Source organism: Miscanthus floridulus, chromosome 1 (genome assembly GCF_019320115.1).
Source record: "Miscanthus floridulus cultivar M001 chromosome 1, ASM1932011v1, whole genome shotgun sequence".
NCBI classification, from domain to species: domain Eukaryota; kingdom Viridiplantae; phylum Streptophyta; class Magnoliopsida; order Poales; family Poaceae; genus Miscanthus; species Miscanthus floridulus.
The window spans coordinates 155,504,194-155,575,153 of record NC_089580.1 but is presented as its reverse complement, the minus strand read 5'-3'; the positions used below and the strand labels follow the sequence as shown (position 1 = coordinate 155,575,153).

Genomic DNA, 70,960 nt, shown 5'->3' with positions numbered 1-70,960 from the left:
CCCTAGACAGAAAAGATGGAGGTCACTGTAAGTGGCCGGACACTGGTCTCGGTTGGACCAGCGCGTCCGATCAGTGGCAGCAGAGGACATGTAGTGTCGGTCTCTGATCGGACGCTGGGTCACTTAGTGACCGGACGCTAACAGGGTGTGTCTGGTCCTGCTGACGTGGCAGCGCATAGGGGAGTCATTGTGTGACCGAACGCTAGGTGTGTCTGATCAAGCATGACCGGACATGTCCGGTCGTGAAAAGCCGTCTCTGGATGCTTACTAGAAATGATCGGATGTTGGGGTTCAGCGTCCGATCACTTTGTGCTGCTGTGTCCGGTCATCACTTGACCGTTGAGATCGAGCGATCAATATTTGAAGAGAGGGGACACGTGGCGTGCATCGCATGACCGGACGCTAAGGTCTAGCGTCTGGTCAATATGACCGGAGCATCCAGTCACCCCATGTTGTGCCTAGTGAAGGAGTACAATGACTCTATTTCATGGGGGCTTCTATTTAAGCCCCATAGCCGGCTCAAGCTCACTCTCTTGGCCATTTGCATTGACATAGCAACCTTGTGAGCTTAGCCAAAGCCCTCCCACTCATCTCCATTATTGATTCATCATCTTTGTGAGATTGGGAGAGAATCCAAGTGCATTGCTTAAGTGTTTGTATCTAGAGGCACTTGGTGTTCGTGTTTCGCTGCGGGATTCACTTGTTACTCTTGGTGGTTGCCGCCACCTAGATGGCTTGGAGAAGCGAGGATCGTTGAACGGAGATTGGTGATTGTCTCCGGCTCCAATCGTGGTGATTGTGAGGGGTTCTTGACCTTTCCCCAGTGGAGAGCCAAAAGGTACTCTAGTGGATTGCTCGTGGTTTGTGTGATCCTTATCTTGTGTTGGTTGTGCGGCACCCTATTGAGGGTTTGGCGTGTGATGCTAATTAGCACGTGAACCTCCAAGTGAGTGAATCGCCACAACGAGGAGTAGCTTGCCGGTAAGCAAGTGAACCTCGGTAAAAAAACATTGTGTTCATCCTTTGATTCCGAGGTGATTGGTCTTCATTGATATTGATTATTGTGATTGATTGGTTCACTTCTCGACATGGCGGTATAACTATCTTGCTCACTCTCTTTACATTACCACAAACTAGTTGTTAAGCTCTTTAGTGTAGCTAGTTGTGAGAGCTTGTTGGTTTGGTTAGTGTGGCTCTTTAGTTAGCCTTTGAGAGCACACTAACTTAGTGTAGTATTATAGCTATTGTGTGGATAGAAACTATATAAACTAGAATTATGGTAGGTGGCTTGCATTTTTAGTAGGCTAGCGCAATACTTGCTTCGCCTCATAATTGTCTAATGGGTTTGTTAAATGTTGTTGTAGAAATTTTTATTAGGCTATTCACCCCCCATCTAGCCATTAGGACCTTTCACCTGAGCAAATCCAAACTCAATAATGGATCAGAAGTTGCTACAATGCTTTCACTCCTTAAAAGTACATAGGCGTTCAATAAAAAAATCTCCTCTGAATTAGAATAAACTGATCTGACTTTTAAACTTACCCATATTACTCTCAACCATGGGCTTCTTAGCCTTCACTTGGGTCTTGAGTAATTGAAAGACAGAATAATCAAGTCAAGCACTATGTCTCAAGTTCTTTGTTCCACCATTGTTCTAGAGTTTTTATAAGTTTTCAAAATAAAACTCAGAGATTCCATTGTATGATACTTCAAGTCTCTCAATATATGTGGTATTTGTGGATCATCACTAAGACATAAAATGATGTTGTTCCTTATCTCTTCCTACCACTAAAGCTTATGTGCAATTCATAGGTAGGGAGAAAGCTAGAGCATACTTACAATGTATATATTGTAAAGTCAAACAACGGATCCAAAGAGAGTTGAGTCATACAATCAAATCAAGATATGCATGTATATGAATGTATGGTGGATATATATATGGTGGCTAACATAATTCTACTTTGCTCCTTGAAAACATATCACTCTTTTGAAACTTGAAAACAATTGCTAGAGAACAGGGGCTATCTTATTCATCTCTCTTTCTCTCTCTCTTTTTCAGGCGGGCATCTAAGTACCCATTGTTTTCAATATCTCGGACACTTTTGTGTCCATTTTTTCTTAACTCTTTTTTTTTCTTTTCTCTCTTTTTTTATGAATAACTTTTACATAGCCCCATGCCTTTTTCTGCAATAAAACTTTGAGAGAGATATCTACAAGAACTTTAGAGCATTTATTTGATGGATGAAAAACCTAACAAGCATATTTCTGTGTTCACCCCTAGTGTAGAAGTAGAATATTTTTTTTATGGATCTAGATGGAAAGCATGTTTTTGTGCCTACCCTCAGTGTAGGACTAGTGCATATTTAGATGTTGTATACGTGATCTTGATTTTAAGAGCATGACAAACCTCTCATAAGGGTCAACAAAGCTTGACAAAACTCAATACGATTACAAGCAGCATATAAGTGGAAGTTTTCCTAGCCTAAATAACATGTATGGCTCTGATGAGAATTCAAGATTTGTCATACATAAACTCATCATATAATATTTTTGTGTTTTTTAAAAAGTAAATCTCTAGAACTTTAGTGTCACTTGAAACAAGATAAACAACAGCTCAGACCTTCTCATATCATATATGTCAATTACCTGGACTTAGATCAAGCATATGCTACCCACGAATTTCAAGTTCAGAGTAAATCCTTATATCAAAACAATCTTATCCAAAACTCAAAAGAATTTAAGGTTGAAAACTAGGTACTTGAAAGGAACCACAACAGAGCAACTATTTATCATTTCCATTTAAGAGATTATTCTGAGTCATCTTTATTTTATTCAGCTCTTAAAAATAAATTAAAGCAAACTAGACACACTTTTTATTTTCTTTTTAATTTTATTAGATCACACATTATTACTATAAATGCAAAGATATTTTTTTATTTTGTTTTTCATTCACCATTTTTTAACTATTTAAAAGAAAACTAAAACTAAAACAAAAACAAAAAGAGGAAAGAATATTTACCTAGATACATGGGAGTGTTTCTCCCCCAAGCTAGCTCTTCATGGGGATGTATCTCCCCCAAGCTGGCTTGTGTCTTATTTTGTTTTATAAGTTTTATGATTTATTTTATTTTATTTTATTGCCACCACAATGAACATTCATATGGGTTGTTACACGTCACAAGGCTGCTCATATGGGGTTTTAAGATTTTCTTAATGCAAAACTTAGAGTGATACTAAGTTAAAATTACTATGCAGAGTTACAACTTTTTATTTTCTTTTTATATATGCCATGCATACAAGTTTTTTTTAAATGTATTGCAGAATTTAAGCATGCTAAAGTTTAGAAGTTATGTATCCAATTTATATGATTATGCAAGAATTATTTTTATCGTTTTTAGATGTAAGACATGAATACTAAATGCAATAACACATGGATAACTACCGAGTTACCTTTCAGCGAGGGTTTGGTGTTTTAAGTCCTTTGAACAGGACTCCTCCTTGCGAAGTTCATTGATTGAGTACCTCGGTTCGCTCTTGAGGGTGAGGATTCTTGTGGTGGTGCCTCCAATAGTGGCGCTTCCAATGGTGGTGCCACCTTCTGCCAAACCCGTCTTGGTTTTGAATTTGATTTTGGTTTGACAGGTCCATCCTTCTTGACTTGTTCATCCTCTTTGGTCAGTGTTTCAAAATCAATCATCAGTAGTAGAAACTAGTGACATCTTATGTGCACCATTATTGCTAGTTCAAAACTTTCACTTGTAGAATTTGGGGGCTCGACTCCCCCACACTTTGCTCAAAGTGTGTTCTACTCATAAAGACAAGGTAGAGATCAAGTGCATGGGCTCTGTTGGTGGGAAAACACCAACAGAACCAACACTTTATTTATTCTTCTCTAACCTTAGGCATACTGAATTATGATAAGGTTGATGTTATGTGCATTGTTCATTCTTACAACATGGGTGATAAGATTAAAAAGATGAGTATGAATGACATTTTGAATATATTTGTCAAAAAGAGTTGAATTGCTTAACCTATAGAAGAACTGTCCATCTTTACATAATGAAACAAACTTTACATGACTATGACTATCTTCCAAGGATAAGATATGCAGCATTTTAGCTCATTTGGTTAAGATTGAGACCAAGAAAGTGGTGCACAAACTTAAAGAAGAAGACATGTTGACTTAATCAGGTTGGATCAAGCAAAGTTGTAACTCAAACATGTTTCTTTCTTTATTTGTGTAAATAACAAGATCAAAGGAAAGCTTTTTAAATAATGACCACTTTACCTTAAGATGTTACCTTCATCATTAGAGTGTGATGGCACCATGTGATGGAGGGTAGATGACTTGTAGTGGTCTTTTCTTCCTACTTGAAGCTTTCCTTGCTTGAGCTATTTATGAGCATCCTGTCTCCTATATTGTACTCCTTTCTCATCATTTTATTATACCATCCTTTTGTCCTTTCCTTTTGTGAATCTCAGCACTCTATTTGGACCTTCTACTCCTCTTATTGTTGTATTCCACAAGGAAGCTTATCTGATTTACCTATCAGTAATGGCTTGTAGTATGTTGAGTAGGATCTTTCCTTTTCTTTGTACCATTCAGACTGTTGCTTGTTTAGCTCTCGTCAACCCTTATTGATTTTCATTGATTCTTGGTTGACAAGCTGGGGTTCATTGGAGATGCAAACTTAAGTTTTTCCCTGATTGTCTTTGTCTTCTAACGGTGTGGCAGAGAGTTGTCCTTCTTTATTTGCTAGTGATACGCCAGCTATCTTGATGGTCAAGGAAGGAACCACATTGGTACTCGCATAGAAGCTTCATCTTCAATGACTTAGGGATGTCTTCTTATGCCCATGGTTGTTCATGATTCCACGAGACACCATCGGTAGACCACCCTTGATTACTGACGTCTGTTGATATGATGATGCATGTCATGAGGTAGTGGCATTCGTCATAGTCCTCACTATCGATGTGCAAATTGGTGTCTTTGAAGACGATGGAAGCAGGCATATTTTGGCTAATAAAAGGTGAGTTGCATCCTTGCTTCTCATCAGCATCCTAGTCTAAGTCTTAGGAAGGCTCAAAGCTAAGTTGTCTTCGATGTTACTCATAGCCCATCGATTTTTCTGGACCACTTCATATGCGTGAGTGTTTTTTATGGCACTCGTCTTCTTTCTTTTTGTTCCATTACTAAAGTGGCAGTTTCGTTTGGGTTTGCAGGTTCATACCAAACCATGTGAAGAGGACTGTGACGCCTAAGAGGGGGGGGTGAATTAGTCAACTTAAAATTCTAACTCTAAACTATGGCCTCTTCTTCTAACCTTAGCAAAACATATGCAAAAGATAAACTATCTAAATGTGCAACTACGATTTTGCTAGTGTGTTGCTATCTCTACCACAAAAGGAGTAATACAATCAATGTAAATGCGGAAGCTAAAGAGCAAGGTAGAGATATGCAAACTCCTATCGACGACTCTGATATTTTTACCAAGGTATCGAGAAGCACACAAGCTTCCCCCTAGTCCTCGTTAGAGCCCCTCGTAAGGGCCAAGCTCCCAGTCGAGTAACTCTATAGATAGCCTCAGGCCTTCCCTATGCGTAAGTGGGTCTCTGACGTGCCTTCTAACAAGCCTCTCCCGGATGCTCCCCGCCGTCTTCACTATCAAGCTTTCGGCCGAAACGTCACGGGCCTTGTTCCCTCCGGTACACGGTGGTGGCCACACCACAAACGCGGTTGGTGTGATCTCGCAAGACTACAAGCCCTCTGATATACAACAATGTTGCTCGCAAGTACCGAGTGGTAAGAGGTATGTAAACCTCACTAAACACTAGGCCTAAACCTAGGGCAAGCGCATAAGCAGTGGTCTAATCAACCTAAGCACTTCGCAAAGCACCTACGCTAATCACCTAATAAAACATTAAGAACTATGCAAGTGGAGATCACTAAAATGGTGTATCAACATCCTAGATATGTTTCCTCAACTCCACTATACTCAAATGGCCGGTTGGGGGGGGTCTATTTATAAGCCCTACTGAGAAAGTAGCCATTGGGGACGAAATCCTGCTTTTCTGCTACTGACCAGATGCTGAACTCGTCCTGACCGGACGTGTCCGGTCGTCCCGACCATTGGAGCCACGAATCACTGATCGGACGCTGCTAGCGTCCAGTCGACTGCCTCCGGACGCGTCCGGTCATAGTTTCACCGCTCTGGAACATCTCTGTACTCGATCGGACGCTGCTGCTCTGCGTCCAGTCGGTTGCTGCTAGCGTCCGGTCCAGCATCCAATCACTTATCCAGCGTCTGGTCGCCTCTGCGAGCTCGTTTCTTCACGATCTTGCGTACGGCTTGGTTCCTATCTTCATGCTTGGACTTTGCTTGATATCTTGGGTCTTCTCTTGTGCTCCTAAGGTCTTGCTTATGCTGTTGATCATCGGATCATCACGTCGCCTCCGTTCAAGTCACGTCATGCACCCTATTGAACTATAAAACAATCACTTGCAAATTTATTAGTCTAGTTTGGTTGTGTTGCTCATCAAACACCAAAATCCAAAGTAAATGGGCCTAGGGTCCATTTTCCTTACAATCTCCCCCTTTTTGGTGATTGATGACAACACGACCAAAACAAGCAAATAATTTTTTTTTGAATTTAAAACTATCTACCTGCTAGGATGCAATGCAAGGGACAAGATTATATGATGCTAAAAGATACTCTATGTAAGATACTATATGCAAACTTATCTTGCCCTTGCAAGTGTCCCCATATGACATTATGGATTTAAGCCTAGTTTCCTATAAATTCTCCCCATTACTTAGACTAATCCATAATCCACTATCCTCACTTTCTCGGACCATTACCATTTGTAGACCAATAGGTCCTATAAATGATGCTTGCTTTTGGTCCTCTAAATTCCCCCCCTTTGGAATCAAACACCAAAAAGAAAGACATTAGTAGCACAAGGGAGGGTCAAACTTTATGATCCTTTGTATGTAGAGTGGAATAGGTCACAAAATTTAACTCTCACATTATATTAAGCTCCCCCTAAATATATGCATACATATGGTAGAAGGCAAAGCATATGCAAAATTGGAAATTTATTGCTCAAGGGAACTTAATCTATATAATGCATGGAGAAAGTATATAAATATCAAAATGAAATCAAATGATGATATTGATTTAGAAATTCCTCATGTGGAAATCAATTTGATTTCTACCACTTGCAATAGGTGGTGGATATTTGAAGTATGATGCTTAACTCCGGGGACTCCATTTTCCTTGCAATGAGACTACTACACACATGATAAGCTTGAAAAAGGTGTTAGTCTCAAAGCATTCAACTTATAGAGTAACCTCCCCCTAAATTTGTGCACACAAGTATGGAATACTTGTAGGAAACATGCACATTGATTTTAGAATCAATAATACCATTTGAAAGATGACATCACATAAATGTGAGAATCATTTTTGAAGATGATATTCGGGAGAGATTATCTACAATTTAGACTTTGGCATATATTAGATGAACAAATGTAATGCAAGCTATGTGTTGTGCTCCTAAACAATTTCAAACCATGTAGGTTTGCTCCAAGGGTTAAGAGTGAAACCAAGCAAACCTACCATAAGATATACCTAGTGTATGCATGACAAAAGATATAAGCATGCAAATGCAAACCTAGGCATTAAGAGTAACTAGATGCTTAAAGATACAAAAAAATACTAGAAGTAAGTACCAATTGAAAGCAATAACATCTAGTTACCTATCATGAGAAGAAGAATTTGGGTCTATAATATTCACTAACCCACTTGGCAATGATGTTGTCTATTATGATGCACCCCATGAAATGCTCCCATGTTTTGCCAAGTCTCCAAATTCCTCGAAGTCTATCGGACTTTTCACTTCCCTTTCGGGATCCAAACCTTCTTGGTGCTCTTCATGTTGGAAATAATTTCCTTTGGCACCCAAAAGCGTTTGACCCCAATGTTGGCTTACTTGTTCACCTTGATGGCCACTACCTTGTCATTTTTCTTCTTCTTCAAAAGATAAGGTGTGGAGGCCTTCTTATCCACCTTGTTGGTGTAGGTGTTGGAGAGCTTGCTTGTTTGCTTTTTCTCTTTCTTCTTTTCTCCTCCCCCATTTTTCACCTTACACTCATAGGACTTGTGTCCTTCCTTGTGGCACACATAGCAAACCACGGTTTGTCCTTCATCAATCTTTTTCACTCCCTTGATGGTGTTATCTTAATGAAGTTGGGCTTGCTTCGCCTTGCCTTTCACTTGAGTCAAGTCCTTGGTGAGGCGAGCTACTTCTTGCTTGAGTTGCTCATTCTCTTTTGCAACCTCTTGTGTGCATGTATCTACAACAACTTTCTCAATACAAACTTGGTTGCACAAAGATGAGTCTAAACATAAATCATTACAAGAAGTGGAGGCATCCTTTTTAGACATATCAAAGATAGAACTTTTCTTTTTAGATGCCTTGGTGGGAGTGTTACTAACGGCTTCAAGATTGGCAACTTTATTAGTTAGCTCATCACAATGTTTGCACATGGTTTTCATTTTAGCAAGGAAACTTTTATAAGCATCTTGTGAGCTAGCTAACTTTTCTTTTAATTTATCATTTTTCTTTACAAGTTGCTCATCTTTAATTGTGCATGCATTTTGTGTTACACTAGCCTCAAGTTGCTCAACTTTAGTAGATAGTTCAACATTTAGATTAGCAAAGTTTTTATATTGTTCAAGCAAAGTTTTATATGCTTCTTGTGAACTATCTAGCTTTTCTTTTAAACTTTTGAGCTTATTTTGTTGACTAGTGTAAACTTTAGCATATTTAAGATTTTATTGCACAATCTCATGATAAGAAGGCATATCATCATCACTATCACTCTCACTAGAGGATGAGCTTTCATTACCTCGTGCCATAAGGCACACATGAGAAGAGCGTGATGATGAGTGCTTGCGACCTCACCTCTTGTGATGGTGTTCTTCTTCACTTGAAGAATCATCCCATGATCTTATTGATGTGAGGGCTTGGTTCTTGCATGCATTCTTCTTTGTCTTGGGTGTGGGCTTGTTTGGACAAACTTCCACAAAGTGGCCCAACTCGTCGCATCTATAGCATCCTCTCTTTCTTTGCTCATTTCTTTGATTGGTGAAAATGAGATCTTGAATTTGGATAGGCACACCCTTGACATTGAGCCTTTGGATCATCTTCTCCACCTTGTTGATTAATTTGATTGATTCTTCATCAAGGTCGGAGGTGGAGGAGGAAGATTGATCATCACTTGAATCTTCATCATCATCATCATCATCATCATCATCGTCCTCATCTTCTTCTTCATCTTCACTTGAGGAGCTTGAGCTTGTATCAACTTGCTTGCCCTTCATCTTCTTTTTCTTGCTACATGCGAGAGCTTTGCCTTTGCTTGATGAAGAGGCTTCTTCTTGACCTATCTTACGTGACATTTCAAATGCCACTATCTTGCCGATGACTATGTCCGGGGTCATGGTGCTCAAGTCCTCCATATTGTGAAGGATGGTGATGATGCTTGCATATTTCTTTTGTGGTAGCACAGAGATGATCTTCCTCACGATGTCCGCATCATCTAGCTTTATTAATCCTATTGAATGGAGCTCATTGATAATTAGATTCAAACGAGAATACATATCATGAACAAGCTCATCATCATTTATTGTAAATGATTCATAATTTTGTTTAGCTAGACAATGTTTTTGCTCACGGATATTACTTGTGCCATCATGGAGCTCTTGGAGTTTTAATCAAATTTCATGTGCCGTATTTAAAGTGAACACTTGGTTAAACACATCCATGCTAAATGATTCAAACAAACAATTTTTAGCTCTAGCATTGAAATGTATTTCTTTTTCATCACTCTTTGTGGGTTTTTCGGGATTCTTGATGGGTTTCATCCCATCATGAGTGACTCTCCATACACCTAAATCAACCGCCTCAAGGTGGCAAGCCATTCTAGCCTTATAGTAAGGGAAGTTAGTGTCGTCAAAGTATGGAGGCCTAGAGGTATCTATCCCAACCACTCTAAATAGCGTCGGCTCAACGGCGGTTAAGCCAAAGGTCCAAATTGAGCCAACCGGCTTTGATACCAATTGAAGAGGACCATGACGCCTAAGAGGGGGGGGGGTGAATTAGGCAACTCAAAATTCTAACTCTAAACTATGGCCCCTTCTTCTAACCTTATCAAAACCTATGCAAAAGATAAACTATCTAAATATGCAACTACAGTTTTGCTAGTGTGTTGCTATCTCTACCACAAAAGGAGTAATACAATCAATGTAAATGCGGAAGCTAGAGAGCAAGGTAGAGATATGCAAACTTCCATCAATGACTCTGGTATTTTTACTGAGGTATCGAGAAGCACGTAAGCTTCCCCCTAGTCCTCGTTAGAGCCCCTCGCAAGGAATCCCTCGCAAGGGCCAAGCTCCCGGTCGGGTAACTCCGTGGATAGCCTCAAGCCTTTCCTACGCATAAGTGGGTCTCCGACGTGCCTTCTGGCAAACCTCTCCTGGATGCTCCCTGCCGTCTTCACTATCAAGCTTCTGGCCAAAACGTCGCGGGCCTTGTTCCCTCCGGTACACGGTGGCGGCCACACCACAAACACGGTTGGTGTGATCTCGTAAGACTACAAGCCCCTTTGATGTATAACAATGGTGCTCACAAGCACCGAGTGGTAAGAGGTATGCAAACCTCACTAAACACTAGGCCTAAACCTAGAGCAAGCGCATAAGCGGTGGTCTAATTAACCTAAGCACTTTACAAAGCACCTACGCTAATCACATAATAAAACACTAAGCACTATGCAAGTGGAGATCACTAAAATGGTGTATCAACACTCTAGATATGTTTTCTCAACTCCACTATACTCAAATGGCCGGTTGGGGGTCTATTTATAAGCCCCACTAAGAAAGTAGCCGTTGGGGACGGAATTCCGCTTTTCTGCTACTGACCGGACGTTGAACACGTCCTGACCGGACGCGTCCGGTCGTCCCGACCGTTGGAGCCACGAATCACTGATCGGACGCTACCAACGTCCGGTCGACTGCCACTGGACGCATCCGGTCGTAGTTTCGCCGTTCTAGAACCTCTCTGTACTCGATCAGACGCTGCTGCTCTGTGTCCAGTCAGTTGCCGCCAGCGTTCGGTCCAGTGTCCAGTCGCTTCTCTAGCGTCCGGTCCAGCGTCCGGTCACCTCTGCGAGCTCATTTCTTCGCGATCTTGCGTACGGCTTGGTTCCTATCTTTATGCTTGGACTTTGCTTGATATCTTGGGTCTTCTCTTGTGCTCCTAAGGTCTTGCTTATGCTGTTGATCATCGGATCATCACGTCGCCTTCGTCCAAGTCACGTCTTGCACCCTATTGAACTACAAAACAATCACTTGCAAATTCATTAGTCCAATTTGGTTGTGTTGTTCATCAAACACCAAAATCCAAAGTAAATGGGCTAGGGTCCATTTTCCTTACACCATGAATATGCATTGCTTCTATTGATTCCTCCTGCAAAATGTTATTGGACACATACCCGAGGGAATATAACAAATTTGAAACACGGGTTTTGTTGTCTATATTTTTCTCTATGCAAATGGAAGGATGGTTTTAAGATTGTTTAGCATAGATTTTGTTTATCATGTTTTATGTGTTTGCTACATTCAAGCATGGTTCAAGGTAAAGATAACTTGCAACAAAAGATAAGTGAATAAACCTTGATACTCACAGTTCTTCCTTCCATGAAGAATAAGCCGTGTCTTCTTTGTGCAAAGTTATTGGAGTTCATCACTTGCCTTAATTCATCTTCGATGTGAATTCATCTCTTGACTTACCCAGCTTGAATTTGAAAGTTTCCTACAGGGGTCAGTCCAACAAAATATCCAGTATCTACTAAAGCATACTATCGGCTCAAAAATCAACATAGACACCATGTATAATTTAATTTAGGAAGGCATTTTAACCTAAGCACCATGCTTAATTTAAAAAGCCTTTGGAAGTAAGATCAACATACCTCTTGGTTTAAAAATCAAACTAAACACCTCGTCTAATTTGATTTAAGAAAACAGTTTAAACTAAGCACCATGCCTAATTTAAAAGGTGTATGAGGATACTTCAAAACCTTAAGCATACTATAGCAAATAAAGATAGCATGAAAGCATTATAGAGATTTATTCGAATAGAGATAAAAGAGCATGATCATGGTGAGATATTTTTTACCAAGCATGAGCCTTCATGTGCTCATATATTTTTTTTATACTTGGACCTTCATGTATCCATATATTTTTTCTCTTTATTTAATAAAGATACAAGTGGGATGAATATATGAACGGAACTAAACATGTTGTGGATTTGATATGGGAAAATTTAAACTAATCAGAGTCGATGTATGGATTATTCAAAGTAAACATGCAATGGAACACAAAAAGTTTAAAAGATAACTACTCATTAAATTTTAAGTCCATGAGCAAGACTATCTCACCTTTCTTGATCATACTTACCATGACTCACATGATAGAATTTGTGAGTAGTGCAACATCTGTATTCGTCACTTGAGATGTGATTTGAATTCTTGTGACGACGACCTTTTTCTCCAATCTACACTTATGTCTATACAAACCTATGAGATGGCAGGGTTCCAGTGTTGATGGATCTTGAATGCTCATGCATCCTGGGGTTCTTCAATGTTTCTTCTTTTCTTGTGGAAGCTTACCGGAAGGTTGAAACGACGTCTGCTGTCCTGTCTTATTCCACAATTCAACAGAACATGGGTAATCCTACTAAAGGTGGTATGTTAATGATCTAAATCTTTACGCCAATTGTTTACCCGGTAACGGCGCAAAAAATGCTTGTTGGTATTTATTAATGCAAATAGAATATAAAGGATTCTGTAAGCGTACAGAGTACCATTGTATCATTTTACCAGGAGTATTCCAGGTATCGTTATTTATATTTTACCACAGAAAAATAATGGAGTAAAGATTTATTGGGTAACAAAGGAGTATCTGTTAATATACCAACATGGTTAGGGCAGGGGATAAATGTAAGGGGCTCTTGTGTTCTTGCCCCTACTTTGATGTGCAATTATGATTTTGCCCTCGTTTTTATAACTTTATGATTTTGCCCTTAACTGTTCACAAGTCAACGCGATTTTGCCCCTGGTCAACGGTAAAAACAGGGGCAAAATTGCGTTGACCAGGGATAAAATCGTGTTGACTTATGAACAATTAAGAGCAAAATCACAAAATTAGAAAAATAAGGACAAAATCATAATTGCACATCTGTGTAAGGGGCAAGAACACCATTTTCCCTAAATGTAATGATAGGAGTAATGCTTAATGACACTCAAGGGATAAATCTATAAGATAATGTAAACTAGTCAACTCGGAAAAACAACGGGTGAGGTAGATTTCTGTGACATTCTTATTACATGGTCAAATTATATATATATATATATATATATATATATATATATATATATATATATATATATATATATATATATATATATATATATATATATATATATATATATATATCCAACTATAGCTAAAACTAACTCTACTCTTTTGCACTTCGGGACGCTGCTTAGATGGTAGAGCATCCATAATAGATAACTCTACGGACACGACCACGGTCCTTCAATTTAAGAACCTGTTCAATTCGACGTGGACTACAAAGGATAGACGGGATTATCACCACCCGCTGCTACCACACAACCAGAGAACAGGGTGTACTCACAGGCAGAGCATCGTATAAGCACCATGCTTACATGAGTCTCGGCTACTTAGCCCAATCGATAAACTATAGCTGGCTAAGCGCTCTATAAAACCACACACAAAAGTAATGATAACCTCAACTAAGAAAGATATATATTCCAAGCAAGTATAGCCATGTAGATAAGAATATGATGAATTGATAGTAAGTCTTACAAGATGTAGAAGTGAAGATACAAGGCTTTGCCGAGCCTTCAAGACTAGATCCGGAACTTGAGCATGAGCCCAATTCGACCCTCACTTTCAAACTACTAATCTACTATATTAGAGAGCTCATAGACCTAATCCTCCTGGTGTGTGTTGATCTGAAGGAGAGATATGAATTAGGGTTTCAGGATGACTTCAGGGAGGGGGTACAGGGCTGTATATATAGGGGGTAGCGTCTTCTGGATCCTCGGATCAAACCGACTTGAATAAACGGCATAGATACGATCTTTAAGGCGGTGAAGAACCGTCATACGAAGAAGAGGCTAACCGGTGGACCTAGTAGGGCGGTCGGCCTACGGCCAGCCCCATCTGGAAGCCTCTCGCGGTCTTCTTCGGTGTGGTGTCCTCTAAAACCTTCTGGAGTTATTTACGCCGCGGTTAAGCGTGATTAATTCTGACGTATAGGTCCACCTTGACGGTTTTCTGAGTAAATCTCCCTGTAAACACATATTCACCAAAACTTGTGGAATTTATTAGTTTAAACCCCTAGATCTATGTTGGTGATCCTTTTTATGCATTTATATAAGTTATATTGATGGTTTACGATGAACGTTAACTACCGTCAACAAAGGTATACTCAGTTTTTTCTATAATGTGTAGGACAACCTAGCACAATCAACATTGCAGCCACGGGGTCTATTACCACAAGAAAATATGTTTGTAGCTGTGCAAAGGGATAACTTACCTCCACCAAGGGTTACTGCAACAATGAAAATAGGTAGAGGTCGAGCTACAGGTACAAGGTTAAGAAAAAAAGCAAAGACTACAACAGACAGGCTGCATGTTGCAGAATGCTGTGGTACAACTCGAGGAAGAGGAAGGGGAGGAGAGCCCTGGAAGAACAAGAGGAAGAGGAAGGGAAGGAAGAAGGGGGCATGGAAATTTTGAGGATGCAGAGGTGCCAGAGCAACCTCATGGAACTGCGAGAGGTTTTGAATTCTTGTTCTTTGGAAATAGAACGTAGTCTCATGTCGCACCCGAAGAATTGAATAACAGTCAATCTGCTCCAGACATGATAAGAGGTGTTAAATCCTGGAGATTTGCATCTTCACCTATGATACTCACTTGAGCAATCTATAATTTGCTTCAGTTAAATGTTTATTTTTGAATTTATTTATCATTGGGATAAGGAAACAATACCCTTGGATGTTAAACTTTGAACAAATTTATGTTATGTCATAATTTGAGACCATCTTTGAGTTACATGTCCCGAATCATGTATATATGCTTGATACGTTTGCTGAGAAATTATTAAATTTGCAAGGCACCATCGCATTCTTCATTCAGAAGTAGTATCTGAAACTAAAGTAGAGCTGCCGGCCTTGGGGAGCGTGCTGCCGAGGGGATCTCCATGGCTGGTGCCTTGTGCGGGGCATCGACGCCGCCCATGACGACGTCGTCCCATCAGGAGATAGGCAGCGGCAGTGAAAGGAAGGCCATGGCCAATGTGGAGGCGGTGCCCAATCCATCGGGGAAGGAATCGTTATGGGGCTTATTATGGCCATTCCGAAGAGAAACCTGACGGCTTGACCACATGACTTGATATGAGCCAAGCTGAATGGAAGCACGTGGCTCTGCACAGGCTGCAACATGAGCCAAGTTCTGTGTACGAGTGAGCCGATGCGGCAATAGCATACGCACGGGAGCTGGGTCTTTGGTAACTTGCTCGACCCTTGGCCCGCTGCCTGGACTCGTCTCCCCCGCGGGGATCTCCTCCATCCGCTCGCCGCGCCGCAACCCGGAGAGGAGACTGCGCTCGGTCGAGCACCACCTGGGGCCCAGCGTCCTCGCGACCATCTCCGGCACGGCGTCCGCCCTCTGCAGCCCCGGTGTCCCTGCGACCATCTCCGGCACGGCGTCCGCCCTCTGCAGCCCCAGTGTCCCAGCGACCGTCGCTGCTGTCCTACTTCGCCACTCGCCACTTTGGCCGGCGACGAGCACCACCAGGACACTAGGTATTCCCTCTCCTTGGTCCTCCCTTCCTGCTGTGCGAAGCCATGCGCCCAAACCTTAGGTAAAAATCGTGCGCCCAAACCCTAACATACTATTCGTAATCGGATCTGAATCTAATTACAGGTGTATATGCATGTATTATGCCTACTAACTTCGATTGCTTTGCAAAAATTATTGGGTGTACATGTGTATACCCATGTCCTTTACTGGCTCCGCCCCTGCACCTTGCAAAGAATCGGGTTATTTTTTTTTTCATCCGGTAGAGGTTTCTTGTCGTTTATTTTCGCAATTATAATCTTGAATCCTTGGATTTGTTCCCAGTACATCCAGTTCTTGAAGGAGAAACCTATATAGACCACAAAAAGAGGAAGGCAACTGTTCTGGAAAGGACGGTGTGGAGTTCTTGAATTTTTTTTTTCTATTCCCTCATGCATTCAAAGAAAAGATCCAGGGTGTCGGCGAGGATGACGAGCTGGTACGTGCAGTCTACGCCCGGGGGTGTGGGTCCACGTAGACGAGGTAGTTGGCGCCTTGGCGGCGTGCTCTGCCGCCTCCGCGGCGCCGGCCATGTCAGCGGCTGCGGCGGCAGACGCCGTTGCAACTGCGAGGAGGAGGAAGACGAGGGGTACGGTGGACGCCACCGAATGCTTCATGGCAGGATGCGCGCGCGGTAGCAGGTTTGTTCAGCGAGCTGGCCGGCCACCAGGACGATCGATGGATCTGGGCAATATGCAGCCGCTGCACCTCCTCCAAAAATAGGAACCCAACGAAGATAATGTGCCAAATTTTAAAGATATGAATGCAGAATATATAGCATACTTCTTCTACTTTGATGATTACATGCATGCTTGTAAATTCACATCTCTCATCTGTAGTAAGTATTACAAGGAGAAAAAGGAACGTATTTTACATGCACATGCCATGTTTGATTCAGAAGAACAGCAGATCCGATTCATGCCTATAACTGGTAAAAGGGCAGACCCAGTGCGGGAGTCTCCCACATGAGTGGGGTCTGGGGAAGGGAAAAACCATGCCTATAACTGAGCTTAAAAAAATTATATACACTGATGTACTACCTTTATGCGTTGCATTCCTATAATTTTCTGCCTGTAATCTTATTTACAGGTGGCTTCAATACTACACCACGAACATTCTCATTATCTGCTTATGATGTTGTTTATCTAGCCTACTACTAGTATGTAATAAATTATCTAATCCAGAACCTGCTGTTTTTTCTCTGGTTTTCTAGACAACAAATCTTGGTCAATCTTTTTTCTTCAAAGCACTTAATCGACTAGACAACCAGAGCAAGCGTTGAAGAAAAATTGCAAGGGTAATTGTGTGCAAATATTTCCTTCTATCATTTATGCAATGTTATAGATGATGGGTTGTTGTTACAATATGTTGATATGAGGTTACAACTTATTTTACTGATGATGGGCTTAAGTAGCTATGTCTTTTTTTTTCCACACCGGTAAAACCGAATTTCATTACCATGGCAACGAAATTACAGATAGTATCAGTTTAGTGACTGTAACACATAACCACCACTGCAAAACTTATCCATGCAAATGATCACACATAGGCATGGACACAAACTACCGCTACTACCAGTACCAGAAACTAGGCAACAAACTATCTGTCCAAAAGATACACTACGAGATTAACTGGGGTTCCAAACACGGGAGCTTCACCCACAGCAGCGCACAAGCTGCGATTGATACAACTCTAGCTTAACCGGCATAAGGGACCAGCTGCTTTTCATCTTGAGTACGCGACTGCATATCCTGCTTGTGGAAGAAGAGAGCCGCCATCTTCACTGCTTCAGCTCCCTGGACGACCTGCTGCTCCAAGTCACTCTTCAACAAACCTGCCCAATATATGAGAAAGGAGCAAATCATACACACAATCTCAGTAGGAGATTTTACACGTTTGTATAAGTAGCTATGTCTGTCTAATTACTTTCTCATCCTGCAGCGTTTATGTTTGAGATGCAAATGACTTGCATTGCGTACTGATGCAGTCGATCAGGAATTGTGTATAACTTTAGATCAATTAGTTTGAATTACACTATGATGGATTAGGGTCCAAATGAAATGAGAATTTTTTTTAGCATCATGTCATCACCTTCTGCAGGAATTATGAAGTTTATTATGAAAAAGCATCCTTTAATTTGTATTTTGGGAATAATGGGCATCATATATATATTGAGTGCTTGAGCCACATGGTTGTCCTAATTCCTAAATAGAAAAATGGAGATGGTTTGCAATAGCATCCACCTGTTCTAGATTTTTTGAGCTATTGATGAAAGGAAAGTGCTTATTGCTTCAGTGACCATAAATAGTATAGGATGTGTGAATTTTCATGGTTCAACAATATTCAAAGCCTTCCAAGCATGGATATCTTCCCCTTTTGATGTTTTAACTTATACATAGCCATGAAGATGTATAACAATAACAATTTCCAAAAATGTTTAGAAATGGTTGGCGATAATGTGAAACAAGCCAAACATTGACAATATAATACTTCAAAGATTTTATTGTACCAATCTTTATTCTATTTTTAGTTGCCTGGCAAAGACCCTAGCCATAAAGAAAAGGTATTTACTTGAGCAGATAAGCTGAGATAGTGAGATCAAAGCAGAAAAGTTCTTCCTTTAATGAACATGGGAGGACATTTTCTTCCTTCTTGTCCCCCCATGGGTGACATCACTGCAGCCAACCTCGGTGCTGTCATGGTTTCCAGTTTTCCACCACTCTAGGATGGGCTGTTGCAGCTCTGTGTGTCCTAGTGGTGTTGGAAGAAGTAACACCATACCTTTGTAGGTCTCTTGACAACTAATTGTTACTGTTATCATAACAATGGTGAAGTTAGAGGTTTATTTTCCATAATGCAATGAATGCTGAGTGTTAAGAGTATATTTGGTAGTTAGGGATATTGTAACCCCGTACTGCCATGTGTATCGGGGAGACGTCTTGACCAAGTCTTGTAGTCTATTTATATCACTATAGGGCTCAATGTGATACATCCAATGCATTATACACAGGTCCTTCCTGCTTTCACACTAAATCCTTGTGCTATTGGCTTGTAAACTATTTCTCAATGTTAAAAAAAAAATCTAAGATATTTGTACATGTAGGCACATACCATCCTACATTGCAATGATTAGAAGATGTGATGGTGGTTTAATTTTTGAGAATTTGTATCAATCTCGAGGCATACTTGATTATGGTGATTGTACATGTACGGGAATAGTCTTGTACTCAAATTATTCTATTGACTTTCTCCTTTTCTTTGTTACTGAAGAGCTCAGCAATAAAGTCCAGTGAATTGTGTTTTCAGGTAGTATTAGTGAATAGTGATTTTGAATGGCTTCAGCAAGAAAAGTAAGAAACACGAATAAGCGTTATGCCAAAATCAATGAAGATTGGCAGGATAAAGATGCAACAAGTGTACCTAAAAGTAAAGTGCGAGTAAGTACATGTGAAAATCAACATTTTTTCTTCTCACATGCATATTTTTTTTCATTTTTCTTATTCTGCAAAGAATGTAACTTATTTCTATGCGATTATATGACATGGTAGTATTCTGTGGACTATCAGTTAATAGTTTTTTTTTTCTAGATATCTTATGTTTTCAAGGAAAAATGTGGTTTCCAGCATGGTTTTGGGTGCTGCCAATGCCATTGATTTAAGTAGTTAGCAGTACCTTCGCTTTGTCATTGATCTCCGATAAAAGAAAAACTCATTTGCAGAAGAAAAAGTTATCAGACATGCTTGGGTCTCAGTGGAGCAAAGATGAGCTCGAGCGCTTCTATGGTGCCTACAGAAAATATGGAAAAGATTGGAGAAAGGTCTGTTTTTAATCTTTTATAGACAACTGATACAAGGGAAATGCATCAATATGAGTTGCACTTTCCCTACATTCAATATGTTAACCTGAGAAAGTTAATTTATGTACTCTGATACCTCAACAACAACAACAACATAGCCTTTCAGTCCCAAGCAAGTTGGGGTAGGCTAGAGTTGAAACCCACCAAGAGCCCCAAGTCACGGTTCAGGCACTTCAATAGCTGCTTTCCAAGTACTCCTATTCAAACATAGATCTCTAGGTATATCCCAAGCTTTCAAATATCTTTTTATTGCCTCCCCCCATGTCAATTTCGGTCTTCCTCTACCTCTCCTCATATTATTAGCTTGGCTTAGGACTCCACAATGCACTGGTGCCTCTAGAGGTCTCCTTTGGACACGGCCAAACCACCTCAACCGATGTTGGACAAGCTTTTCTTCAATTGGTGCTACCTCTAGGCGATCACGTATATCATCGTTCTGAACTCGGTCTATTCTTGTGTGACCGCAAATCCATGGCAACATACACATTTCTGCAACACTCAGTTGTGGAACATGTCGAATCTTTGTAGGCTAACATTCTGCTCCATACAACATAGCCGGTCTAATCGCCGTTCTATAGAACTTGCCTTTTAGCTTTTGTGGTACCCTGTTGTCACAGAGAATGCCAGAAGCTTGTCGCCACTTGATCCACCCTGCTTTGATTCTATGGCTAACGTCCGCATCAATATCTCCATCCCTCTGTAGCATCGATCCCAGATACCGAAAGGTTTCCCGTTTCCTTATTAGGCACTACTTGACCTTCCAAACTCACATCTCCCTCCTCCTGTACAACTCCGCCAAAGTCGCATCTCATGTATTCGGTTTTAGTTCTGCTCAATCTAAAACCTTTAGACTCAAGGGTCTGCCGCCATAACTCTAGTTTCCTATTTACTCCTGCCTGGCTTTCGTCCACTAACACTACATCATCAGCGAACAACATACACCAAGGGATATCCCCTTGTATGTTCCTGGTAACCTCATCCATTACCAAGGCAAAGAGATACGGGCTTAAGGCTGACCCTTGAGTCTAAAGGTTTAATGATTTCTATGTACTCTGATACCTATTTCAGTTTAATGATTTTTCATTTCACTTTTTAGGTTGCTGGTGCTATCCGCGATAGAACATCTGACATGGTGAAGGCTCTTTACAATATGAATAAGGTAAATATTGGGCTGGTCATGTTATACACCTGCTCCCATTCCATTTAATAACCTAAATTTCTATAGACCAGTTCAATGGATCAAGGTAGCAATGGTTCGTTTGCTTGGTCTCATATTTTTCTGCCAAATTCACAACTATATTCCTATTTACGCTTTATTGTGCCAAATTTATTATGTGGCATATCCAGGCATATTTATCTCTTCCGGAGGGAACAGCAACTGCTGCGGGATTAATTGCAATGATGACCGATCACTACAATATTCTGGTGAGACTTATTTAAGTGGTCAAACACTATAGGGGTTACTATTTCCATATATTCTTCAATTCTTTTCTGTAATATGTGAAAAATCGTGTGAATAGACATTTTTCTCCTTATCGGTGTGCATCTTTGTGACCATGGGATTAAGAGTAATAACGTTAGCACTGCCTTAAAAACAGTTTGTTTTGCTTCTTATTATATGCAAAATCAGTAATTAGTTCTGCTTCACACAAATGCAATCTATTTGTTGCACATGAGTAAATGAATCGAATTGCCTTGCTGGGATCAACTCCTTATGTGATGGGGTAAGTGATTTCAGCAGCCGTGAATTTCATTTCAGAATAATGCTATATGCATCAGTTACATTTATTGAAAATACTCACAAGGAAATCTGTAATGAGCTGTAGGATGGAAGTAACAGTGATCGAGAAAGCAATGATTCACCAAAAGTTTCTAGGAGGCTACAGAAGCATGGTCGTGCAAAACTTCAATCTGTGTCTAAGACATCTGATACGCATTATACTGATCTGTTGCAACCTCAGCATGCTTCATCGAGCTATGGATGCCTTTCTTTGTTGAAGAAAAAACGTTCTGGAGGTAATTTGACATATTCCTATGTACATATGCCTGGTCTTTGTAACAGGAGTGATGTTTTGTACAACTAGGAAAACATACAAAATCTTTGATATTATATTAGCTGGCTATGTGGGAATCTGAGATATACAGAATTGTATGGAACAATGGTTTGGTTCCACAAATGCAATATTATGGGAGCTAGTTCTAGCAGTAGCAGGCCAATGAAAATCAGTGTTTTTTCCCTCTTCTGTCACTCAACTCGTAGTCAACTTTGAAATGCTTTGGTTGCTATAACTTGGAGTACGCAATTTAGTTCGCTCAGAAGAATGTGGTCCTATTCAATACCAGAATGCAGATAAACAATTGTGGATTCTGTTTACTTTGTTAAGCTCTGCCTGTTAGTCATTTTGGCACTAGGCTTATAGGCAGCAAAGTATCAGTCAATTGACATCTTGACTGCACAAGCATCTATCTTGAGTTTGGATTTACAATAGTATGGAGTTAGTAGTACCCTAAATCTATGGCTATGCTTCCTATCCTGTTTTTGAAGCCAGCAATATGAATATCTTTTGATGATCATAAATCTGATATAAGACCCTTCAGATAACAATCTGGATGCTAGCTATGATTCTGCCAAGTATCAATCATGCAGATAGCATAATCTTCTATAGTCTTGCGAGATCTCTTTTAATTTGGTATTACTATTTACTAGGCATTCGAACTATGTCTAATTTTCTTGTTCTTGAACATATCATCTATTTTTTTAATACCGTGAAGTTATTGTCCTTAAATTAATTCTGCAACTTATTCTAGAGCACAAAAAACCATCTGATTCCTTAATCTGGCCAGTCTTGGTGTCAATATAGTCCCTCTGCACTTTCTTTTTGCAATAAGATTTGTGTCTCTTTCAGCAAAGTGAATTTTATCACAATTTCATTTTGTTTTCTTCTTAATCAAGGACACTTGTTTTGCCTCCCTTTTCGTGCCTGTAAAACCTTTTCATGTTTGCACCTGATTTATGTGGTTGCATTATCTTCCTTCAATATCAAGAACTTATAATTGCTTGTAAACATGAGCTTTTTACTTAACTGAAGTTAAGAAGGAAGTACTTGCTTTTCATCGAATGAATCACCTAGTGCTGCCTTAACATTTTTTTTAAAAAAAAAGAGATGATACAACTTTGCTTTCCTCAAATCTTGATAATGGGGCTAATGTCTTGAAATCTTTCTAGACCTATTTGTAGGGAACAAGCCACGTGCTGTTGGGAAAAGGACTCCAAGAGTACCTGTTGCAAGCATGTACCATCGAGATGACAGGGGTGCATCAAATAGACAAGCTAAACCTAATGCTAACAATGGTGATGATGAAGGAGCTCATGTAGCTGCGCTTGCTCTGGCGGAGGTATATCAAAGAGGAGGCTCACCTCAGGTTTCCCATACACCTCGGAGATCTGGTGATCATATGTTCCTGTCTCCTGCTAAAAGTAGTGACAAAAAAGTAAGAAACTAGAATTATATGCCTCCACCCATTTTTATCAGTCACTCATTTAGTAAAGTAATTGCATGATCAAGATACCTGTATGGCACTTGTAGAATGCTGATTCAGAGATGGGAAGCTCAAAGCAGCATGGATTTCAGTTGGATGCTGATTACCCTGAAGGTAGCTTGGGAAGTAGGGAAGCCGAGACTGGCGATTATACCAAAGGTGCATCCTATTTGATAGCTAACAAAGGATCTCCATCTAGCAAGCCTCAGAAGAAAGTCAAAAGGCCTCAAAAGAGGAGAAAAAAAGCTGTACGCAAAACAGGTGATCAGTTTGAGGATGATAGAGAGGCTTGTAGTGGTACTGAAGAAGGGCGTAGCATGAAAAAGGCAAAAGAGGAACCAGAGCTGGAGACATTGGGAAGCAAAACTGCATGGCCATCTAGCACATCAAATAAAAGAAGTCGCCAACTCTTTTTTGATGGTATGTTTTCTGTAAATCAGCACTGAAATATCAAAATGACAATACATGTCAGCATTCTCTTTCGTCATGTATGAATTGAAATTGAGCAATGAATTTGTTTAATTTCTTTTCATTGACTGTACTGCACAATATTTTCTCGATTTGTGGAATAGAAATACAAAGAACTAAAGCAAATGTGCCCTATATTATGGAATGAGAATTCCCATCTAGTGTGAAACGAAAGTTTCAGTGAACAAGCATTTAAAAAGTGTAGGGTACTTCCAATTTGTGGGATGGAGAAAAGAAACCTGTTTTGAGTCATCTTTGTCATGTTCCAAATTCTTTTTAGGATATTGTTTGTCTTATGTGTATTGCACTATCATATATAACCCAGGAAACATAAATAGAACTATATATTTTTGTCAGGTATCATACTGATTTTTTCCTGCCATAAATATGTCGTAAGTGTTCTTTTTAGTTTAGTCATTTGGTTTTGGTATACACTCATATGCTCTAATACTTTAGTGTGATGCTTATTTAGTTTTAGGATGATCTGTTGGTTCTTGCTTTCTTTACACATATACAGTACTAACCATCAAACCGCCCTTGTTTTGCAGATGAAAGATCAGCTCTAGATGCATTACATACTTTAGCTGATCTATCTGTGAATATCCTACAACCATCTCCAGTTGTTGAATCTGGTTAGTCTTATCTTATACTATATTCAGTTTGTGTTATATTTTAAATACTACGTTCTGATGCAACCCGTTTTGTTCCATTACCAAATCGCAAGATAGATCAATGCCTTGGTTGTATTGTAGCAGGTGCAGTGTTTCAGTTTGTGCGTTTAAAGTTTGGAATGTTTATGCTTTATGACTTGAACTATGCAGCCCCCCGCCCCCCCCCCCCCCCCCCCCCCCCCCCCCCCCCCCCCAAGAGTCCACACAGACACCCACAAAAAAAAAAAGGGAGGTAGGCCCTATTTGGATGGAACATTAACCAGCATTCCACATGGTTTGTTCGGACATATAGGTGGCCTGTATCCAGGGCAAATATGGATCAGAACCATCTGTCACACCCCCCTGCCCTTCAAATGTATGCAGTCTGATAATTTAATGGCCACATTTCTGGAATTTTGTACTGTCCCTCAACAAAAGTATCAACTCAATTGATGTCACAAAACATATTGAGCCTAATATACACCATGATGTTCCTTAACTCCATGCATAGTGATGAATATTTGTGTTGTAATAAGCATAAGCATTGCATGGAAAATCCCACAAAAAATACATAAAAAGTGTGTTGCAAAATTAGCAGCCATCAATATTTTTTAACGGTTTTGTTCACCTTTTTTAGTGGTGAAGGAGAATAGAATTGGTGGGATATTAGTTGATGTATTGCATTGGGCCTCATGGGCTGATTATATAGAGTACATAGGACTAACACCCCACGTGGGTAGACAATGCGGTACTATTCCTATTTACTCTAACAAGAGGTGGCTCATCTACTGCTTAGCAGGCACCACACTGCAGCTTGCCTTTCCCTTTTTATGACATTGCTTCTATTACTTATAGTGTTATTAATGGTGCCCCTAATGAATTTTCAGAATCATCAGCACAGATTAAGGATGAAAACAAAGACAATGATTCTGATGGAAAGCCTGGTATACCTGCAGCAGCTGTATCGGTGTATGAGCAGAAAGATAACTCCAAAAGTATATCAAAGAAACTCAAAAGGCAGTCAGAAATGGCAAGCACTGATATGGTTACTAGGAAAAAAAGCAAACTTGCTAAAGATAATAATCATGATGGGAGCACCACTTCTGAAGTAAAGCAGCAAGCTTGTACATGTGGTGTGAAAACAGAAAAAAAGAAGAAATCTTCCATGGGAAAGGTACTTCAACAATTATATATATTCAACATTTTCTGCAGTAGTGCTTGCGCGATAGTTGAAGGATATAAATTATGTAGTCAAGTTTATAAATTGCAGATAGTATTTTAGGGATTGGTTTCAGTGTAGTCTATATGCTGGTATTGATTGCTATATTCTCATATGGTAATTCTATTAGTATTTTAACCATTGCATCTTCGACAATGCCTTTCCATTGGTGAATATGGTGGTCAGGACGGTGATTGGAGAAGTATCCGTCTGGTGTGCTGCCAGGGCTAGGGATGTCAGAAACTTGGTCTTGGGATTAGTCTAGATTTTTTGCCTTCCCCAGTTTCCATAGTACTAGTGGTTGTCTCTCTCCTGTCCGTGGCATGATTGTTCTAATTAACTAGCGTGTTTGTGTTGTGTTTTAGGTGCTCTGTTACCTTTTTTTCTTGTGTTTTTGAAATGACATGCCCATGCCATTTGAGAGAAAAAAAAGAATTCTACAAGTACTCACAATTTATATTTGTGGTTGTGTACTATGTGATTTATGTCTTTCTTATATCAAACTAATGTATTTATATAAAATTTGCACACGCAGCTTGAAGTATTGGCAGGGCCACAATATCGGCTCTCACTGTGAAAGCACCACTACTGTGTAGTGGCTGCTATATTCCAAAATGCTATTTTTTATTTAATACGCAAGAGAACTGCATTTTGCATTAGAAAGAGAATGAAGTTTGTTACATCTGCTCTCGCAGTCGCAGTTTTAGGTTACATACACCCTTTTTTAATCATGAATGACCATAGCCTACTAGTTAGCCTCTACTGGCTCCTAATGCCACCAGACCGTTAGCACTGGCATATGTGTATCTCTATCATTCACTGCTCGTAGGAGTCACTGGGCAGATGGAGAGCCATTGTTTAAAACGATGTCATTACATTGCTTCCAGAGCATCCAGGCACCAAGGATGACTAGGGTGTTGAACCCCTTATGCAAGTCCCCCCACCTGTACTCCCCTCTGCTCTGTGCCACCATTGGGCAAAGACCATGTCCTCAGGACTCAGCGTGAGCTCCTGCAGGCGGAACCTGCTGAAGGGTGCCACAACTCTCTGGCGCGTCATCTTGGTCACACAAGGGGCAACAGGACGCGTGTGGTAGTCCATGTTTAGCCGGCCTGTCTGCCATCCAACACCTGTTCAAAATTACTAGCCATGCCCCACAGGAGGAAAAAAATTGTATGCGCTCGTGCCGCACAGGATCAGCCGTGCGTCACCGCCCGTGCGCACGACGCGTGTTCTCTTGCCGAATCGGAGAAGTATTTCCGGGAATACCGCGCTAGTAGGTTACGCGAGTCGCGGGCGGGCTGCCAAGAGCGTGAGAAAAAAAAACACAGCACGGAAGGATATGCATCGAGATTAGCACGAAGATTAACAAGTAGACTGGCGTATAGGCGGTGCTGTACAGGAGGCGGATTGCGGCACGAGCGCATAGAATTTTTTCCCCCACTGGAAGAATTTGTTGCACACCACCCACGACTTCTGCAGTCTCTTTGCTGGTTCGAAGCCATTGTAAAACACCAAAAATTCCCCCGGGCTGCAGTGGCGCCAGTGAAGCTTCACCACTTGCAGAAGGTCCCTGACGTCAAGGTATCTAGAGAGTGCTTCGGTATAGCGCAATCATGTTGGATGCCAGGTCCGACAGATGCTGACCGTACAGCCACAGGTCCTTACAAAACAACAAAATGCTATTTTAAACTGCTATATTGTATATATAGTGCCTTGAACCACTACTGCTGTTCCGTCTTCTACCACCGCTATTTAGTTTCTTGCTATAGTTCGTTTATGTGCATAACTTCTACTCTATGTGCAGATTTTGAAAGATGAAAAGAATATGCCAAAAGATGTCAAGAAGACTGAGGTAACTAATCCTTTCTATTGCTGTCTTCTCATTATTGCTCCTGATAAACTTTTCCATGGGGGTTCAGTTTCAACTTTCCAACTGATCTGATTCTTTCCTCTTTGCATTCAATTCTTATGCATTTATGCTTATTTGTTTCAAGAACCACCGCCCTATAATTAATTTGTGTATCATAGTTTCCTAATTTTTTTTGTGTATCATAGGACCACTCTGTAATTTTCATGGGACAGCCTCCCCCCTAGCCTTGTGCTTACTAGAGATGGGCTGGTGATATACTGATTTCGTCCATTTCTCAAACCCTCACAAACTTGTGGAATGCATTTCTCAACTAAATTTGGACAAGAGTTTATTTTTGCTTATAGTGGTTAGTGATGTAGTCAACCTTAACCTATTTAGTTTGATTGGATGACTATTAGTTTTAAAGACTTGGTTTGGCTATACCAAATCTGCTCTGAAGGTGTAAATATCATTTGTTGTTGCATATGCTGAATAAGTGTGTAGGCTAGATCACATATGTGTTTTGCTTTGTAGACAGCCTGCTAAGTATAAGCTTTTGAGAGTTCTGTCCATAGCTTCTTGCTATGCAGCTGTTTGTCATAATTGTTATATTCTTATAAAAAGTGTAATCCTTTCCTTTTTCTGTTGGATATATTGTTGTTTTGCTGTAAAGGCCTGATATCTTGAGAAACCATCCATATTTACTTGATTGATGTTGCAATTTCATATTGTTTACACTCAAACGATGTTTCTTTTCTCCAACACGCAGGAGAGCTGCATATCATTATATTAGAAAGAAAAAGGGGATGTTCTTTGGTTATATCAGAACATTTTAATGCATTACTTCATTATACACCATTGTATTGTACGGAGTACTAGTCTTCACTGAATAACTCTCTAGTTCTTTGGTTTTCTCAAATTGTCACCCGCCCATGCACGATCAAGTTTTACCCTCCTACATACCTTCTTATGCTTGCTGGGACGCAACATAATTTTTTCCTGTTATATCTGTATATTATAGGTTTCTCCTGAAGAAGAGAAGGCGTCTTCTAACAAAAGTAAGGATACTCATATTAGTCTAATTTTGAAACAAAACAAGTTCAGAGTACAGGGATGTTCTACAGCACATGCTAATTTTGTGAATGTAGCCATGGATATCGCAGAGACAACTACACAAGTTGCAACAACACCGCAAGCTGACTTGATGGCAAAGGGTAAAAGCCGCCGTAAATTAGGCATTCAGAAATCACTAACTCAAGAATGTAAACCTGCCGAGGGCGCTGGCGATTCTGGAAGTGATAAATTGTCTTACTCACTAAGTAATATTATTGATTTCAAGGTATTGCTTTCTATCTTGTTTAGTGTACTGGTTGTTGTGTTTCATTACTTGGCATGGGTGAAAAGTCATTTACTTTACTCTAACCTAATGCAGGACAAACTCTCTCATTGCTTATCATCACGTTTGCTCCGTAGATGGTGCATGTTTGAGTGGTTCTATAGTGCAATTGATTACCCGTGGTTTGCAAAGAGTGAATTTGTTGAGTATTTGAACCATGTCAAGCTAGGTCATGTTCCAAGACTGACTCGTGTCGAGTGGGGTGTCATCCGAAGGTTCGTGATCTTCAACTATTTTGTTAGGTTTAGTTGTACTTGTCCCCTAAGTGTAATGTTTTTGCAGTTCTCTTGGAAAGCCCCGTCGATTGTCGAAGCAGTTTTTGCACGAGGAGAGAGAGAAGCTTGCTCAGTATCGTGATTCAGTCAGACAGCATTATACTGAACTTCGATCTGGCGTTAGAGAAGGTCTACCAACGGATCTTGCACGACCTCTAGCAGTTGGGCAGCGTGTTATAGCCTGCCATCCTAGAACAAGGGAACTTCATGATGGGAATGTTCTGACTGTCGATCATAATCAGTGCCGGGTTCAGTTTGATCGACCTGAACTGGGTGTTGAACTTGTGAAGGTAATCAACTACTATCTCACTTATGTTTTGACCATTTTATTGGGAGTTTCATTTAATGTCTTTTGACTTAAATGCTTTCAGCTTATTTGTGATTACCTGTACTCATGACTTGTAATAACTCCACTGTCCTATCTGGACATGCTCCATTGCTTGCCTAGAGCCTATATAACACTGGGAATGAATAAAAGGGTTCCTAGTCTCATCTCTTTTGAAGGGCGGGCCTGGTGCAAGCGGTAGAGTCTTACCGCCTGTGACCGGAAGGTCCCGGGTTTGAGTCGCGGTCTCCTTGCATTGCACAGGCGAGGGTAAGGCTTGCCACTAACACCCTTCCCCAGACCCCGCACAGAGTGGGAGCTCTCTGCACTGGGTACGCCCTTTCTAGTCTCATCTCTTTTGGCCCTTTTTAGCCTTGGAGCCTCTTTAGCGTTTACATCGCCAGAGAAGAGCCTGCCCTTGGTCCTCTGACCTGTACCCACAAATGCACGTGAATGTCATGTTTCTGAACTTAGACTCTGAGAGAGTGATTTTCGTTCCTTGTGTTTCCCTTGTTATATCATATATACTTCAACCAAGTGTCCTTGGTTTTACTGTCTTCTTTGGTTGCTGTGCATATTGTGGAATCTAATTTATTGCATAGGATTTTTTCTACATCGGCAGTAATACATTGTGCATCCAAAATGATGGAAGAAAAGTGCACTGTAATATCCACCACAAATGCTAAACCATGACATTACTTTTTGGGTTGGGAATAATTTGCCTCAATGGGATCCATGCAGTCCATTATCCTCTAATCTATTGTTTGTGTTCCTTGTACAGTTGTACTCGTTTCCTTTATGCCTATGTCTTGCAACACAACTAGGGAAATGCTTGTGGAAGATTATTTACCTCTCTATGAATGATGTTTCAGCTTCACTCAAATATAAATACCAAATATTAATCCAATGATGAAACTCTTGAAAGAGTTGGCGTGTCAAATATGGTTTACTGAAATGAACTTGTTTTGCAGGATATTGACTGCATGCCCCTACATCCTCTGGAAAATTTTCCTGAATCTCTCAGACAGCAAAGCATCATCAATGGATATTACAGCCACTTATCAGAAGCAAAATATGAGGATCAGATGAAAGAATTGGCTAGCGGAGGTGCAGCAAGATCCACCTCGAATTTGAATGGTGCAGATGCAACCTTCCCTTCTGGTCATCCAATGAGTACCTTAATGAAGCAAGCCAAGGTAGCATGTTTGATGTGGAAGCTAACTGCATTCCTTTTGGGATTTGTGCAATAGGGTGACTCTAATTTATTCTATTGCACAGGCCAAAGCGACAGTTAATGAGGTTGCAGTTGCAACGCAACAGTCAATGTACAATCAACCATGCACACTTTCGCAGATACAGGAAAGAGAAGCTGATATAAGAGCTCTTGGTGAGCTATCACGTGCTCTTGATAAAAAGGCAAGTGCAACAAGGCTTGTGCCTTATTTTCATCCCTCTCTCTCCCTCCCTCCCTCCCTCCCTCCCTCTCTCACTCACTCACTCTCACTCTCACTCTCACTCATCCATTACAACAAGTTCCAGCTTCTGGTTGATATAAGCAAATACTAGCATGTTGGCAACCGGCCTCCCTGCACTGGTGAGCAACCAGCTCACCCTCACACACACACACACAACACTTGGCTAGTGGTAGAAGGAGTTGAGCACAGAACACAGCACACACAAGTGCAGCAACTCCCCTTTCTATTGCATCATATGGGGTATAGGAATTTACCTACTACACTAGGTATACTAGTACCTGGGCTGAGATCAGCCTCCAACTACTCTACATGGCTGAGGTAAGACTACGTGGCCTATTGCCATATCTACAGCAGTAAGGTGGGAGAGGGAAAGGATAGGAAGGAATTGACCCAATGCCAACTCCCTGCAGCAAAACAATCAAAGGATGCAGCAGATTATCTTACATAGCAAATAGCAAAACAACTCTTTTAGCACAAAGCACAAACTCATACCATGACTAGCACTTAATCTTGACTAGTTGTCATCTAGACGGTCTGATCGTGTGCCCAGTAAGGTGGGAGAGGGAAAGGATAGGAAGGAATTGACCCAGTACCAACTCCCTGCAGCAAAACAATCAAAGGATGCAGCAGATTATCTTACATAGCAAAAAGCAAAACAACTCTTTTAGCACAAAGCACAAACTCATACCATGACTAGCACTTAATCTTGACTAGTTGTCATCTAGACGGTCTGATCGGTTGCCCATGCTGTCTAGACGCTAGACTAGAGGGCCTTGACTAGTGTCAAGATGTAGTCTAGACATGAACAGTGTCAGTAGTTAGCCTAGTGTTCTTGTTTTTCATGTTACCTGCTATAGATATTTACTATTCACTGTAATGTGTTTCCTTGGCAACCAAGTTGATCATGGTGCCTTGGCAACCAAGTAGGAATCATAGCATCTGCTTTATGCAGTTAGAATATGCTAAGGAGTAGGTACACCACTTGCCTATATATGCAGTGGTTAGCATCTTTGTATCTCTAAGTCATTTTTGCAATACAATCCAAGCGGCCTGTTGGCCAAGCTGCCCTCTGGCAGCCAACAATTGGTATCTAGAGCCGGTTGAGAGATAGGGAATAGCATGGCCACCTCCGCAGAGAGAGCAGCAGCAGCAGCCGCCGCCGCCGAGCACCGGGCGCAGCGTCTGGCCGCGGCAGAGGCCGCAGCCGCGCAGGCGCAGCAGGCCGCGGAGGCCGCAGCAGCAGCAGCTCGGAACGCAGCCGCCACGGCCGCGGCTCTGCGTCGAGAGTTGGTGGAGGAGGATCCGCAGCGTGATCGCCGCCCGTTTCCGCGGAGGAGTCCGGAGCGCGAGCGCAGGCAGACGCGGTCGCCCGATCGGGATCAGGATCGCCGCCGCGGACGGGCCAGGGGCCGCTCGCCGGTGATCCAGACCGTGTACAAGGACTCTGGCGCAAGTTCCACCTGGCCGATGCTCAACAAGACAAATTACCATGAGTGGGCCTCGATCATGAAGCTGAAGCTCCAGGCGCGGCAACTCTGGGATGCGATCGAGTACCAGGACCTGCCATACCATGAGGACAGGCGCACGGTGGAGGCGATCATCGCCGCCGTGCCACAGGAGATGCAGATGCCGCTGTCCGAGAAGGGATCGGCCAAGGAGGCCTGGGACTCCATCGCCGCCGCGCGGATCGGAGTCGATCGAGTGCGCCGCGCCACGCTCCAGCGACTCCGCAGCAACTGGGAGAAGCTCGCCTTTCGTCCAGGAGAGCAGATCGAGGACTTCACCCTTCGCTTGATGGCCCTGAAGCAGCAGCTTCTTCTCCACGGCGACAACGACATCGATGAAGAGCGCGCGGTGGAGAGACTCCTGCGCGCCGTGCCGCCAAAGTACGCTCAGCTCCGGATCGCCATCGAGACGCTTCTGGACTTCCAGGACCTCACCATCGAGGAGGTGTCTGGACGCTTGAAGACGGTAGACGACATGGAGGCGTTGGACGCGGAACCGGCCGCCATCGGTGGACTGCTGCTGACAAGGGAGCAGTGGCGTGCCAAGGAGAAGGAGGAGGCTGCCGATTCCGCGTCGGGCAAGGAACCACGACGTCGTCCACGCGGCGGCAAGAAGCAGCGCGGGAAGGGAAATCGCGGTGGCGACGATCGCGGGGTAAACAACGACACCTGCCTCAACTGTGGTGATCGCGGCCACTAGGCGCGCGACTGCCGCCAGCCGCGCCGTGGTGGTGGTGACCGCGGTGGCGGCGGTGGCAACCAACGCGGAGGAGGCAACCGTGTTGGAGGTGATCGAGGTGGAAGGCGCGGTGGAGGGCGTGGCGGTGCTGCTCACGTCGCAGAAGCAGAGGACGATGATGGTGCTCTGTTTTTCGCCCACGGCTTCCTCAAGCTTGACGAGAAGGACGAAGCCGTCTGCTCCAAGGCCACGGTCTCCCTCGACATCAACGAGCCGCGCGCGCGTGTCTTCCTCAACACCAGCGCCAACGAGGAGGCGCTCGACGGATGGTACCTCGACAGCGGGGCCACGCATCACATGACCGGCCGCCGGGAGCTCTTCGCCGAGCTCGACACCACGGCGCGCGGCACGGTGCGTTTCGGCGACTCGTCTCGAGTGGAAATCAAGGGGACCGGCTCCATCGTCTTCCAGGCCAAAAACGGAGATCAGCGCGTCCTCCACGGCGTCTTCTACATCCCAGCGCTCCGGAACTCGATCATGAGTTTGGGGCAGCTCGACGAAGGAGGCTCCAGGGTGGAGATTGATCATGGAGTGCTCCGCATCTGGGACCGGCGTAGTCGTCTTCTCGCCAAGGTACATCGCGGGCCCAGTCGGCTGTACGTCCTGCACTTGGAGGCCGCGCGGCCGGTATGTCTTGCCGCTACGAAAGAGGACGAGTCATGGAGGTGGCATGAGCGCTACGGGCATCTCAGCTTCGAGGCGCTGCACCAGCTCGGCAAGAAGGAGATGGTGAGGGGGATGCCGGTGATCAAGCATGCGGAGCAAGTCTGCGACACCTGCGTCACTACCAAGCTCCGCCGCAAGCCATTTCCGCAGCAGGCGCAGTACCGCGCGCAGGCGCCCTTGGACCTCGTCCACGGCGACCTATGTGGGCCGGTGACGCCGGCGACGCCAGGAGGGCGCCGCTACTTCTTGCTGATGGTGGACGACGCCACCCGCTTCATGTGGGCGGTGCTTCTGCCGACCAAGGATGCTGCTGCGGATGCCGTGAAGCGGGTGAAGGCCGAAGCAGAGAAGGAGACCGGCCGTGAGCTCAAGGTACTGCGGACCGACAATGGAGGAGAGTTCACCGTCGGCGAGCTGGCGCAGTACTTCGCCGCCGAAGGAGTCAAGCGGCACTACTCTGCACCACACTCACCGCAGCAAAACGGTGTTGTGGAACGGCGCAATCAGACGGTCGTGGCGACCGCGCGCGCGCTTCTGAAGCAGAGGTCCATGCCGGCCAAATTCTGGGGGGAGGCGGTAATGACGGCGGTGCATCTGCTCAACCGCGCGCCGACAAGAAGCTTGCAAGGCAAGACCCCCCATGAAGCCTGGCACGGACGAGCACCGGCGGTGAGCTACCTGCGTACATTCGGCTGCGTCGCCTACACAAGGGAGCTCGGGCACCTGCGCAAGCTCGACGACTGCGGCAAGGCTGGGGTCTTCATCGGCTACGCCGAGGGCGCCAAGGCCTATCGGGTCCTCGATCCGGCGACGGGACGCGTGAAGGTGAGCCGCGACGTGGTGTTTGATGAAGGGCGCGGCTGGGATTGGTCCAATTCGGCCGCCGGGACGTCTGCTTCCGCCTCCAGTGACTTCGACATCGAGTTCTGGGGAGTCGACACAGACGGAGCTCCGCCGCACACGCCGTCACCAGCTCCAGGGGAGCATGATCCACAAGCTTCCTCTGCTTCACCGGCTTCCTCTGCTTCACCAGCAGCAGAAACCGAGCAGGCGGACCCAGTTGAGTTCGCGTCACCGCTCGAGGACGACGACGATCGCCTTGATGCCTCCTACGGTGGCGAGCAGCTGCGGTACCGTACCATGCCCAACATCATCGGGGACGCACCCACACCGCTGCCGGCTTCACGTCTCTTCGCCGAGCTTCATCTCACGCACGCCGGCGAGCCGGCCAACTTCACGGAGGCTGAAGGCGATCCTGCCTGGCAGGCCGCCATGGAGCAGGAGATCAAGGCAGTTGAGCAGAACTGCACTTGGGAACTTGTGGAGCTCCCTCCCGGTCATCGGCCCATCACTCTGAAGTGGGTCTACAAGCTCAAGAAGGACGAGCGGGGCGCGGTGACCAAGTACAAGGCGCGTTTGGTGGCGCGGGGCTTCGTCCAGCAGGAAGGGATCGACTTCGACGACGCGTTTGCTCCCGTGGCGCGCATGGAATCCGTCCGAGTTCTCCTCGTGCTGGCAGCCCAAGAAGGATGGCGCGTCCACCACATGGACGTCAAATCTGCTTTCCTCAACGGCGACCTCAAGGAGGAGGTGTATGTGAAGCAGCCGTCTGGCTTCACAGTCGCCGGGAAGGAGAAGATGGTGTACCGTCTGCGCAAGGCTCTGTATGGCCTACGGCAGGCTCCTCGAGCTTGGAACGCCAAGCTGGATGCCACCCTCAAGGAGATGGGTTTCCAGCAAAGCGACCATGAAGCTGCGATGTACAGGCGAGGAACAGGGGAGGAGCTGCTGCTGATCGGTGTCTATGTTGATGATTTGATCATCACCGGTGCCAGCACTCAAGCCATAGAAGGTTTCAAGGCTCAGATGAAGAAGGTCTTCGACATGAGCGACCTCGGCCTTCTGTCTTTCTACTTGGGAGTCGAAGTACATCAAGATTCAGCTGGGATCACTCTGAGGCAGACCCATTATGCCAAGAGGATCCTTGAGCTAGGAGGCATGGATGCCTGCAACCCTGCCCATACACCAATGGAGGAGCGGCTGAGGTTGAGCAGGCAGAGCATGGCTGAAGAAGTTGATCCTACCCAATACAGAAGATTGGTGGGCAGCCTGCGATACTTGGTCCACACAAGACCTGACTTAGCCTTCTCAGTTGGCTTTGTCAGTCGATTCATGGAGAGACCAACAGCAGAGCACCAAGCTGCCATCAAGCGCATCCTGAGATATGTGGCTGGTACTCTGGAATTCGGACTTCACTACACTAAAGCTCCAGGGAGAGCAAGGTTTGTTGGATACTGCGACAGTGACTTGGCTGGGGACATTGATACCAGCAAAAGCACTAGCGGCACTCTGTTCTTCCTGGGAAGCAATCTTGTATGCTGGCAGTCTGTGAGGCAGAAGGTGGTAGCTCTATCTAGTTGTGAAGCTGAGTACATTGCCACTACCACAGCTGCAAAACAAGCTATTTGGCTATCCAGGTTGCTAGCAGATCTCCTTGGAAGGAATGTGGAAGTGGTCGAACTGAAGGTTGACAGTAAGTCTGCACTTGCTCTAGCCAAGAATCCAGTCTTTCATGAGCGCAGTAAACACATCAGAATCAAGTACCATTTCATTAGAAACTGCTTGGAAGATGGAAGTATCAAGGCTGATCACATATCCACCACTAATCAGCTGGCTGACATTCTAACCAAGTCTCTTGGAAGATCAAAATTTGAAGAGATGAGGGGAAGAATTGGGCTCAAGCATATCACTTCCAAGGACCACAAGGCTAAAGGGGAGAATTGTCAGTAGTTAGCCTAGTGTTCTTGTTTTTCATGTTACCTGCTATAGATATTTACTATTCACTGTAATGTGTTTCCTTGGCAACCAAGTTGATCATGGTGCCTTGGCAACCAAGTAGGAATCATAGCATCTGCTTTATGCAGTTAGAATATGCTAAGGAGTAGGTACACCACTTGCCTATATATGCAGTGGTTAGCATCTTTGTATCTCTAAGTCATTTTTGCAATACAATCCAAGCGGCCTGTTGGCCAAGCTGCCCTCTGGCAGCCAACAAACAGTGGGCACTTGAAATGGGCTACTGGTCATAGTCTCAGAGTATAAAGTATAAAATGGGGATAATCCACTCGTCCTGTATGAAAGATGAGTTCCTTTTAGTTCCCAGATCAGGATATGGCTACAGAGTACTGTAATCGTTGTAAAGATCATTGCTGGTCTGCTGTTTGTATGTTGCCACCAAACATGTTGGCCATTCTTATAATGATTTGTTGAATATATACGTATTTAAATTTCACATTATTCAAGTGATTTACGATGAACTATGAATCTTTTTGTAGGAAGCTTTGCTGGTGGAGTTGAGGCACATGAATGAAGAAGTGTCTGGAAAGCAGAGGGATGGGGAAATTATTAGAGACTTGGAGCATTTCAGGAAGCAATACGCTATGGTGCTTGTGCAGCTAAGAGATTCGAATGATCAAGTAACCTTCCCCAGTTCAAGTATCACTTTAATAACTTTGGTTTTACCTACTTGGTGAATGATACTACACTTTTTCCTACTCAGGTGGCTGCAGCTTTGCTTTCGCTTCGCCAACGCAATACATATCATGGGAATCTAGGGCAGTCTAAATCCATGGAAAATGGCATAGCCCTTGCTGGAGCATCAGATCCATATAACCTTTTCAGTTATATTAATCCAGAGTCTGATTCTCAAGTGATCGAAGTTATCGAGACTTCAAAGTGCAGGGCAAGAATGATGGTTGATATTGCTATCCAGGTCTGTTGGCCATAATTATATGTATTCTTTTCTGTATCATATCAGGCTATCTGACCTAGGGTTCCTCATGGTTCTGATTTACTTATCTATTTATATAATTTGAATTATTGTCTCTATTTTGAACTGAATGAGCATTGCTTTCCATGTTTCTTTCTGAGGCGAACAATAAAATTTTGAATTTAAGATTTGAATTGACATGAAATCAATATACTTACTCAGTAGTGAGTGCTCACTACTCAGCAATTCCTACTTACTGGAATATAAATTACCTGTCTAATAAATACTAAATGCTGAGTTCATGATCGAAGTAATAGAACCTTGGACCCTTTTTTACCCAGTCAGTTCTGTTTGAATTTTCTTTAAGTTAATCATGAACTTGTTATGACTTAAAATTGGACATTTCCTTTTGAGATGTCAGCTTGTTGGGGCCAGCTTCCATGTGTCAAACTCTTGTTTGTTATGTCTATTGTCTGATTAGAGGGTTCATATAGTTTTAGAATTTCTCTGTTTGGTTGAAGCATTACCTATTTTATTGTATGAATCCATTTTTGGTGCTACATACATCTAAGAATTTTCTTCCCTTCCTCACATTTTAAACTTATTTTGTTTAAATGCACTTGTTGTGATTTTCCCCTTTTACCAGGCTATGTGCAAAGTGAGTGAAGGAGAGAATGCTTTTGCAAAAATAGGGGAAGCACTAGATCACTTGAATAGCCGCGGTACTGGCTCTGGTTCAAGTATACTTGGCATAAGACGGATACCTCCTGATTCAGGACAGTCAAATGCATCTTATCATGATAATTGCACAACTGCCCCTGCAGCAAACAGCAGTTCAAAGTTGCCGAACGGCTGTGATTCGGAAGCTCAATTTCCCAAAGAGTTGATATCATCCTGCGTAGCTATGATGCTTATGATAAAGGTTAATCATCCAAGCTCCACATGTTATTTACACTTACATTCCAACCCCCCCCTGTGCCTAGTGGTCTAAAGCTTCCATCTGTTGCATTCACCAGAACTGCACGGAGAAGCAGTATCACCCTGCTGAAGTCGCGCACATCCTCGATTCAGCACTGTCAAGCGTACAACCGTGCAGCTCCCAGAACATCCCGATCTTCAGAGACATCGAAATGTGCATGGGCATCATCAAGAACCAAATGCTGGCGTTGGTACCCACTCCAAGTGGCTAAGCTCCACTCCTGCTGCGGGTATCCTAGGCTCGGCATTCCTTAGGCTATTAGCTAATGTATGTATTTTGGAAACGAAAAACCGGATACCTGTATGTGGTGTGCAATATTCCTTTTTTTTTTCATTTTTTGCTGTATGTATGTACAAGTCGTGTATTATTATTATTTATTATTGCCTGTTATTAAATATTCAACGGGGGGTAAAAATTATGTGCTCTCTCTCTCTCTCTCTCTCTCTCTCTCTCTCTCTCTGCCGACTCAATATTAATATGTACTATTTGCATTTTAATAGTGAGGTTGTAGTCGGAGGCTTAGGCCCTGTTTGGTTCCAAATAAGTCACCTACTTATAAGTTAAAAAGTGAAAAAAGTGATTTATTTTGCCAAACGCCACCAACTTATAAGTCACTTAACTTATAAGTTTTAAGTTGCTTCACCCCTGTTTAAAACTTATAAGTCACCTCTTTTTCGTGTGTGACCCACACCTTTTTAGCTTGGGGCACACGCCCAACCCTATCGGCAGCAGCCGCAACACGCGCCCCTCTCATCCGCAGGACCGCCCCTCCCCTGCCTCCCTCGTTCTCGCCGCCGCCTCCTCCCTCCCAATCTTGCACGAGCCGCCGCCGCCGCAGCCGCCCGCCACCGTTCCCATTTCCCCACCGTTGGCTACTTCTAGATCTCGGCGCCGCCGCCGCCCCCCGCCACCATGGCCGGCAGCAGTTCGAGGAACTTGCTCAACCTTTTCAACGATTCCCAGGCCGGCGACGAGGAAGACGAGTTCTTCGGTGACGGATCACAGGTCGGGAACTACTCCCCGCCGACTGGATTCGTCCCTCCGCCCCGTCCGGGCGCGGCCGGATTCTTCGATCCGGCGGCGGCTGGCGTCGTCCATCCGGCGGCGGCTGGATTCCTTCCTCCGCACTCGGGTGGATTCAGCGCACCGCCCGCTCCTCCCTTCATGGATCCGCCCGCGCCGGAGGGCCTGGACCTCAACTCCCAGGCGGCGGTGTTTCCCGGCCTGGGCGACTACCAGCGCGTGCTGCAGTCGGACGAGGCCCCTGCCTGTCGACGCAGCGGCAAGCATGTAGTGGCAACGCATGGTCGCGGCAGATCTGCGGGCCGAGGTACAGGTGGTCGTGGATCCACGTCCAGCGCCGGCATCCCTCGTCGTCCGGCGAGGTCAGGGGCTGCGCGCAGTGGTGGAGGTGTTGCGCGCGCCAGGTCCCTGACCAATGCCGCGCGCGCACAGAGTGCAAGCCGCATCGACGTGGACGATGACGAGGAGTGCTTCTACGGGAGCAGGTCCATGGCGGCCGATGGCTCCAACATGCTCCTGAACTCTGATGAGGAGGAAGACGACCCCAATGAGGTAACATTTGCAGCATTGATGTGTTTCACAATTGCAATGTAGGTCATAGTATCATTTTGTAATCGAGTTGCAATGCATTACAGCGTGGATTCGATACTGCTAAATGGAATGAACAAAGGCTAGAACTTTTTTTAAAATTAGTCGTGCGCGAGATTAGTGCCGGGAATCGCCCGAACAATCAAATGTCCTCTGTTGGGTGGAAGAACATATGCAAGGATTTTCGTAGAGCTTGTGGACATAACTATAATGTGAAGGCTATGAAGAATAGGTACACCCAAGCAAAGGTTTTGGCAACTTTCTGGAAAGAGGTACAGGTGAAATCCAGTGGACTAGGCCGAGGTCCAAATGGTGAAATCCTGGCAAGCGAGACATGGTGGCAAGCTAATACCAAGGTAACTGATCCTGTTCTTAGCCAAATTAATTTGTTTATTGCTTATGAACAGGTACTGATGACCTTTTTTTCTCATATTTCAGGGGAGAACTGAGTGTTACAAAATGTTCAAGGACCGAGTGCCCCCCTACCTAGATGATTTGATGCTGATCTTTGATCATGTGACAGTAGATGGAACATCTGCATTTTGTCCTGGATTTGAGGAGGCAGAAGATCAGCCGAGCAAAGGTAAAGATGTTGCAGGAGACCTTTATGATCTCACTGGAGAAGATGACCCGTACAGTCCCATGAGCACTGGTCTGAATCGACCTACCAGCAGCAGTGGAAGCAAGAGGCCCAGCAGCACTGCCACAACAGGAGAGAGCCCTACCAAGAAAACCAAGAGTCCCATGGTCAGAGCTCTTAGGGGACTGGTTGCTGAAATTAAGATTGACAGGGAGGAAGGGAAGAAGAAAGAGGACAATTATGCCAAGAGGGAGGAGGCTCGGTCCAGGGCCATTGTCACTGCACAAGCCCAGATCATGGATCGGAAGCGCCAAGCAATTCAAGCTGAGATGGATGAATGTGTAGCTCTTGCTACAGAGTGTGGGGTAGCTGAAGCCTCCGTTGAGATGTGGGTGGCTTCAGAGTTGTTCATGGATGGTAACAAGAGGGCCTTCTTTAGAGCTATCAAGACTCCTGAAGCCCGACTTGTGTGGATCCAGATGCACTGCAAGCAAAGAGGATTTGTGTAGCTGTTAAAGTCATGTGCTATGAGTCATGTCGTTTGAACTGTAATCTTCTCATATTGTTTGAACTTTAATCGTGTCATGTCGTTTGAACTTTTTGTTGTGAAGTATTTGTGTCAAGTGATGTGAACTATTTGTGTTCAGTGAAGTATGGATGTCATGAGTAATATTTGTGAGCATGTTTTGAATTGGTGTGAACTTGTGCATATGAGCCACCCTATTCTGTCACTGCATATTTGTGAGTAATATGGGTACTAATTTGATGCTGCATATTTGTTTGTAGCACTGGATTGCTGCCACCATGGACCAGTGGGCAGAGGAGGAGGAAGAAGAGGAGGAAGAGGAGGCCGCAGCAGCAAAGCGGAGGAAGAATTTGATATTCAGCGCTGCAGAACTCATTGGTACGTACCACCTTGAGAACATGGCAAATAGAAAAGAGTACTGACAAGCTAAAGAGAGTGGATATGATTGGGTCATCCGGACACTAGGGCATAGTACTGAATGTTACAACATGTTTAGAATGGAAAGGGCAGTGTTTGATAGCCTGCACAATTTACTAGTGCAATCATATGGATTGAGGTCGACTAGGAGAATGTCATAAGTGGAGTCTTTAGCAATGTTTTTATGGATGGTTGGTGCCCCTCAATCTATTCGGCAGGCTGAAAATCGTTTTGTTAGATCAATGGAGACACTTCATAGGAAGTTTGATAAAGTGTTGGAATGTTTGGTTAAGTTGGCAGGAGACATAATTCGGCCACTAGATCCAGAGTTTAGGACACCTCATCCAAGAGTACGAAATCCAATGTTTGCTCCGTTCTTTGACAATTGCATTGGAGCCATTGATGGAACACATATAGAGGTGGTCGTGCCAAAGACAGAGCTCATCACACACATGAACCGAAAATCAAAGACCAGTCAGAATGTGCTAGCAATTTGTGATTTTGACTTGAGATTCACCTTTATCGTTGCTGGGTGGCCTGGGTCGGTTCATGACATGAGGGTATTCAAGGCAGCAGTTGACAAATTTGGAAGCCTCTTCCCACATCCTCCCCAAGGTAAATTTGGATTTTGATAAACATTTCTTTGATCAATTCGATGATTGCCACTTTTCTAACCGTTAACATTAACATTGTAGGGAAATTTTATGTGGTGGACTCGGGTTTCTCTAACCAGCCTGGTTATCTTGCACCGTACAAAGGTACAAAGTACCATTTCCAGGAGTACAACCAAGGTCCACCACCAAGAGGTAAAAAACAAACCTTTAATCATAGACATTCCCAAATTCGCAATGCAATAGAGCGTTCCTTTGGTAACTGAAGAACAAGTGGAGGATTTTGTTACACATGCCCTCTTATCCACCACCAAAACAAAGTCAAATTATTTCAGCATGCATGGCTATACATAATTACATTAGAGAGAGTAAATTGGAGGATAGAGATTTCCAAGAGTGTGATGATGATGAGGAGTTCATTCCTATGGGGGATGAGCCTAGTCGACTAGGACGCCGACACCAACGTCGAAGACGTGCAACTCAAGCACAGGGGCAAAACACGAGTGATGATCATAACATGAACATTTTTCGTGATTGGATAGCGGAAGGATTGCATACAAGGAGGTAATTTGTATTTGTTTCAATGCCGAACCATGCAATTTGTATTTCTGTGTGACGACTTGTATCGATACTTGTATGGATATTTGTATGCATATTTGTAATGGATTTGTAATCAATAAAATGAGATGGCCGCTTTGATTTGACGATGATGATCTGTACGGTTCTGTGATAAGAAAGGAAAATGTGGGATTTTGGTTGGGCTGCTGCGTTCAATTTTCTGAGTGGTGACGATGATCTGTACGGTCCCTAACAGGGTCGTTCAATCTCAGGGAGCGTGCGCGGGAACGGAAGGAGGGGAGGTGGGGTTAACAGGGTCATTAATGAGCTTATAAGTCATCTACAACCAAACAGGCATGACTTATAAGTCACTAGTTTTCAGTCACCTGACTTAATAAGTCACCTGACTTATGGAAACCAAACATGGCCTTATAATCTCGATGAACAGGCTCTTTCCATTTCCAACCAAATAAAGTAATCTTTCTCTATCCATCTACTATGTCTAGCCAGATAACATCCTCTGTAGTGTAGTGTAGGGTGGGCAAATAGCTTTTCTTTTCTTTTGCACTGGTGCAAACTTGAGCATGCAGCTGGTGCTAGCATTTGCCTCTGTAGTATGCTGCACCCCTCTGTAGTAGTATTTTTCGGTCTCTGGCTAGCATCCTGTATAAAAACGTCACCCAATATAAACGCTTTGGCATGGCCTCCCGCGTTCGCATGAGTGTGGGCGTGGGCGTGGTTTTTTTTTTTTTTTTTTTTTTTTTTTTTTTTTTTTTTTTTTTTTTTGCCTCGTGCCAACTTCCGCACGCAGGCTCGCCAATATTCCAAACGGCAGCGCTAATGTCAATCAACAGGCCGGCCAGCCAGCGGATGGCATGCAGCATTGACGGATCCATGCCAGTCAGTGTTTGATTGGATCCGTCAAATGTGTGTCCCTAAAAAAAAACTTTCACAGCTGGTAGAGCTACAGCAGCCAGCAGCGAGGTGAATTCCGAATTCAGAGCAAACAAATATCATTTTGAACGAGTATTTTTCTTCTTCCACTTGAATTCGCGCGTGTGAATTTAACATATGCTGGGGGCAGGCAGCATGTTCTTGTTCTGTTCGCGTCCCCACTTGGGCCTGGTGCATGTGGAGGAGGCGAGGAGCAGAGCAGAGCACACTGTCCCCAGCCGGATTCCTTGCCTGTTCGCTTGAACTACTTCAGCAGTATTTTTCAGCTAACGAACAATATTTTTCTCTTACAACAAATCAACATAAGCATCAGCATAAGCCAAATTTCAGCGAAAATGTCCGTCCGAAACGGCAGGCGCCGTCGGTGACGTGGCCTCCCTCGCCCGCCAAGTCCCGTCGCTCCTCGTGCGTTCATCGTTCGTGGCGTGGCCCCGCGCTTGTGTTTCAGCGAGTAGAGAACCCCACCTAGTTTGACAGACCTTGGTGGCCGGTTTGAAATCACCGGCTGCCTGCGATCGGGTGGGCCAGGCGTTCAACCTCCGTGACTTCTCGGCCTCTTCTAGCAGGATCACCTGAAATCACTGGCAGGGGGTGCTGGGCTTTGTGCTATCTACGTGCCAGAATTTCCGGTTTGGCCAACTGGGCCACGACCCTGGGTGGCTGCCAGCTTACGCATCACGTGGGCTGGGCTTGCGCAGGCGGAGCGGAGTTTCCGACGGCCTCGTCCCTCTAGCCTGATCCTCGGGGCCATCGCATGTCTCCTATTCCATCACTTTCTCCACACGCGACGAGCCCTTTCTGCTGCTGCTCCTCTTCTCACCTGGCGCCCGCGCCCCACTCCGTCGCGGTGAATCGGCGATGCCGCGTCTCTGAAATCGCATATTCGCTCTGCTTCGCGCCGCATCACCGCTGCCAGCCCCCATCCAGCCCTGCCCATGCTGCCTCCTCTCCACCTCCACCACCGCCGTGCCCTTCTCACTCGAGGACTACCTGATAGAACTTAGGGATCACCTAGGTGTAGATCAGAGGGTACAAACTTAGGAAAACAAGTAGTTTGACCTAGAATTTGAACTAGAGAGAGAGAGAGAGAGGGGAATAGAAGCGGCTGACCATCGGGCTTGGATGAGGAGGTGGCCATGGTGACGATTTCCAGTGATGGCGGCGTCTTGGCGGTGGAGTCTAGTGAGTGGCGGCGCGGAGTCAGTGATGGGTGGCGGGGCTTCCTGCCGCTTCAGCGCCTCCTCTTAGATCGGTTTAGGGGTTTTGTCGGTGGGGTTTGTGGCAGCATGGTGAACCTCGTACCGAGTGTCCCGGCCCCCACCTCCTTTTATATGGCGCTGTACGACGGGGGCCCACCAAGCATGGCTCGGTTGGGCGCCCCCGATCAGGGCGCGGATCAAGGTCTCAACCCGTCGTTGGACCGAGTCGGGAGGGGATCAACCTAACATTATCAGTCGCCTACCCTAGCATGTAGATCTAGATTTTGGGGTAGAAATCGAAAAGAAATTAGAAGGAGATGAATCGAAAGAAACGAATTGAGTTGAATCGAGCTAACCCTAACCCTAACCCTAACCCTAGAAGGGGAACGAACGGAGACAGAGAGGAACCTACCTAGTTTCTTTACCACCGTCAACACCGCCGTTGTGCGGGAAGAGGGACCCACCGCCGCCTCGTCGGCGCGCAGGAAGAAAGCTGAGTTGCCGCACCTTCGAGCCCGGCCAAGGGCACCGGCACAAGACCACTCGACGACGGCGCGCTCACCCTCGGGCGAACGTGCGCGTCGGCGAGGGGGCCTACGGTGGTGCCGCCGTCCTCCTTCCTCCGGTCGCCGCGGGTGGTCACTGCCTCGGCTGCGCGCTGAGAGAGGAGAAGGGGGAGAAAGAATGCTCTAGGGTTTTAGGGGAGCGGCCGGTGGGGGCCGTTTTGATTCCCCGAGATTGTCGGCCAGCCATTCGATCCAGATGGACGGCTGACGGCGACCGGGCCAACTTTTGGGCCAAGCGGGAGGACAGATTCCGGGCCCAGGCCTAGGTTGCGGCCTGGGCCATGGGCTATTTTCGTATGCTGGGCCACGGCGTTTCAGTGGGCTGCGCACTGCTACTGCATTCTGGGCCACGGGCCATTTTTTCCGAGCCGGGCCGAATGAGTGGCAAAGAACTGTTTTAAGTTTTATTAATTTTCAAAAGTAGTTTTATTGAATTGTATTAAGTTTTGATGTTTGATCTCTGCTCAAATTTGAACCAACGGAAGAATTTGTTCAGAGAGTAGTTAAGTACTAGTAAATGCTTCTGAATATTATTGTTTCATGATTATTTCCATGTTTCCGCTGCAAAGATGATGCTCATTATCTTCTAATTAAATTCGAACCAACGGGAGGATTTAATTTTGAAGAGTAGTAATAATTTTCTGTAAATTATGATATTGTTATTTTTCTGACCAATGTTGATGATAACAATATTATAAGTTTATGCATTAGTTCTATTTCAGCCCAACGGTGATGTAGAATTAATGTAGAAGAATGTTGTATTTATGATATTGCTATTTTCTGACCAAAGTTGATGATAGCAATATTATAATTTTTATTTATGAGTTTTATGCATTAATTCTATTTCTACCCAACGGTGATATAGAGTTAATGTAGAAGCATATTGTATGTTTTAATTTTGACCAACGTTAAATTAAGGCATGCAATTATTATATCAAATGTTTCTCACTTAATCTGATGTTGTTTTCATGATACAACCCAATGATGTTTATCTCGTTCATTCTGCCTCTCAATGGGAGCAACTATAACACATGGCGAGAGAAGCTTGAGATGGCACTTGCGCTCTCTAACAACGATCTAGCACTTATCTCTCCGTGAGGACCCGATAAGGGTAGAAAATGAGACTGATGTAGCTTTCGCTACTCGGCAGCATGACCATGTAGAAGTGAGAATAAAGTACGATCTTGATCGTGCGAAGTGGGATAGTTCAAACCACAAGTGTTTGATGGTGATTAACGGCTCCATTGATGATCCAATAAGGGGATCAATCCTAGAATATACCACCGCCACTGAGTATCTTAAGAAGGTGGAAAGTCAGTTTATTGGCTCTTCAAAGGCATATGCAAGCACTCTTATTAAGAAGTTAGTCAATGAAAAATACTCTGGTGGAGGGATTAGAGAGCACATATTGAAGATGAGCAACATGACATCTAAGCTCAAGCCAATGGACTTGGGGCTCAAGGATGAGTTCCTAATTCATTTGATTTTTGCATCTTTGCCCAAAGAGTATGAGACCTTTGTTGTTAATTACAACTTACAGCCAGACAAGTGGGACAATGAGAAGCTCATTGCCATGTGTGTGCAAGAAGAGGAGAGGCTTAAGAGCTCACATGGTGACTCTGTCAACCATGTGAAGGAAAATAAAAAGAACTTTAACAACAAGAATGCTAAACCACAAGGAAAACCTCAGTGGGACAATAGCTCCCCCTCTAAGCAACAAGAAAGGGCCCACAGAAAGATCACCATAAGAAATCCAACTATGTTCAAGTAGACAAGGACACCTGCAGATGGTGCCACAAGACTGGACACTACTACAAGGATTGTCCAGACTTCCTGAAACACCTGATGAGAAAATGTGAGGACATTATTACATTTGTAGATGAGTCCTTGTATTTAAGTTATGCAAAATTTATTTGGTGGATTGATTTAGGTGCAACTATTCATGTTGCAAATTTATTACAGAGATTCTATACGAGGAGGACCCTGCAAAGAGGAGAAAGACACATTAAGGTGGCAAATGGGGTCAAAGCTAAAGTAGAAGCCATTAGAGAACTCCCATTAAAATTAAATGATGGCTTTGTACTTAAGCTTACAGATGTCTTTTATGTACCCTCTTTGCATAGAAACTTAATAAGTGTCTCACATTTAGATGATGATGGATATGATTGCCATTTTGGTAATGGCCAATGTAAGATTATGTTTAATAATAAGTGTATTGGTCTTGCCTTCCGACAAGACAAGCTTTATTTGTTATCGCTTTCTGAGAATGTGAATGTTGTGAGCACTGAGAATGAGATTACCTCCTCATCTATGAATGTAAGTAATAAGCGAAAGAGAATTCATGATATATCATCGAAATTATGGCACTGTCGTTTAGGCCATATTTCGAGGGGGAGGATAGAACGATTGATTAAGAAATCAATTCTTCCGCCATTAGAATTTTCATATTTAGAACAATGCATTGATTGCATTAAAGGAAAGTATGTTAAGAAAATAAAGAAAGACGTCAAACGAAGCGTAGGAATTTTGGAAATAATTCACACAGATATATGGGGTCCTTTTCCTATGAAAAGTGTGGATGGTTATAATTCATTCATAATATTCACAGATGATTATTCTCGTTATGACTATATTTATCCAATTAAGAAAAGATCAGAAGCATTGGATAAATTTAAGATATTTAAGGCTAAAATAGAAAATCAACACAATTTAAAAATTAAGGTAGTATAAGATCCGACCGTGGGGGGAGTACTACGGTCGACATACCCCATATGGCCAAGTTCCTAGACCTTTTGCAAAGTTCTTATAGGAAAATAACATAGTCGCCCAGTACTCTACACCAAGCGAGCCTCAGCAGAATGGAGTAGCTGATAGACGCAACCGTACCTTAATAGATATGGTGAGAAGTATGATAAGTTACTCCACTTTATCGATAAGTTTATGGATGGAGACATTAAAACCGCCATTCATATTCTCAATCGAGTACAAAGCAAGTCGGTGCCAAAACTCCATATGAGTTGTGGTTAGGAAGGGAACCCTCACTTAACTATTTATGTGTGTGGAGCTGTCCAGTTGAGGCCAAAATATTTAACCCAAACATTGGGAAGCTAGACTCTAAGACAGTCAGTTGCCATTTCATTGGCTATCTAGATAAGTCAAAAGATTATTGTTTCTACTGTCCTGACAGACATACGAAGTTTATAGAAACACAAGACACGCTGTGTTCTTGAAGGATGATATGGTCAGGGAAGCATGGTAGCGTGAGAAATTAACCTTGAGGAGAAGCGGGTATACGTGCCCACTCCGATGGTCCAGGGGCCATTTTTCTCACTACCTGTTGCAGCTGCATCAATAGTGCAAGACACTATAGTGACATCACCTGTTGTTAGTTCTCCTGTGGCGACAACAAATGAACATGAGGAACATGTCCTCCAGGAGCCCATTGTCGCACATGAGGAAGAGCAACAACAACCCTATATGGAACAAGCGCCAACTAATGAGGCCCCTAGAAGGTCTCAAACAGCAAGAAAACCAGCCATTCCTGATGACTACGAAGTATATGAATGTGAAGAATTTCAAATGGAGGGTGATCCCATCTCATTTGAAGAAGCCATGAGAAGCGCTCACTCGTCGAAGTGGCTTGAAGCCATGAAAGATGAAAGAAAATCAATGAGTACCAACGATGTTTGAGACTTAGAGAAAATTCCTAAAGAAACCAAGACATGAGGCTGTAAATGGGTCTACAAAGCTAAATATGACTCCAAAGGGAATATGGAAAGGTTTAAAGCGTGACTTGTGGTGAAAGGTTTCACGCAAGGAGAAGGAATAGATTACAAGGAGATATTTTCTTCAATCTCTTGTAAGGATTCTTTTAGAATCATAATGGCGTTAGTGGCATATTACGATTTAGAATTATATTAGATGGATGTAAAGACGTCGTTCCTTAACAGGATTTAGATGAAAATATTTATATGGCACAACCAAAAGATTTTGTCATAAAAGAAAAAGAACGTATGGGAAGCCGCCTGAAGAAATCCATTTACGGATTAAAACAAGCCTCTAGACAATGGTTTTTAAAGTTTGATGGAACGATAAGGAAGTTTGGGTTTAAAGAGAATGTAGAGGACAATTGCATTTATACAAAGTTCAAGAATGGAAAATTCATTTTCCTAATCCTGTATGTGGACGATATCTTACTCGCTAGTAGTGATGTTAATCTACTACTAGAGACGAAGAAGTTCTTGTCCTCAAATTTTGATATGAAAGATCTCGGTGAAGCTTCGTTTGTTTTAGGAATAGAGATTCACCGAGATAGAAGAAAGGGGGTTTTAGAATTATCGCAAATGGCATACTTAGAAAAGGTTCTAAAGAAATACAGTATGCATGCGTGTAAGTCTTCACCTGCTCCTATAGTTAAGGACGATAGTTTTGGAGAATTCCAATGTCCTAGGAACCAATATAAGATCGATCGAATGAAAGTGGTTTCATATGCTTCAGCTGTGGGAAGCTTGCAGTATGCTCAAGTATGTACACGCTCTGACTTAGCTTTTGTTACCGTGATACTTGACAGATATCAAAGTAATCCAGAAATAGAACACTGGAGAATGGTAAAGAAAGCTTTGCATTATTTGCAAGGCACAAAAGGTCTCATGCTACCGTACAAAAGATCTGATTTCCTACATATAGAAGGGTATTCAGATTCAGATTTTACGAGAGATGTAGATGATAGAAAATCCACATCAGATTATGTATTTATTTTTATAGGGGGAGCTATATCGTGGAAAAGCTCCAAGCAAACCGTCACTGTATCGTCCATGATGTATGCCGAGTTTGTAGCATGTTATGAGGCCACGGGGCAGGTGAACTGGCTAAAGAAATTCAGCCTGTTCGTTTCGTCGTAAACGATCGTTGATTATTTACTGCTAGCTGGTTTGGTGTGAGAGAAAAATACTATTCCAGCTTATAATCCACGATCGTATACGAGCAGTCGAACAGATTGATTAATGCCTGGGTTAAAAGTGGGTGTTTGACTAGCGAGAAATGCGGAATACAGGATGTCAATATTTGGATATAATTGAAGAAATTGTTTGAGGCCTTTTTTATTAAAAAAACTCTTTTTCTAATATTATGAAAGATATAAAGAGATTTTTGGGACTGCTCTAAATGACATTTCTAAATTTTTGCCATATATACGGGCCACAACACAAGAGTGAACGCACTGTATGGAAAATAAAGTTTTTTCCTAAAAGAAACAGCTGCCCCGTACCGGCCACAAGAGTGAACGCACCATATGGAAAATAGTGTTTAAAAAAAACAGCTGCTAAAGATCAGATGGATGAAACAGCGCCAGTATTATATTACCGGCACGAGGACACAACCCACCTCAGAGCATGGGGGCCGCACCATGCGGCCTCATCAGTTTGCTTTGCTCGGAGCTTTCACACCTTGCCAGCTCTCATTTTGGGCCCGCCCCTGGTTGACGACTTGGCAAGGTCGTCAGCACGCGGCAGGACACGTGTTTTTCATGTCACGATTTTTTTAATATTTTTTGTAAACTAATTTTAAATCTAACACTATTTTTTCTCTCTCTAAAACTAAAACTTTTGGCCACGCCTATTGCCATGTCGCGGCGAAACATCTGTGCCGCGCCATACATGGTGGCGCAGCGGGAGGATGACGTGGCGAAGACCGGGGGCGTGGCAGGGTCTGCCGCGCCACCGACCTTAGCGCGGCAGAGCCGGCTAAAAGGCCCGTGGCCCAGTCCCGCCTGCCTGCCGCGCCCGCCGCGTCCACGCCCCTACCCACCGCGCCTGCCCGCCGCTTGGAGAAGACTATTTTTTAACTTTTATTAAGTTGTTACCAAAATAATTTGAATAATAAAGATGAAATTAGAGAAGACTATTTCAAAAAAATTTAGGCGTGAGAGATTTGGTAAGTCTAATCTAGTCTAATGAATTTAGTTTGACAAGTTTTAGTAGCAATTAAAATTATAGCTTGTCAAATTTTTAACATGATAAATTTTGGAAGCGCACCCATCGTACCCTCTCTGTCTCCCATTCTTTCCATCTCTCCCCGAAGAGGAACGGCTGAACGGGCACAATGTCATCTTCCTCTTCGCAAAAATCACTGTAAGGTCTCCTTGTCCTTTGGTGTATCCTAGGAGTGACTGCTAGCAATTTCTTCTCTAGGTAGTGTTTGGTTTGGATGGGACAAGGTCGACGTTGCTCGGACGAGCGCAGACGCGTGAGGAAGAAGAGGAGCGCAGCGAAGAACCAGACCGGCGCTGGCGTCGTGTCCACCTGCCAGCTCACCGCGCCACGCCCTCCCGCCACGCCCAAGTGCTATCGACGCCCGGCCCTCCGTTGCCGCCTCCCTCCCTTCCCTTCCCTTCCATTCCCCGGCCGCCTCCCTTCCTCCTCGGCATGCTGTCGGTGTTGTAAACAACTACAAGTGCTGCCACGACGCATTAAAACGAATATGAAGCAAATAAATGGAGTCCATGCGCAAGTTGACAAGTTGTCACATAATATTTTTATTGGTTCATGAGTCTGCAAGTTTCGGACGATAATATTTGTTTGACATAAGTTCGACATAACTAACGAAGTCCTAGGAGTGTAAGAATCCCTCGGACGCCTATGTCTCTTCGGATTTATAGGCAACACATTGGGAGTGTAGCCAACGTCGATGTGGTCGCATTGCCGGTGCGTATGGCTCATACCCTACAAGTATATGATATGCACGATTACTTATAATCTTTATTATCGTTAGTTCATGGAGACTACGTATTTAAATAGACTACCTTTGTTACTACATGTGAGGATCCTTGGGTACCAAGTGGGGTACCACCTAGCTGAGATATGCCGATCTCGTCCTATGGCCAATCGTCCCACTGGTGGTGCTGTCTGCGGAAGTCCGGGGGTTCGTCGTCGTCGTCCTCGTTTGCAGGGTCCTTCCCAGCGCTATGATGTGGTGGTGTACGCACTGCGGAAGTGGCACCTGTCACCGGCTGAGAAGAGCCGGCTGGTGTCCTCAAAGTGCTAGAAGACGTGCCACCCGACCGCGCCGGGACTACCAGTTCCACCCAAGGAGTGTCCATGCAGCTCAGCTTCTGAGCTAGCTTCCTGCAGCTCCGCTTCACCTTCTACATAAATAGACATTAAAGTTAGTGCATTTCCCAAACACATATACACTAAAGAAATATTTTTGGAACAGAAAAGTTTATGTTTACCTCCATAAAAGCCTCGAGAACGCCTGCCCCCTTCCCTCTAGACTCGTGAAGCCGAAACGCTGCTTCATTGGACAACCTTGACAATTGTGTCGACTGGGTACAGAAACGCGGTTGGACAATTTTAGTACACATACTTAATACCAAATGGATAACAAATTGTACCATTTGAGTATCTTACCACGTATCTTTAAAGTGGGGCTCTCTGTAACTGTGTGTCGTCCCTAGTGGCAATGTCGTACACATCTTCGATCATATCTTCCTCGTCATCCTCGTCAATCGCCTCCTCAGTGTACGGGGGCTTGATATGTGACCTCATAGACCTGTGAAGCCACCGTAGGTACTCGTCGATGGTGTGCTGGTCGTGTGGGGGACCCGCATCGATCGGCTGTTAGTCTCTGTTCTGCCACAACTGGATGTACGCGTTGTGTGTCACGCGCCAATTCTTGGTTTTGTACCTCTTCCTATGGTCATACCTGCAATAAAACGATTATTAGTTGTATCATACACATCTCTGAATTATAGCTTTGTTATTAATCAATAACGCACCCATGCAATTCTTGGTTGGTGGAGTAAAGCGGTGGTGGGCAGCCTGTCATTCTTGCAAACTGCCTGCAAACCCTGATGGGCAAGTGAATCTCGACCACGTGAAAGAAAATAAGAGGGACGTTGCAGCTATACTCGTGTGACTCATCCCTAGTGATAGGACTCATATAGTACTTGAGCTCTGAAGCATCCCAAGGACACCAATGCACCTGAACATTTTGTAATTCAGTTAGATTGTGATATAGTGTACATGAAACAAGACACATGTATGATAGTAAAGAGAGCGTAACCTGGTACTGTGTTAGGACGTTGAGACCGTCTGTGTACTCCCTGTACTTGCGTCTCGCATTCCCTCTAACTAACTCTGCTTACATCCAGATATACAAAGTTGTAAGGAGTGTATCATGCCCGTTCTATTGCTGCATTGAATACGATAATGAATTAGCCATTAATATTTTCATCATATGTAACTGCCGTGAAGAATATAGTGAACTGAAGTACTTAACGGTAAACCAGTAGCAAGGGGTCTTCCAATGAGCCACCGTTCCTAACACCAAACCTAGAGTAGGTAGGAGCACCCCCTAAGGTTCGCATACCCTGAGGTGCGACGACAGGCAACGGATAGCTGTCGATACGTCCATGCCAGGACTGCGCTGCCCCAGCTGTACGCCACTATATTCTCCCACGGCTGGCGTAGTATGTCAAGAAAGATCTAGCTAATGGTGTTGCCCGAGGCTCTGGGAAGAGGAAAGCACCAAGGAAGTTCCAGAGCCACACTCTAGCAAATCTGTCGATCTAAACCTCATCATCCTGTGGGTCCAAGTAATCAAAGCGCTCTGTGATCTACGACGACGAAACACCAGAACTTTTCCTGAAATTCACTAAAGAAAATGAGACCCGATGGCTGCAGGAAAGCAATGCAAGTATTAAATAGGCTTGAATTGCTCACTTATTTTTCTTGGAAACATCGTCGTCTGGTGGAAGAAAGCCAGTGAACTGAGCCGCCAGCTCCCTCCAGTGATCATTGTCAACTACACCTGTCACTGAAAGTCCCCCTAATCGAAGGCCAAAGATAGCCTTCACGTCCTGCATGGTCAAGGTCATCTCGCCGCAAGGAAGGTGAAACGTGTGGGTCTCAGGCCTCCACCTGTTATAAAAATAGAATGACTGTTAGTTGCCTCAAATTTGTTATAAGAATGTTTACATACAACGAAGGCGCTCGCACCTGTCTATAGCTGTAGTAAGTAGTGCTGGGTCAAGGGGCGGAAGACCGTAGTTGACAATACGGACAAGCTCCAGGAAGCCGGCATGCCGTATGTACGGCGTGTAATGCTCGTCCCATTGGTGTGCCCTGGTATGCGTGCGGGGCCTCAAGGGAGGCAAGACCACCTCTGTGTCGGTGTCACTCAAGATGTGTGCTCGGTGCGGCTCATCGTACTCTACCTCAAGAAGGGGGTACAACGGGTGCTGCGTGGGAGGGGCTATCCTGTTGCAAATTGATAAACAAAGGGTTAGAGTATTCAAATTAACAATATTCAAATTAACATTATGTAGCATTGCAAAATTTGAACTACTTGTTATGCAATAGGAACACAATATGAAAGCACATGTATATATTTAAAGTAACATTAACAGACATATTAAACAACTTCACTAGGAAAATAAGCAACTTCTATGTATTCAAACGGACACAAACGTCATTGAAGCTAGGAGGTTCATCAAACCATTCCAAATCGCCGTATCACGCACTACTAAGTACCGACACTTAAAAACTAGTATCTACACTGACAACCTTTACTACTATAAACTAACTAAATAATAAATACATAATCAATCCCTAAACCCAAAGGCCTAACTAACAGTAACCTAAACCCTAACTACCTAACCAAACCTTAACTATACTACAACACACAACCTAAACCCTAAAAACTACCTACCTAAATAAATAAATTCACTAACCTAACTATACTAAATCACTAACCCTAACTATCCTAAATCACTAACCCTAACTAAAATAACATTCATAATAACAAGAAATCGAGAGAGAGCTACCTTGATATGAGCCAAAGGAGAGGAGGCGGCGCTGGCAGGCGAGGCGGCGGCGGCTGGCGCAGGCGAGGAGGCGCTGGGCTAGTAGGCGGCAGCGCTGGCAGGGGCTGGGCGGGCGGAGGCGCAGGCAGGGGCTGGGCGGGTGGGGGCGCAGGCGAGGCGAGGCGGCACTAGGCGGGCGGGTGCGTAGGCGGCGGCATTCGAGGGCGAGGGTGAGCGCAGTGGGGTGTCGCGCGGGCTTTTAATTGGGCCTTGCCGTGCCACCAGCGATGGCGCGTCACAACCGCGCCAAGATGGGTGGCGCGGCAGACCCTGCCATGACGACGCCACGTCATCCTCCCATTGCGCCACCATGCATGGAGCGGGACAGGCGTTTTGCCGCGCCATGGCAATAGGTGCGGCCAAAAGTGTTGGTTTTGGAGAGAGAGAAAAACAAACAGTGTTAGATTTAAAATTAGTTTACAAAAAAGTGTTAAAAAATTCCATGTCGCCATGTTTTGGACAGCTCCTTCGGCCTCATCCCCCGCCCCTTCCTCCCTACCATGCGGTCATGCCGGCCTCGCTCACAGGGCTACAACGGTGCCTGCAGGAGCCGCTCTCGCGTGGCCCTGCAACGTGCTAATCAGCAAACGATCACGAGTTTTAAGGCCCTATTTGGTTTCCATAAGTCAGGTGACTGAAAATCAGTGACTTATAAGTCATGCCTGTTTGGTTGTAGATGACTTATAAGTTCATGCCTGTTAAGTGAAAGGTGTGGGCCCCACGCGGAAAATGGTGGCTTATAAGTTTTAAGCAGGGGTGAACCAGCTTATTTCTTATAAGCAGAGGTGACTTATAAGTTGGTGGTGTTTGACAAAATTAGTCACTTATTTCACTTTTTAACTTATAAGTAGGTGACTTATTTGAAACCAAACAGGCCCTAAATGCGAACCATCGTTTACATTTTTTTAGCATTTACTCTCTTTTCTATTTTTTGTGCTCTGATCAATGCAAGATCCCTATAGCCCATGACGGACCTTGACGAGGAACCTTCCTTGGTGGACAATCGTCTCCCTTTGATCGCAGTTCATCGTGAAGGCCCCGTTCGTTCGGAGGAATTCTGAAGGAATCTGGAGAAATTTGTGAGAGGAAAACACTGTTACGGATGCAAAAAAAGAAGCGGATTAATCTGGATTTAAAAACACGCGAACGAGGCCGAAGAAGTTACCAATGTCAAGCGTCCACTTGTCTGTCTACCACTGTCCTCCCGCATGTGGCCATGGTGGAGGATCTCTCTTTCATCCATGGGAATGGAGGCCCTCCATAGCTTGATTTAAAGTTTCTTCCTCCGCCACTACAAATTGCAACAAAGTCGAAGATGGTGCAAGCGATACTAGTACTGGTGAAGCCAGAGGGAAAAAAAAAGGGGCCACGCCCACAAGTTACCAGTACGTACGTACGTGCTACTAGTAGGGTACTAGCACTAGTACCTCGCTTCTTGATCTGGCGTTGCATCTACCGAAGCCAATCGAGGAGCATACCGGGCCGTTCCGCAGCTAATGAGACGGTGGGCCTTGTATTCTTGTAGCAACGGCTTGGAGCGCCCGGCGCGGTCTCTGTCGCGTTGTCACCTGCAGGCGGACCACTGGATCAGGCCACGGTTGGCGCTTGGGCTCTGCTCGACCGGCGGCCCCAGAAAAGCCGGAAGCGGCCCGTGTCGGGGCTCGGGCCGCGTTCTCGGATGTGCGTCAACGACTGTGGCGGGCGGAGGCGCACGTCAGTGAGTCGCCAAGAAACTTTCCGTACGATGCTGCTGCCGCCGCCGCGCGCGGCGCCGTGTGCAGGTGCGGCCGTGCAGTGCAGCGTCAAGAAATCAGGCTCCACGTCCGCTGTGGATAAGAAGAGGACAGGTCCGCGTCCGTCCATACCCGGTGCGACGAACCCAAACGTGCAGATGCAGCGCAGCGCCGGAAGCAGCGTTCCTTAAATTTCCAGCGTCTCCAGTGGACCAATCCGATCGTGGCCGTGGCATATGCCGCTTTGCTATTTGCTTGCACGCCAACGCCGATGCGCTGGCGGACGTAGACCATCCGGTGGCCGGTGGCCCGTGCCCGTGGCACATTTATCCCCACGCATGGCCTGGATGGTGGACAAGGACATGTCAGTTTATTTTCTGTCATTGTGCGGACGTAGTCGCCTGTTTGTTGTTCCGCTGCACAGCAGCATTCAAATTCGCGTCTGGCTTTCTGGAAACTTGTTTACATCACCTCCAAATTCTAAGTTTTTTCACTCTCTCTCCATCACATTAATTTTTAGCCGCTTGCATGGAGTATTAAATGTAGATAAAAAAAAACTAATTACACAGTTTAATTGGAAATCACGAGATGAATCTTTTGAGCCTAGTTGGTCCACGATTGGACAATATTTACCAAATAAGACGAAAGTGGTCCTATTCATGAGGTTAAAAAAACTTTCAATCTAAACAAGCCCCAAGAGGATATAAAGAGCTTCCGAGGTAGCTTGCAGGGTCAGACGAAAGTGTTACAGTAGTCAAAATTCAAAAAATTTTGGATTATGTAGCTTGCAGGAAAAGGGAGTGCTAGCATGATTACAAAAAGCAACTTGTCTGCTCCCCATACGCGAGTTGACTGTTGGCGCTAAATCCTTGATCCATTCCGCATCAACAGTTCTCGACCCCTTCCCCAAGCTTCCGATGTCGAATTCGAGTTCTAGAGAAACGTCACAAACTGCATCTCCGTTCGCTTCGTGTTCTTGAGCCCTTGCAAAAAAGAGGCAACGCCCTTTAATTTCCCCACCATTGTTAGAGACTTGGAGTCACGGGATTCCCCTTCATTTCTCCTTTCTTTCTTTCCTCGGGATCAGTGACCCTCTCTGAGTCTGAGCTGGCGCCACCATGAACTCCGTATACCATGGTACTCCGTATTACTGAGGACGGCAACGGTAAAGCGTCAATCCACGTGCTTTCAGCTCTAAAGCCAGTCAAGATCCAACCAACAGTGTACTGTATTACGGAGGACCAAGTCAGTCCAAATATAATCTTTAATTCAGACAGGAAAAATGAATTATATGCGGAAAATGATACTCATGGTGCAATAACCAACTGAATGAAGCGTAAACATGCTGTCATCTTACTTCTCTGTATTTTGATTAAGTCAATATATGCCTAGCACTAAAGTCCAAACCAATAGTTTTTATAAATAGGTGCGTGTTTAGTTCGTGAATTTTGAAAATTTGACTATCGTAGTACTTTCGTTTTTATTTGGCAATTAGTGTTCAATCATGGATTAATTAGGCTCAAAACGTTCTTCTCGCAATTTTCTACCAAACTGTGCAATTAGTTTTTTTTCCGTCTACATTTAATGCTTCATGCGCATATCGTAAGATTCGATATGATGGCTACTGTAGCACTTTTTTGGAAATATTTTGAGAACTAAACAAGCACCGGATCTTATTAAATATTCATGAAAACTAGCGGCTCGCAGAAAGGCCAAGTATACCATGAAGTACAAGAAGAGCCGCGAGGCCACGCGCCTCGAGTCCAACGGCGACGGCGGCTCGCAGAAAGGCGGTGGCGATGTGCCGCCGAGCATCCAGCTGGACATCATGGAGCACCGTGGCGCCGCCGCCGCCGGGGCCGGCGGCGGGCTCGGCACCGGAGGTCCCGGCTCGGCGTCCTTCTTCGAGCCGTGGCCCGAGCCGACGCCGGGCAGCGGGAGCGGCCACGGCAGCTCCGGAAGGGCCGGCGGGCGGGAGCCGCCCGAGAAGCGGCTCACGCTGTTCGCGCTCCGGCTCGCCGTTCTCGAGAAAGCGGCGAGCGGGCTCGGGAAGCTCGACTTCGTGTGGGCCACCGTCGTGCTCCTCGGCGGGTTCGCGAGCACGCTCTGCATCACCGACTTCTGGTGCGTCACCGTGATCCTCGTCGGCGGGGGCGCGCGCGTCTTCAGCCACAGCCACGAGCTGGAGTGGCAGCACCACGCCACGCAGACCTCCACCGCGGGCGGCGCGTTGCGCTCCAGCTCCCGCTTCTTCCGCCACATCATTCGCGCCATCGTCGATCCGGCTGCCGCGGCCGCCGGCGGCGGCGGCGGCGGCGGCGGGCGCGACGACGACGCGCGAGCCAGGGCCGCGCTGTTCCAGCGCCAGATCGTCTCCTTCATGAGGCAGCGCGCCTGGCACGCGCCGGACGTGTCGCTGCTCCCCCACACCGGCTGGGTCTTCGTGTCCAGGAAGGTCGGCAGGCTGCTCAACTGGCTGCAGGTGCTCTCCTCGCTCGCCTGCGTCGCGCTCTCGGTGATGCGCCTCTGGAAGCACGACTTCGGCGACCCCGACGACAGCCGCAACATGAGGCCGGCGCTCCTGCTCTTCTACACGCTGGCGCTCGTGGAGGCGTTGCTCTTCCTGTTCGAGAAGGCGTACTGGACGTGGAAGGTCTCCGTCTGCAAGCTGCTCCACCAGGTGAGCGATGAGTGCGAGCTGGGCGCGTACGGGCTCGTCTCCCTCAAGCGCTTCTTCTATGACGCCTACTCGCGGTGCATCGCTGGGAGCATCTTCGACGGCATCAAGATGGACCTCGTCACCTTCGCGGAGGAGCTCATCCTCTCGGACTTCCTCGACGAGCAGCTCATCGGCGTGCGCATCCTGCAGCAGTTCGCCAACAGCGAGCGCTCCGCGAGCGACACGCTGCGCAAGGTCGGCACCACCCCGAGGTCCATCGAGCGGCTCGTCGAGATGCTCAACTGGAAGCGCCCCGAAGAGGAGGAGGTGCGATGGTGCGCCGCCGAGATCGTGTCCAAGCTCGCCGGCAAGCGTCAGAACGCGCTCCGGGTGTCCGGCATCCCTGGCGCCATCGAGTCCGTCACGTCCCTGCTCTACACCGGCAGGGGTCCGCCCGTGTCCGGAATGCACCCGCAGCTGCCCGGTGCTCCCGCCGACGACAAGCACGGGGCCTCACCGGCGAGCCGCGGCTACGACCACCTGCCGTTCAACCTGCTGGGCCTGCTCATCCTCAAGAGGCTCGCCAGGGACCATGACAACTGCGGCAAGATCGGGAACGCGCGAGGCCTGCTCGCCAAGGTCATCAACTTCACGCAGGCGTCGCCGGTTCTCCTCCAGAACCCGCACGTGACCGACTCGCAGGTGAGCGCCGTGAAGCGCGCGCTCAAGGTGGTCAAGATGCTCGTGTCCACGACGGGGAACACGGGGAAGGCGCTGCGGGAGAGCGTCGCGGAGAACGTGTTCACGGTGAGCAACCTGCGCGACATACTGCGGTACGGGCAGCAGCACAGGGAGCTGCAGAAGCTTGCCACGGACGTACTGACTGGGCTGGCCATGGACGACAGCGGCAAGGAGGCCATCGTGGCCACCGGAGGCGTCGTCAAGCTGCTGCTGTCGATGTTCTTCAATTCCCAAGAGACGGAACTCGGCTGCGAGGCCGGCGAAGCGCTGGCGATGCTGGTGCTGGAGAGCGAGGCCGGCTGCGCGGCGATACTCAAGCGCGCCGACGTGATGGACCAGCTCGTGTCGGCGTTGCAGGACGGCGACGCACGGCGCCTGAACGCGGCGCGGGTGCTGCGGAACCTGTGCGCGTACTCGGGGCAACAGCAGAGGGAGCGGCTGCGCGTGGTGACCAGGGCCCTGCCGGCGGTGCTGAAGGCCACCATGGTGGACAGAGATAAAATACTCGAGGTGTCCGTCGGCCTGACGACGGAGATCTTCAAGTTCATCGACGGCGAGCAGTTTGCCGCCGAGCTGCGCGGCGCCGGCGTGGCGGACGAACGGGCATACGTGGAGCGGCTGGCGAGCATCCTGCGGCAGTACAGGTATCCGGAGATCAGGGTCCCGCGAATGCGACGGTTCGTGGTGCAGCAGGTCATCTGGCTGGTGACGAATTCGGGCGGCCGCGGCGATGACGGCGGCGGGTACGTTGAGCTCCTCAGGGAGGTGGGCATGCAGCGGCTGCTAGAGTCTATCGCCGACACCACGTCGGAGCTGGAGTGCTACCACGTTTTCTCAGGAAGCGTGGGCATCAGCATGCACCGTGAGAGCTTCTCCGACATCGTGGACTCCGCGCTGGAGCTGATCGCCGGCAGGCGGCAGCGGTGATGGACCCCGAGCTCAAGACTGAAAGGTAATGCATAAAGTGTGCACTCATTTTTCCGTTTCTTTTACATCCAAATTCACAGAGTGTAAAAAGAATCTAAATAAGTATGAAAATTACAAGGGACACCGTAGAATTTAAAGATTTGTACAGAGAGACTCGCGTGCCATGCCAAAACGAGGATGGTTTCTAATAAATACAATAGTTCCACATACAGCTCACAACAATTCTTTCAATTTGTACAATTACATAAGGGAGTTGCTATATTTCAGGTGTCTAAATGTTTACAAAATTTAAGAAATTAATCTTATACAATTAACTAGTATAATTAAAAAAATAACTCAAAGAGATAATTCACATTTTTTTCTATAACCAAACAATAAAATAATTGCATGTTACCAGATGAACAACAAAAAATCAGACACTTGAGATATAGAAGAAGTGATTAGATAAAGTCCTACCTATTTACTAATGGATTTGTGGCCTTAGACTTGTTCTTCTTGATCATAGATGAATCCCTTCTTCGCAAGTGTTGAGAGCATTTTGTAAGTCTTCTTCTCATGAGGAAGGCATGACCTCCATCCTCTCCCCCTTCATTGCTTGAATCTTCACTTGAGCTTGATGAAGGGATGGCAATATTCTTGGCCTTTTTCTTAGTCTTCTTTCTTGTCTTAACCACAAAGGCAAGATCTTTAAGCGTGGATGCCTCTTTTGTTTCTCCATGGACTGACATATCATGGGCCTTAATCTTGTTTACAAGCTGATACACCTCCAATTTATCGAGGTCCTTCTCATGGAGACCGGAAACCACGATGTCATACTTGTGCTTGTGGAGAGTAATGAGTATCTTCCGGTTGATTTCTCCGGTTGTGAGCTGCACAAGACAAGAGAGTTTATCTCCTCTATAAGAACATTTAAGTTAGTATACATGTATTGCAAAGTTCTTTTGGGGGCATCTTGAAAGAGTCAAGCTTGGTCTTAAGCACATGATATCGGTCATTGAGAATGGCGGTGATGCCTTCGCTGATGTTGATGAGCACTTGCCAAACATCATGGGCCAAGTCCCAACTAGGATCCTATCGAAGGCTTATTGCTGATCTATGTCTTCAAAGGTAGCATTCTTAGCACGAGCTTTCAACTTGTTTTGCTCGGCATTCATGGGTGTGTCGAACACGGTGGAAGCCACTCTCCAAATGTCAGGGGATGGACTTCAAGGTAAGCCAACATTGGGAGTTTCGAATAAAGAAAGTCCCTCCCCTTGAACTTGGGCGGTGTGTTCCCTCTCGGAGCCATTGCTCGTGTTCGTGAAGTCTAGATGAAGCAAGGAGGCTGTGATACCAATTATAAGGATCAAATGGTCCAAGAGAGAGAGTGTGTGTGAATTAGACTCTAAAATTAAATAAACAACCTTAACTTATGCTGAATCTATCCTTCAAGCACCTTGATACCTAAGTTCTTCTACAAAATCAATCTAAGAAGTTCTAATCAAGTCCTTAGAAAGTTTCACACAAAGTGTAGGTCCTTGAGAACAAAAAGCAATCCGAGGGTAAGCATTTTATCATGCTATTCTAGTTATCACTTAAAGGAACTTGCACCAAACAAGAAAGACAAGAAGTGATGCAAAAACCAAAGAGAGGCAAAGATACAATCAAAAAATTTTGTGTGGCGTCAGATTGTTGCCACAATCTCCTAGTCCACATGGGAGCACCAAAGAGTCACCTAGCCAAGACGAAGAAGATGCAGGGAACCAGGGGAACCAAACACACCCCAAGACTTGGTTACGCTCTACTCCACCATTGAATACCCCATCTCCACTCAGAAATGGTGGGTTTCAAACCATTAACACCAATTGGATGTTAGATTTAATGTGGGTATGACCCATATTTTATTTAATAATTAAATCAAATAAATTCTAAGGCCATATTTGATGCTTGGTGCAATAAAATGGTGGATTGAATGTAGTTGATGGCTAAACTTGTAACGGTCATAGTTATGGCTGCGGCTACTAGTAACTCCCATGATTATGGTAGAGGTTACTAGTAATTGATGGACGCTTCATGATGCTTCATGACGTCCAGGTTCATCCTCTACACTTCATCTTCTACCTTCCGTGCTTATAAAAAGGAGCGCTTACCTTCAGTTGTGCGGATGAGACACAACACCTCCAACACCACTGTTCTTCTATTGAGTTGCTACCGAGTTTCCCCGTCCCAATCCTCTACGCGCACGGAGTGTTGGGAGAGCAGGCCTTTAAAACCACCATCCGCATAGCAACACCTGCTCGGGTGTGTGTGCGATTAGGTTTTTAGGGAGCATCTCTATGACTGCTCGCTTCTTCCTGGTTATTGCCGACATCTTCTTCTTCCTCCTCGGATTGTCTACTTCTTGATGGACGTTCGAGGGATTACACTACGAACATCGTCCTGCATCGACTGTGGTCCGCGACATCGAGCAACATAATATGTTGACTAGTGCGCATGGAGCCACCGGTGCCTTGAGTATGGGTTCCTCCGTTGGGTATACTTCTAATCTTACTGTCTCTATGTTCAGTAAGGTTTTTGTGCTCTTAAACATGATCAGTATGTTCATCATAGTTGTCACTAGTAGTTCACACGTGCACATATTTGTTGTCATGAATTTACTATTTTTTTGGATTAAATTAAACATGAAAATGCCTAAATTCCTAACAATCCAAAAACCTGATATTAGTCAATTTTTTGTTTGTGGTTTTGCTGCTGTACTGAAGCCCAATGATTTTGATGGCACAAATTACAAGAGATGGCGTGCTAAGTTGGTCCTATGGTTGACTGCTATGAACTGCTATCACGACGCATAGGGGAAGCCCGAACAACTTGCTTCAGAGGATGAGCAAAAGTTCATGGCGGTCGATAACCTATTTCGAGGAGCTGTGATTAGTGCACTTCATAGCAAATACAAGGACAATTACATCATATGCTCGATAGACAAAGAGTTATGAGATGCACTTGATGCTCAATTCAATGTTTCCGATGCTGGTAGTGAGCTGTATGACTACAAAATGGTTGATAACCGTTCAGTAGTGGAACAGGCTCATGAGATACAGGCGCAGGCAAAGAAACTTGAATAGTTTCCTTGTGTGTTGTCTGACAAGTTTGTGGCCAGCGGTATAATCGCTAAGCTGCAACCTTCTTGGAAGGATTTTGCTACTTCTCTGAAACACAAGAGATAAGAATTTAGTGTTGCTGAGCTTATTGGGTCTCTTAATGTTAAGGAGGGGGCAATAGCAAAAGACATATGTGGAAAAGGACTTGAGTCTTCTGCTACCAATATGGTACAGAGGAAAAACAACAATGCATCTCATAATAATAAGAAGAAGAACAAGCAAGAGAACAACTCGAAGGCAAATCAAATAACCACTTTTAAGAAGAAAACAAAGAACAAAAAAGGTGGTTGTTTTGTTTGCGGGAGCGATGAGCACTGGGCAAGTACGTGCCCAGACTGCAAATTCAAGCAAGAAGAGAAAGCTACAAACATGGTTGTTAGCGAGGCTGAAGGAGGAACATCTAGGTACAAAAATTCATTACCTACTGTTCTTTCAGTCTGTCATTCACCTGAGTGGTGGATGGATACTGGGGCTAACAAAAATGTGTGTGTTGATGCTATTTTGTTTTCTTCTTATTAGGCTGGCGGGACTGGAGCCTTGCTGATGGGAAACGAGTCCCATGCGCGTGTTCTTGGTGTTGGTATGGTCATTCTGAAGTTCACTTCGGAAAAGACGGTGCTGTTGAAGAACATGCAACATGTCCCCTCCATCATAAAGAATCTAGTTAGCATCTCTCAACTGTGTCGAGATGGTTATAAAATTGTCTTTGAGGATAACAAATATGTACTATTGAAGTATGGAACATTTGTTGGTAAATGTTATGATTACGGAGGCTTGTTCCGCTTATCGTTGCATGATGATGTGTGTAATAAGGTTGTGAACAATGCTATTATCAACGATGAGTCAAATATTTGGCATTCACGACTTTGTCATGTTAATTTTGGTTGTCTATCGTGGCTAGCAAATCTGAAGTTAATCCCCAAATTTAACTTAGTCAATGGTTCTAAGTGCCATATATGTGTGCAATCTAAGCAGTCTCACAAGCCTCACAAGGCTACGGAACTTGATGCCATTAGAACTAAATTGGCACAAGAGAGGGGGAAAAGGACATAGCTGGTAACACGATGGCCAGGGCCGCTCTGTTAGCGCCTTGCTAATCTTTCGCCTGCTCCTCCTGCTTTGCCTATCCCATCCTTGCCTCGCTCGAGGGCCTTCTACAGCGGTCCTCCTTCAGCAAAGGCCAGCAAGTGGTTAGCTTAGTCGATCCTCTGGTGCATCTGAGCCATCGTCGGGATGGCCCAGGTCAAGGAAGACAGCGAATAGAGTAAACAAAGGTAAGCAAAGCAAGAGGGTCAAGAGGACGAGACTTATCTTGGTTTTTATTGTTGGAGAGGTAGGTCGGCGAGGGAGGTCGGTAGGCGGTAAAGGAGACGAGGGTCCCGATCTTCCGTCAGGTTCAAGATAAACAACGATTTGGTCGGAGAGCGACACACCGATCCGGCTTCAGATCACAAAGACCCAAACCCTGCAACCTTAGCACAACATCTTCTCTGGTTATCAACCATGTCACAATCCAGTTGACCTCGCGAAGAAGGCTAATCTCTGCTGCGAATCGAAGAACACAAGCAAGAACAAGATAAAAAGCAACTCAATTAAAGTGACAATTGCAGATGAATGATTAAGCACTGTTCAATGACAGATTGATCTAAAACAAAACCCAAAACCTAATGTAGATGGTGGCTACTGATTATATAGCCTAAGGGGCGTCCAAGGATCCCTCTTCATGTCCTAAAGGTGTCCCAACACGTTACAAGGCCCAACGGCCCAAAAGACGATGACGCAGCGCCGTGATAGATTCTGGATGTCAACTTGTTTCGACGATTCCCGTTGATTCCGAAGAGGTTTTGATGTGAAACCACTTGGATTGGCTTCCTTATCAAATTAGCTTTCCATCCATATGTGGATCATCGAAAACGGAGTTTGGATGCGTCCTGGGCGTCTGTTTTATTGTAGACTGGTCCTGACTGCCGAGGCAGACTCGAACTCGGATTGGACTGGGCCTCTGGCTTGGCTTGGACATCCTTGCTGGCCTCCTAAGGTGGTGGCCAAGGAGGAGGACGTCCAAGGCCATCTCTTAGGTGTTCTCCATCTTCTTGGGGCGTGCTCCAACTTGGGCCTGGGTCCCAAGGATGTCTAACAAGCCCAAGGAAACGTTGTTGGTAGTAGCCAACATTGCTCTCCTTCTTGAAATTTAACATGTTTCTTTATAACAAAATTAGGGAAACTCGACATGACAAGATTATAGCAATTGGAATCATTTGGTTGATCATACTTTTGCGCAATATTAGGAGATTTCAGAGTTGAACAAATATAGACACGATGCACCATATACTCTCCTTTACAATTATATTTTCCAATAAAATGATATATATAAGTAGACAACCATGGCAATTCAACACATTTAAGTTTCTCTTCTAAACTACTAAGAGCATATAAAGTATCAAACTCAATATAACCCAAAGTATTTGAAGAATACAATAATTTCTTTTCTTTTTTTTCGGTAGCAATGGGAAGCAAACGTTTATGTTCAGCATAAGTAATTAGTCCCAAAACATAGAAAACTGAAGCATCATCAACTAATTCATCTTTATCACAAGGAACATCAAGCAAATTATCATGGGACAAAGATAAATCAAGAGAGGGTTCCACTAACAATTGCTCTATGATAGCATGGTTTGTGAAAAAATTTAGTACATTAAGACAATTTTCACCTTCCGTGAGTGTAGCACCATGGGCATTACCTATGTTCTCAGTAGGAGTAATAGATGCATTGTGAAGTGATGGTTCTGAATTTGCATATGAGGTTGTGAGCTCCTCATTTTCTTCCATGTCATCCTCTTACTTATGGATATTATCCTGCAGAAGGTTAGTCATAGCAAGAGGAATAACAACAGATTCTTCCTCCAAATGGTGCACCTCATCATATGAAATCAAAACAGGAGGTGGATTAACAAAGGTTTCTCGCATAAGAAGTTTTATATCATTCCAAGTTTGAGGTTTATCAGAAGGATCTAAAGACTCCCACCAAGATAAAGCAGAATGTCGTAAAACACTAGCTGCATTTTTTACCTTCCTCCTTGGACACATAAAGCGAGTAGCAAATATGTTGTCGATGACAATTTCCCACTCCATGTACTCATCAGCACCTATACCATCATAAGTCGGTGGATACGAACAACCTGGCATTGTTAGAAGATAGCAAAAGACAATACAAAAATATTATCCCTATCAAATGACTACGTGGTTGCAGTGGTGTCACTTTTGACAACAAGTGGAAGCGTCTTACCAAGCTCTTACAAAGTTCTTACCAATGCAAGCAGTGAACGGTACAACCGATGGCTGGTTCATGATACCTATGAGGTAGTGGTACCGAGATTGCAAGGACCTTTTTTTGTACTGATCTGAAGTATATATGTGGAGCTTGGGAGGCACAAAAAAAACAAATATATATATGTGGCACACAAGTCAGTGACAGACAGCAATATTGAATAAATGTCCAGAGCACTTGCCCTAGTTGCTGGCCTATACGTGTTCCTATCACCAGTTGTGATAAACAAGAGAGAAAACAAGGATGAAAGAAAATAAGTATTAAAGGTAGCAACGGATATGAACAAGGCAAAAGGTACCACAAACAATAGAGCTATTGAGTGTTCCTTATGTGCTCCTTTTCGATATCTTCTATTCTCTTTTACTATTTTTTTCTTTTATTTTTTTGTCCAATCTTTTTTTTCTTGCTTTCGCTCTTTTGATATTTTTTTCTCAGCAAGGAGCACACAAGACTAAACTACAAAAAATTTGAGCTCAATTGAATAAAAGATGTGGCATATAGAAAATTAGGACTGTGCTCTAAAAAGCATACCAAAACTTATGGGCTCAGAAACTCAATTTTCCTAATCGAATTTCACAAATCTATTTTTTGCGAACCCAGCATAGCTAGGATGAAATAAATCTAAAATTTTCTGGCGTTCTCCATAGATATAAAATTTTCCCCGTTTCGAGTTCGGATGCAAAAGTTATGACTGTTTTAAGGAAGCTGCTCGAATAAGGGTTTTAGTGGACACAAGATGCAAACCGATAGTGATACGGAATAGCGGCGGGTGGAGGGATCAACACAAACTAGAAAAGAACACAATCTAAACCAACAATAAGACTTTGACCTAGGACACAAACTCAACAACGGAATCTAAAACTGAAATATGCAAAGGCTATGGCGCGGAAGGTTCTAGGATAGGAAATAAAAGTATGGCACTGGACTATAGGACGAAAGCGAAACTCTCAAACTAGGGAATAAAGTGAATCTGATGGTATACCTTAGCTCTGATATCACTTAATGAAGACGAGGGTCCCGATCTTCCGTCAGGTTCAAGATAAACAACGATTTGGTCGAAGAACGACACACCGATCCGGCTTCAGATCACAAAGACCCAAACCCCACAACCTTAGCACCATGTCTCCTCTGGTTATCAACCATGTCACAATTCGGTTGACCTCGCGAAGAAGGCTAATCCCTGCTGCAAATCGAAGAACACAAGCAAGAACAAGATAAAAAGCAACTCAATTAAAGTGACAATTGCAGATGAATGATTAAGCACTCGAAGTTGGGGTCTTGCAAACCGATAACGGCGACTGTTCAATGACAGATTGATCTAAAACAAAATCCAAAACCTAATGTAGGTGGTGGCTACTGATTATATAGCCTAAGGGGCATCCAAGGATCCCTCTTCACATCCTAAAGGTGTCCCAACACGTTACAAGGCCCAACGGCCTAAAAGACGACGACGCAGCGCCATGACAGATTCTGGACGTCAACTTGTTTTGACGGTTCCTGTTGATTCTGAAGAGGTTTTGACGTGAAACCACTTGGATTGGCTTCTTTATCAAATTAGCTTTCCATCCATATGTGGATCATCAAAAACGGAGTTCAGATGCGTCCTGGGCGTCCGTTTTATTGCAGACTGGTCCTGACTGCCGAGGCAGACTCGAACTCGGATTGGACTGGGCCTCTGGCTTGGCTTGGACATCCTTGCTGGCCTCCTAAGGTGGTGGCCAAGGAGGAGGACATCCAAGGCCATCTCTTAGGTGTTCTCCATCTTCTTGGGGCATGCTCCAACATGGGCCTAGGTCCCAAAGATGTCTAACAAGTCTATGACGACAGTGTAGCTCCTGCCAGAAATAGTGATAAAATATATTGGTGATTTGGAGGCCTTGCCGATGTGATATTGAGATGGGACTAGGTCTATTTGAAATCTTATCAAACAAGCTTTCCATCAAGTACTCATTGACCTCGATCGCACTCTGGATGGATGAGTTATGGCCTTCCCAATGAGGCACTGTCGGGCTGCCGACGAACCAAAAGTTCAACTTTGATGAACTTCCATTATGAAACATATTTGAACCTACAATCAAATAGTGACATGTACATGTGGAACCAAGTGAATTATAACCAAAGCCACTATACAAATGTAGGAACGAGCGCCCCTTATAATCATTGTTCGTATCTGAAGGTGCCATGTCCTCATCACTTGATGGAGACGAGGGTCCTGATCTTCCATTAGGTTCGATAAACAACGATTTGGTCGGAGAGCGACACACCAATCCGGCTTCAGATCACAAAGACCCAAACCCTGCAACCTTAGCACCATGTCTCCTCTGGTTATCAACCGTGTCACAATCTAGTTGACCTCACCAAGAAGGCTAATCTCTGCTGCGAATCAAAGAACACAAGCAAGAACAAGATAAAAAGCAACTCAATTAAAGTGACAATTGCAGATGAATGATTAAGCACTCGAAGTTGGGGTCTTGCAAACCGATAACGGCGACTGTTCAATGACAGATTGATCTAAAACAAAACCCAAAACCTAATGTAGGTGGTGGCTACTAATTATATAGCCTAAGGGGTGTCCAAGGATCCCTCTTCACGTCCTAAAGGTGTCCCAACACATTACAAGGCCCAACGGCCCAAAAGACGATGACGCAGCTCCATGATAGATTCTAGACGTCAACTTATTTCAACGATTCCTGTTGATTCTGAAGAGGTTTTGACATGAAACTACTTGGATTGGCTTCCTTATCAAATTAGCTTTCCATCCATATATGGATCATCGAAAACGGAGTTCGGATGCGTCCTGGACGTCTATTTTATTGTAGACTGGTCCTGACTGCCGAGGCAGACTCA

The 70,960-nt window shown here is 44.7% G+C and overlaps 4 protein-coding genes across 11 annotated transcripts; all 4 read left to right on the top strand.

The window, feature by feature from the left end:
* Positions 1-15,634: 15,634 nt before the first annotated feature.
* Positions 15,635-39,106, top strand: LOC136544627 (protein ALWAYS EARLY 3-like). Of its 5 annotated transcripts, none has more exons than XM_066536737.1 (21): positions 15,635-15,956; positions 19,297-19,427; positions 19,709-19,807; positions 20,943-21,005; positions 21,194-21,271; positions 21,673-21,862; positions 23,073-23,338; positions 23,434-23,806; positions 24,403-24,486; positions 25,392-25,678; positions 27,531-27,578; positions 28,597-28,633; positions 28,724-28,914; positions 29,008-29,186; positions 29,254-29,536; positions 30,543-30,767; positions 30,850-30,987; positions 37,292-37,432; positions 37,516-37,728; positions 38,372-38,647; positions 38,742-39,106. In XM_066536737.1, exons 2-21 carry the CDS (start codon positions 19,323-19,325, stop codon positions 38,913-38,915), a joined length of 3,450 nt encoding a protein of 1,149 aa, XP_066392834.1. In that variant the 5' UTR covers positions 15,635-15,956; positions 19,297-19,322; the 3' UTR covers positions 38,916-39,106. The 5 variants fall into 5 exon arrangements, with proteins under 5 accessions (XP_066392834.1, XP_066392825.1, XP_066392822.1 ...); XM_066536728.1 differs by adding an exon at positions 19,094-19,197 and having other exon boundaries at positions 28,597-28,914; XM_066536725.1 differs by adding an exon at positions 17,204-17,287 and having other exon boundaries at positions 28,597-28,914.
* Positions 39,107-39,330: 224 nt separating this feature from the next.
* LOC136465897 (uncharacterized) lies at positions 39,331-41,404 on the top strand. The gene is made up of 3 exons (XM_066464457.1): positions 39,331-40,279; positions 40,363-40,671; positions 40,754-41,404. The coding sequence occupies exons 1-3, from the start codon at positions 39,617-39,619 to the stop codon at positions 41,402-41,404; spliced, it is 1,623 nt and encodes a 540-aa protein (XP_066320554.1). The 5' UTR covers positions 39,331-39,616.
* A 295-nt stretch (positions 41,405-41,699) lies between these two features.
* On the top strand, positions 41,700-43,319 carry LOC136465888 (protein ALP1-like). Its single transcript, XM_066464453.1, has 4 exons — positions 41,700-41,799; positions 42,139-42,453; positions 42,534-42,644; positions 43,264-43,319. The coding sequence occupies exons 1-4, from the start codon at positions 41,700-41,702 to the stop codon at positions 43,317-43,319; spliced, it is 582 nt and encodes a 193-aa protein (XP_066320550.1).
* Positions 43,320-59,044: 15,725 nt separating this feature from the next.
* On the top strand, positions 59,045-67,779 carry LOC136544657 (uncharacterized). Of its 4 annotated transcripts, XR_010780812.1 has the most exons (3): positions 59,045-61,673; positions 64,390-65,189; positions 65,305-65,635. XR_010780812.1 is itself a non-coding variant. In XM_066536749.1 (2 exons), exon 1 carries the CDS (start codon positions 59,045-59,047, stop codon positions 61,646-61,648), a length of 2,604 nt encoding a protein of 867 aa, XP_066392846.1. In that variant the 3' UTR covers positions 61,649-61,673; positions 67,648-67,779. The 4 variants fall into 4 exon arrangements, 3 of the variants coding, with proteins under 3 accessions (XP_066392846.1, XP_066392838.1, XP_066392848.1); XM_066536749.1 differs by lacking the exons at positions 64,390-65,189; positions 65,305-65,635 and adding an exon at positions 67,648-67,779; XM_066536741.1 differs by lacking the exon at positions 64,390-65,189.
* The last annotated feature ends 3,181 nt before the right edge of the window (positions 67,780-70,960 follow it).

What these genes read in the sequence shown, in the direction of transcription:
- LOC136544627 (XM_066536721.1), top strand. Translation starts at nt 19,323, where the DNA reads ATGGCTTCAGCAAGAAAAGTAAGAAACACGAATAAGCGTTATGCCAAA. An exon ending in ATCTCCAGTTGTTGAATCTG is followed by an intron (nt 24,487 to 25,391) that starts GTTAGTCTTATC and finishes ATGAATTTTCAG; the next exon opens with AATCATCAGCACAGATTAAG. An exon ending in GTAATATTATTGATTTCAAG is followed by an intron (nt 28,915 to 29,007) that starts GTATTGCTTTCT and finishes AACCTAATGCAG; the next exon opens with GACAAACTCTCTCATTGCTT.
- LOC136465897 (XM_066464457.1), top strand. Translation starts at nt 39,617, where the DNA reads ATGGCCGGCAGCAGTTCGAGGAACTTGCTCAACCTTTTCAACGATTCC. An exon ending in AGGAAGACGACCCCAATGAG is followed by an intron (nt 40,280 to 40,362) that starts GTAACATTTGCA and finishes AATGCATTACAG; the next exon opens with CGTGGATTCGATACTGCTAA. An exon ending in GGTGGCAAGCTAATACCAAG is followed by an intron (nt 40,672 to 40,753) that starts GTAACTGATCCT and finishes CTCATATTTCAG; the next exon opens with GGGAGAACTGAGTGTTACAA.
- LOC136465888 (XM_066464453.1), top strand. Translation starts at nt 41,700, where the DNA reads ATGGACCAGTGGGCAGAGGAGGAGGAAGAAGAGGAGGAAGAGGAGGCC. An exon ending in CTTCCCACATCCTCCCCAAG is followed by an intron (nt 42,454 to 42,533) that starts GTAAATTTGGAT and finishes TTAACATTGTAG; the next exon opens with GGAAATTTTATGTGGTGGAC. An exon ending in CCAAGGTCCACCACCAAGAG is followed by an intron (nt 42,645 to 43,263) that starts GTAAAAAACAAA and finishes GGTCCCTAACAG; the next exon opens with GGTCGTTCAATCTCAGGGAG.
- LOC136544657 (XM_066536749.1), top strand. Translation starts at nt 59,045, where the DNA reads ATGAAGTACAAGAAGAGCCGCGAGGCCACGCGCCTCGAGTCCAACGGC.